Genomic DNA, 72089 nt, shown 5'->3' on the forward strand with positions numbered 1-72089 from the left:
CATGCCAGGCACACTCACACCCCCCCTTTACCCCCCGATCACCCCCCAATTACCCCTGCCCCCCCAGTCACAGTGACACCAATTGCTTTTTTTTTTTTGCATTGGTGTCATTTGTGACTGTAATAACTGTTAGGGTTAGCCCCCTTTAGTTCTAATGTGCCCCCCTAACCCCCCCAATAAAGGTTTAACCCCGTGATCACCCCCCGTCGCCAGTGTCACTAAGGCTGGGTTCACATTGCAGCGGTTTATGAGAACGGATGTGATTCGCACCGCACTGCAGTGCAAATCACATCCGATCTCTGTGCGATTCGAGTTCAGCCATACAGATAGTATGGCTGAATTCGTGTCGCACCCGCCGCAAACTCGCACGGGACCCTTTTTTTGGTCCGCAGCAGAATCGGATCGCATGGGTGTTCACACCATGCGATCCGAGTTTGCAGATCGCACTGCGATATGCAAACTGATCTGGGGGTGTCATTAACATTTCACTGACACTCCCAGCAGTTCGCATAGGGCAGTGTGAACTGCCGCCGGGAGGCATGTGATGCGGGAACCCGCCGCGGATTCGTGGCGTTCCCGCATCGCTCCAGTGTGAACCCAGCCTAATAAGCGATCGTTTTTCTGATCACTGTATTAGTGTCACAGGTGACGCTAGTTAGGCAGGTAGGCATTTAGGTTCGCCGCAGCTTTTTATAGCGCCAGGGACCCCCATATACTACCGCATAAAGCCCCCTGATTGCCCCCTAGTTAACCCTTTCACCAGTGATCACCATATAACTGTTACAGGTGACGCTGGTTGGTTAGTTATTTTTTTTATAGTTTCAGGGCACCCGCCATTTATTACCTAGTCTCACTAGTGTACCCCTAAATTTAGGGGTGTCTACTTTCCAAAATGGGGTCCTTTGGGGGGGGGTTTGTGCCATCTTGGCATTTTATGGCCTTCAAAACTGTAACGCCCTTAGAAAGCCTGAAGGCGGTGCTTGGTTTTCGGGGCCCCGTACGCGGCTAGGCTCCCAAAAAGTCCCACATATGTGGTATCCCCGTACTCCGGAGAAGCAGCAGAATTTATTTTGGGGTGTCATTTCACATATGCCCATGGCATGCGTGAGCAATATATCATTTAGTGACAACTTTGTGAAAAAAAAAAAAAAAAAAGTTTGTAATTTTCCCGCAACTTGTGGCAAAATATAAAATATTCCATGGACTCAACATGCCTCTCAGCAAATAGCTTGGGGTGTCTGCTTTCTAAAATGGGGTCATTTGTGGGGGTTTTGTGCCATCTTGGCATTTTATGGCCTTCAAAACTGTAATAGGTAGTGAGGAGTGAAGTCAAATATTTACGCCCTTAGAAAACCTGAAGGCGGTTCTTGGTTTTCGGGGCCCCGTACGCGGCTAGGCTCCCAAAAAGTCCCACATATGTGGTATCTCCGTACTCAGGAGAAGCAGCAGAATTTATTTTGGGGTGTCATTTCACATATGCCCATAGCATGTGTGAGCAATATATCATTTAGTGACAACTTTGTGTAAAAAAAATAAATAAATTTTTTTTTTGTCATTATTCAATCGCTTGAGGCAAAAAAATAAAATATTCAATGGGCTCAACATGCCACTTATCAATTTCCTTAGGGGGTCTACTTTCCAAAATGGGGTCATTTGGGGGGGTTTTGTACTGCCCTGCCATTTTAGCACCTCAAGAAATGAGATAGGCAGTCGTAAACTAAAAGCTGCGTAAATTCCAGAAAACGTACCTTAGTTTGTAGATGTGACAACTTTTGCGCAAACCAATAAATATACAATTATTGACTTTTTTTTTACCAAAGACATGTGGCTGAATACATTTTGGCCTAAATGTATGACTAAAATTGAGTTTATTGGATTTTTCTAATAACAAAAAGTAGAAAATATCATTTTTTTTTCAAAATTTGCGGTCTTTTTTTGTTTATATCGCAAAAAATTAAAATCGCAGAGGCAATCAAATACCATCAAAAGAAAGCTCTATTTGTGGGAAGAAAAGGACGCAAATTTTGTTTGGGTACAACATTGCATGACCGCGCAATTACCAGTTAAAGCAGCGCAGTGCCAAATTGTAAAAAGACCTCTGGTCATTTACCAGCAAAATGGTCCGGTCTGAAGGTGGTTAAGGGGGTAAATCCTTCGGAGGCTGAAGTGGTTAAAGTCATTTAGAAAAAAAAAAAAAAAAAAAAAAAAAACACAAGTTGAAACATATTTGTACGATAGAAAAATGCTGGAACATAAGTCTCCTAGCAATTTTTGTGGTGCATAAAATATAGTGGACACACCCCAGTATGAATGGCGCTTACCTTCATGTCTTCCTTTAAGAGATTCAGCTCTCTGTAAATCCAAATGCAAGTGTATCAGTACTGCTATTCCAGACCCTATGCCTTATTTAAATGGATTAGTCATCACAATATAAAGTCTATGAGGCAGACTAATTCCATTTAAATAATAATAACGATGATGAAGAATTGTTTAATACAAACCAAAAGTAGTTGTGAGAGGTTAATGGGCACCAGACATTTTATTTTATTTTTTTAAACCCGATAAACATATTTTGTAGCATCATGGGCAAAATGTGTGCATATAAAAACAGATAGAAACAACAGTATATTACCAAAAGTATTGACGCGCGTGCGTGTATATACACACACACACAGTTTAATGGCATCCCAATCTTAGGCTGGATTCACACCTATGCATTTTTAGTACTTTTTACATTTTGCAGATTTGCACTACAGCCCATTTAACATGGTTTCCTATGGAACATGTTCTGTAGTGCAAATCTGCAAAATGCACTAAAAATGCATAGGTGTGAATCCAGCCTAAGTCTGTAGGGTTCAATAAGGAGTTGGCCCATCCGTTACAGCTTTAACTCTTCTGGGAAGGCTGTCCACAAGGTTTAGGAGTGTGTCTATGGCAGTGTTTGACCATTCTTCCAGAAGTGCATTTGTGAGGTCAGGCACTGATGTTGGACAAGAAGGCCTGGCTCACAGTCACCACTTCTATTTCATCCCAAAGGCATTCTATCGGGTTGAAGTCAGGACTGTGCAGGCCAGTCAAGTTTCTCCCCCTGAAACTCGCTCATCCATGTCTTTATGGACCTTGCTTTGTGCCCCGATCTAAATCATTTGGTTGAGGGGGCAGGGAATTATGCCGTGGGGATTTTATTTTATTTTTTTGACAATTTCATGCTTCCATATATGTGGGAACAGTTTGGCGATGGCCCCTTCCTGTTCCAACATGACTGTGCACCAGTGCACAAAGCGAGGTCCATAAAGACAGGGATGAGCGAGTTTGGGCAGGGAGGAACTTACCTGGCCTCAGGCCGATAGAACACCTTTGAGATGCATTAGTGTGGAGACTGAGCCAGGCATTCTTGTACAACATCAGTGCCGACCTCACAAATGCACTTCTGGAAGAATGGTCAAACATTCCGATAGACACACTCCTAAACCTTGTGGACAGTCTTCCCAGAAGAGTTGAAGCTGTTATAGCTGCAAAGGGTGGACCAACTCAATATTGAACCCTACGGACTAAGACTGGGATGCTATTAAAGTTCATGTGGATGCTTTTATTAAATGTACATAGTATAACTGGATACTAACATTTATAGGCAACGTTGATCCAGGAAAAGTCAGATTGCCTCTCGGGGGATCAGTAAGGATTTTTATTTTTTTCCCCTGCTGTAGCAAATTGGATCATGCTTTGCTGGAGTTTTTTGCCTTCCTCTGGATCAACTGTGGGTGAAGGATTGTATGATTTATTGGTTGAACTAGATGGACTTGAGTTTTTTCTTTTTTTTTCCAACCTGACCAACTATGTAAAAGCAAATGTGCGTGTAGCGGGAGGCATCCCAAGGCTTTTGGTAATATAGTGTAGAGAGAAAAAAATAAAATAAAAAATAAAGCAAACAAAAAACATAAAAAGAAACCCAAAAAAAATAGATAAGCAGTGCAATCCATTTTGATACAAAATAAAGTACCTGGAAAGGAAAATAAACCAACAATTAATGAGACTATCACTGGGGTAAAAGGGAGGCAAACTGCTGAAACAAATAAATGAAGGCACCTAGAGGTGTACATACCGGCAGCAGCTTCCCTAACAACCTCCTATTATGCTGAAACTCAGGCTATTCAAACAGAAAAAGCTCCAGCAACTTCAGGCATTGTCTGAGCTTACAGCTTAGCCTTACCCATACCTTTTTTTTTTTTTTTTTATTGATCATCAATAACAGGTAACCTCACCAACAGAAATGTGCAGAAGGCAGGAAGAGGCAGACACTGTCAGAAATGCTGAAACTTTGCCTGACAGAACGGCCAGGGATTTGGTTGCAACAGGAAGGTTTTGGTGAGTGCTGTAGGTGCGGGCATTTCACCCCTGCTGCCATTTGCCCCCTTATCCCAATGACTGTCTCTTTAAAATTCTGCAATTTTCACAATAATGCTGCAGCTTGATCAAGAATAGCATTTGCTACCGATTACTGGTAGCTGTATTTACAACAAATAACAGTCGTCACCTGATGCAGAGGAGACCTGTCATAGTCACATACATTTGAGTCTTTGCTTGCCTCTGATGATTACTGGCCCTGTGACCTGTTTTGGGAAGGAGATTGACCATTTGTTGCAAAATCCAAAATCGGTTACGTATTTAGTAGAACTTCCTTCTTTACGTACATATGGCACGGTGCAATCAAGAAGCCTCCAGTGTAGTACAGTACCTTCGTTTTTTTTTACAGCCAGACAATAGGTTGCTGAAACTGATTTCACAAGATTCAAAATGGATCAGATGGTCAACAATTTTCAAAGCCCAGAATAATTCATTTGTATGAGCAATGTCATGTTCACAAAAGAGGCACTCCGCGCAACCTACGGATTTGGTTGGCAATCATCTTCACCAATCCTCCCTGCTTCGTGTCCTCCACCTGGAAAGTCCTTGTGAGAAGGTTGTAGAAAGACCCGTAGCCCACAGCAACTACAGTGCAAGTCAAACAGATGACATTGTAGGGCATGCTAAAATCAGGAGTAGGCAGGTTCACTAGGAGAGGCTCTGTATACAACCGCATGAAGTAACTGAAACCGTCCGATGATGGAAATCTGTTAGGTAAAGAATGAAAGAAAGGGGTGGGGAAGCAAAGAAAGATTACTTTCCGATTTTAAAAAAGTGCACCGTTTGTGATTAGAGGTGTTGACTGGTTACTTTACTAGACTTTTGATATTTCTCTCCTTTGCTGCTGGGCCCTTTAGGCCATACCTGCTCTTTCGATTTCGTGAATAAAACGGTGGTAACCGCTTAAAAGAAAAAAAAGTGAGAGGTGTACGGAGACTTGCTAACCCTTTAAGCCCACTGTCTGAGCTAGATTTCATATGTTTTTACTATTGATGTCACTGTGATGTCCGTACATGTGATCTTGTACGTGGTGATGACCTATTTGTTCGACATGTTTGAGGTTTCTGTATCATCATATGCTCTTTTAAATAAAGAATTGGAAAAAAAAAACAGGGCACTGTTTGCAAAGTTCTGATTTAGGCTCCAATTAAAGCGGTAGTAAACTTGGGGGGGGGTTCTGCCCCCCCCCCTGCAGGCGCATGCGCCAAAGTCCTGATCACAGCACAGTGCTCTGCAGTCCACAGCACATTCTGTATCAGCGAATGCGTGGGTGACGTCATCAGCTAGGAGAACGTTTGGGAGATATTAAATTGTACCTACTGGTAAATCACATTGTAAGCTTACCCGTAGTAGGTACAAGTTCTAAAACAAAGTTAACCACCGCTTTAAGGGCGTTTCTGTACCAGAAGCTCCCATTTTGGATAGAGAATAGGAAGTGGATAAAACCTTGTAAAGTTTTTCTTTGTGTCTCACGGATAACAGAGTAAGAGGAAACCTCTACAAAAAGTGAGGGAAACACCCTTTCAGCTAGTTGTCACCAGAGCAAGTGTCCCCAATGAAGAATTATCTTCAACTCCTGTTATGGGGACAAAGCTAAATTTTAGATTTTCTCTCTCATTGAGGGACATCAGTGTTCACCAGGTCAAATAGAGAGAGTGAATCTCCATAATGAGGATACAGACCTGGCCGGTTAGAACCGCTCACCACTCTATCCCCTAGGTACATTCCCCATCAGTTCTCAAAAATGAGGCAACAACCTGAAAGTCATGAAAAAAAATGCCTGTACATAAATGCAGCCTTAATGTGAGTGGGGGTCCACCAGGGGGAGCACCGAAAGTCACCTGGATATTTTCCTGTGTTCACTGCAATAGGAAGTCACTGAGCACCAAATCACCACTGGTTTTGGCGTTTGCTAGCATTGCATGGTTTTGAACATTATAATCTGAACTTGGTTCATTTATTTATCTCACATTTGCATATATTTTATAATTTATCTACTCTCTCTTTTATTATGCGATATTTTATGTGATTTATTGGTGTTACTTTTGGCACTGAATGAATATCACGGCTTATCACATTAATATTTGGTATGTCACATGGTACACTTATGACACATGTACATTCTAGCAACTAAGGAGTTTAGCACTCTGTAAGGCGACTTAGTATTTTCTTTGTCGCTTTTCAGACTTTGTCTATCACATTTATTTGGTTTATCCACATAACCATTTACTATATTTAATTGATAGGACTGTCGTTTCTCACTATATAGGGAGCGCCAGATTACTCTTGTTTTTTTATATATTTTTTTACATTCTAGTCCCTTTGGGGGGACCTAGCAGGGTAGGCTGCATACCTATTGCCCTTTTTTGCCTAAGCGCGGTTGTTTTTATATATTCTTAAAGTGTTACTAAACCCAGTAATATAATAAATATAATAAAATTGTTCACCCACCCCTCTCCCATACCCCACTATATACCTTTTTGGATGATCCGTATACCACGGTTACACGATAACCTGCACAATTTCTCCAGTGCTGACAGTTCAGGCAGGAGATTTCCACTACAGCCTGTGTACATGCCATTTAACACCAAATGAAAAACCAATTTGTCCTGAAGAAAATTGTGCTATAATTCACCTGTACACAGGTGAAGACAAGTAGTTGCAGTCATGTCAAAGTTTCAAAATTATGTTCAGATGTTAGGATTCGTTTGAACCTCATGAGGAGTTGCACCCTTAACATCCAAGTTTATTACCAATGTGGATAAAAGTCAAAGCCCTGTAAGCACCCTGGGTTAAAAAAAACAAGTAGTGCAGACATAATTTTAGCAGTTACCTTAAACACTTTTATGTGGCCAAATTAGGTGCCTTTTAAAGCTAATCTCCATTTTGGCTGAAAAAAACAAAACAAAAAAAGCACCTTGCAGAGCCCCCCCACATTGCAGTAATAAATCATGTGAAATACTTACAGTGTGGAGAAAAGTGGGCTTTCCTCTAGCTCGTTTGTTTTCAGGGTCCTTACACTGGGGATCAGAACACTCAGTACTGAAGGGCTAAACAGGGCAAAAAAATAAAAAATATTATAATATAAAAAAAATTATAAACTTAATACAGAATAGGATTAGACAGACATTAGGGAGATTTACTAAATCTGGTGCAGCTCTGCATAGATACCAATCGGCTCCCATGTTTTTTTTTGTCAAAGCTTAAATTTAACAAAACTGAAGTTAGAAGCTGATCGGCTACCATACACAGCTGCACCAGATTCTGAGTGCACCAGTTTTTGTAAATCTTCCCCAACGTGGCCGCAAGATTGTGGACACCTGACTGTCAAACTTGTTGGATATCTAACTTCAGAACAATGGCATGGAGTTGGCTTCCCTCTTTTTGGCTCTACCGACCGCCACTTTTCCAGGAAGGTTTTCCACAGGATTGGGGTGTACAGTTGTGCTCATAAGTTTACATACCCTGGCAGAATTTATGATTTATTTGCCATTTTTCAGAGAATATGAATGATAAACACAAACATTTCTTTCACTCATGGTTAGGCCCCTTTCACACGGGACGGATCAGTAATGATCCACCCCGTGATGATCCGCTCGCTCAGCAGGGATGGCTCCGTTGTCCCCGCTGAGCCGGCGGCGGATAACAGGGCGGTCCCAGCACACTGTGCAGTTACTGCCCTGTCAGCTCTCCGTTCTCCTCTATGGGGGATCGGATGAGCACGGACGTCTGTCCGTGTTCATCTGATCCGCTTTGCAGACGGATAGAAAAATAGGATTTTCCTCCGTCTGCAGAATCGGACAATTGCAGAGGTGGACAATAGCGGGTGTCTGCGGATGTTCATCCGCAGACACCCACTATCCCATAGGGATGCATGTATGCCTGCATTTCATCCGCAAACGGATGGCTGAAATATGGACATAATGTCCGCATGTGTGAAAGGGGCCTTAGTGTTTGGCTGAAACCATTTATCATCAACTGTGTTTACCTAAATCATAATGACAGCAGAAACTACCCAAATTACCCTAATCAATAGTTTACATACTTGGTAAAGGTAGCTGAACTGTATAAAACAGGAAAGGGATATAAAAAGATATCCAAGGAATTGAGAATGCCAGTCAGCAGTGTTCAAACCCTAATTAAGAAGAGGAAAATAAGGGGTTCTGTTGAAACCAAACCACGGTTAGGTAGACCAACTAATTTCAGCCACAAGTGCCAGGAAAATTGTTTGGGATGCAAAGAAAAACCCACAAAATAACTTCATGTGAAATACAGGACTCTCTGAAAACATGTGGTGTGGCTGTTTCAAGATGTACAATAAGGAGGCACTTGAAGAAAGATGGGCTGCATGGTCGAGTCGCCAGAAGAAAGCCATTACTACGCAAATGTCACAAAGTATCCCACTTACAATAGCCAAACAGCACAGAGACAAGCCTCAAACCTTCTGGCATAAAGTCATAAATTTAGCTTTTTGGCCACAACCATAAAAGCTATATATTTAGAGAGGAATCAACAAGGCCTATGATGAAAGGTACACCATTCCTACTGTAAAACACGGAGGTGGATCACTGATTTTTTTGGGGATGTGTGAGCTACAAAAGGCGAAGGAAACTTGGTCAAAATTGATGGCAAGATGAATGCAGTATGTTATCAAAAAATACTGGAAAAACATTTGCAATCATCATCCAGGAAGCCACGGATGGGATGTACTTGGACATTTCAACATGACAATGATCCAAAACACAAGGCCAAGTCAACCGGTCATTGGCTACAGCAGAATAAAGTGAAGGTTCTGGAGTGGCCGTCTCAGTCTTCTGACCTCAATATCATTGAGCCACTCTGGGGAGATCTCAATCTTGCAGTTCATGCAAGACAGCCCAAGAATGTACAGAAAATGGAGGCTTTTTACCAAGGGGCAGCTTTACCATCTGAGAAGATAAAGAGCCTCATCTACCAATACCACAAAAGACCGAGTTTTTTTGAGTGAGTTCTTTATTATGTGAAAATTCCAGTGTACTTCACTAATGATTTTTGATAATGTTTTATTAAATGTACAGTTTTACAGAATGTGGCACTCGGTTTCATCTTTCTGAGCCAGTGTGCGATGTGCCCTAGAGGGTGAAATTGTCCAAAATGTCTTGGTATGCTGACGCCTTAAGAGTTCCCTTCACTGGAACTAAGGGGCCAAACCCAACCCATGAAAAACAGCCCCACACCATAATCCCCCCTCCACCAAATGATTTGGACCAGTACACAAAGCAAGGTTTGTAAAGACATGGATGAGCGAGTTTGGGGTTGAGGAACTTGACTGGCCTGCACAGAGTCCCAACCTCAACCAACAGAACACCTTGGGATAAATTAGAGCGGAGACTGCGATCCAGGCCTACTCATCCAACATCAGTGCCTGACCTCACAAATGTGCTTCTGGCAGAAAAGGTCAAACATTTTCATAGACGCACTCCTAAACCTTGTGGACAGTCTTCCCAGAAGATTTGAAGCGGTAATAGCTGCAGAGGGTGGGCCCACTAAAGTTCACGTGTTTGTAAAGGCAGGTGTCCCAATACTTTTAACAAATTATGGCATGTTAGTTTTTAGGTCATATACAGAAGGTGAGCGCTAGCCCTGTGGAGTGGAATGACAAGGATGTGCTCACAGTGTGGGGCGTTCGTATTTGGAGACCGATTGTGATATATTTCAAGCAGGATTTTCACTTTTATGAATGTTGTGAACACACTGGGGCGGATTTATTACAACTGGAGAACTCAACTACAGCTTCCAGGTTTTATTGTCAAAGCCCAATTGAACAAGCTGAAGTTAGAAGACGATTAGCTACCATGCACAGCTGCACCAGATTTTGCACTCTCCAGTTTTAGTAAATCAATCCCATTGTTTGAACACACATTTAGGCCCCTTTCACACGGGCTTTCCGATCAGGTCCGCCTGTCAGTTTTTCAGCTGGACTTGATTGGACACTCCATTCAGCACTATGGAGCAGCGGATGTCAGCGGTGACATGTCCGCTGGCACCTGCTTGCTATCCGGTTTGCCAAATCCTGACAGATGGTGGCCTTATTTTCCATCCATCTGGCTGATCGGATGAAAAAACGAACAGGCGATCTGTTATCTGATCTCTCCATAGAGGAGAGCGGGACTCTGACAGGTCCATCTCAGCACAGCGAGTGGGGATTGACCTGTCATGCCCCTGCAGATCGATCCCCACAGAGCAAGCGGAGTCCATCAAACAGATCTGCCCATGTGAAAAGGACCCTTACTGATATGGATGCATTCTGAGATCCAGTGAACTATAATTTTTTGCATATCCGAGTACACTTTATAGGTTTATTATTATTTAGTGCTCCACTGTATGAGAGTCCCAAATGAAGATCTTCGCGTCTATTTCAGGTTTAGTTGTGTAACCCATCCACTTTGGGAAAAAAAAATAATAATAATGTTTTTAAAGTTATAGATATATAGATTTTATATGCAATTATTAATAGCATTGGTTATAACCGCTAGCAATAATCATTGTGTACTCCCATCAGGAACAGCTTTCCACGCCCACCCAGGAGAACGCAAAAGCTCTGCAGAGGGGATTCCCCCATCAACACCAACTGTGATGATGGGGGGGGGGGGGGGGGGGGGGAGCGATTTTCTTTCCTGCAAGAAAGAAAATCACTCCGTCTAGGGTCAGCTTAAGATTTTTTTTGGTCAGAACACAAACAAAAAAGGTTTTCTACATAGAGGGGTCTACAATGTTAAGGATTACCTCACATAGAATCCATGGTTCGGGTCCGGTGGGTACTCTGTCCACTTCAGCAGAGCTCTCTCAAACTGGATACTAATCTTTGTGATGGAATTAGGCGGCAGCTGAATTAACATCTCAAGGAGATGGGGGCGCTGGCGATCCTTGGCAGGTACATAGTGAATATAACCTAGGTGTAGAATAATCATTTGTGATTACAGTAGATTAGCGGCCCCCAACCTTTTTGGCACCAGGGACCAGTTTCATGGCAGCCAATTATCCTCAGCTCTCTTCAAACCACAAACCCCCTTTTCAACACAGTGGCCCCTTTATATCACAGTTCCAGTGTACTCTGTTCCTCTTCACATCACAGCCTCCCTTTACATTGAAAGGCTCTGTAACGTAAAGGGGGCACTGTGATATTAGGTGAACTGCACTGTGATATAAGGGGAACTACACAGTAAAGGGGCACTGTAATGATTACAGTGCCCCTCTAAAGTGCAGTCCCCTCAGCAATCACAGCGTCCGTGCAGTCTGACTCCCCTCCTTTACACTCTAACATCACATTTTCCTGCATCTCCTGCACAGGACTCCTACCTATGATCAGTCAGTGTGACCTCTCACGGCTCCTCCGCGCTGCCACCCACCTGCCCAGCCGAAGACGTCATTCTAACAGCAAGGCAGGGGGCGGGAGGAGCTCTCCATGCCAATCTGCAGCTCCTCTGCCTCCTGCCCTGCTGACCGGATTATAGCTTCGGCCCGGGGCGGATGGAAGAGCTGGGAGAGGACACACAGGCATGGCCACACAGCAGGAGGTGAGCGGCGGCTGTGGTCTGATCACAGTCCGATGCCACCGCTCACCTCCTGCTGTGCGGTCTGGTCAACAAGGCGGTTGTATATCTGCAAACAAAAAAAACCTGTAAGCTCATTATGAAATACTTACCTTAGAACAAGGTCCCCGCATCGAATGCCGTTCAACGCCAAAGGAGCCGACATTTTCCCCTCTGCGTTTCTTACGGGTTTGTGGCTCTGGCACTGTGAGTGGAGCCGCAATGACGTCACTCCCACGCATGCGCCGGACCTTCATTGCGCATGTGTCACTGACGCCATCGGCTGCATGCAGGGCGAATATATCTCCTAAACCATATAGGTTTAGGAGATATTAATTTTACCTATAGGTAAGCCTTATTATAGGCTTACCTGTAGGTAAAAATGTCAAAAAGGGGTATACTACCACTTCAACAGGCCCAGGGGTTGGGGACCCTGCAGTAGATGACAAAACACCTACTTTGAGAGGAAGAAAACAAAATTAGCAGTTACATAAGATTATATATATATATATATATATATATATATATATATATATATATATATATATATATATATATATATATATATATATATATATATATATATATATATAGTCAAAAATACCAACACATGTCAAAAGGAATTTCCATATTCTAATATCTAATGGCCAATCATTTACTCCTAGCCTTATACCTTTCATACATATTGTATATGGAGGGCACTGATTGGTAACAAGGCGATTTTGATTTGCATGTACAGGGTGACAGTCTAAGTCAGTGGTTAACCACTTCAGGCCTGGAAAGTTTTATCCCCTTCATGACCAGGCCATTCTTTTGCTATTCAGCACAGTGCTACTTTAACTGGTAATTGCGCGGTCATGCAATGCTGTATCCAAAGAAATTTTATATAAAGTTTTTCACACAAACTGAGCTTTCTTTGGATGGTATTTGATCACCATTGGGTTTTTTATTTTATTTTTTTTGCTATAAAGCATATCCAATTTTCATAACATTTAGGCCAAAATGTATTCTGCTACAAGTCTTTGGTAAAAACAAAATTCTCAATAAGTGTATATTGATTGGTTTGTGCGTCTACAAACTATGGGATATATACACAGAATTTTGATTTATTTTTATACTAGTAATGGCGATGATCGGCGACTTATAGTGTGACCGATAATGTGGCAGACAATCTGACATGAACCGACAATGACATCACCAGTGACACAAATACAGTGATCAGTGCTAAAAATATACATTGTCACTGTAATGACACTGGCTGGGAAGGGGTTAACATTTAGCAGTTAACCGTGTGCCTTCAATGTTTACTATGTGCACTATGTACGGTTTTACTCCCTGTTTAGCAAAAAAAAATTAAAAATAATATGGCACATCGCTACTGTCGGTAGAGAGCTCTGTGTTTTTTTTACCAACTCACAGCTCTCGTCAATTGCTCAACAGATTCCAGCCATAAATCATTAGCCAGGACCCAGTGATTGGCTTGTGCTGTTGCAAAAGACAGCACAGCCAGGGCGGCACACAGACTACTGGGAAGTGCATGTACGTGATCCAGTGCAGCAGAGCCGGTCTGTCGCATGGAATCTGCGGTAGGCGGTTAAAATGGCATGTACTGAGAATGATATCAAAAACTATTCACCAGAGACATGTTATACTTTTTGCACTGACACAGCAGGAAAATTAACTTTCCATTTATCAAAAGGTTACCATGCACACTTTTTCTACAGTGTGAACATATTATTTAACTCCTGGGTCACCCACCTACAATCTATAATTACATTGTGGATATCTGATAAATGCTATTGCTGAACTTCCTTGAACACTTACTTGGCTTGTTGTCCTTGCCCTTGGTGATGATGGTCAGTGTATGGACATACAGTCGGAGGTACCAGGGAACAGTCTCCAGTATCATTACAGGGAAGGCTCGGTATGGGTGGTTGTTGTAAATCATGGTGTTGATCACACCAGTTTGAAGACCGTAACCACTCACATAGCGTTCAGCATGAAAAACAGGGGGCCGTGGCTGGCCTGTGTGGGAAAAAAATAAAAATAAAAAATAAAAAACATTTAATTATTTTTACAAATGCACTCCATGTAGTTTGATCAAAAAAAAAAAAATAAAATAAAATAAAAAAAAACCACAACGGTAGTATGCGATTATATCATGGTCTGTAACCACTTGTCTACCGGTTACATTTACTCCTTTCCAGCCCAGGCCAATTTTTACCTTTCATTACTGTCATACTTTCAATGACAATTGTGCGGTCATGCAACACTGTACCCATGTGAAATTTTTTGCATTTTTTTTCACACAAATAGGACTCTTTGGTTGGCATTTAATCAATACTGTTTTATTTATTTATTAATTTTTTAGCAAAAAAAACCAAAAAACAAAAAAAAAAAAAAACCTAATAGTTTTTTATAAAATTTTGCAAACGGGCAATTTTTCTCCTTCACTGATGTGTGTTGATGAGGATGCAATGATTGGCATTGATAGGCTGTTATAGATGTCCCTTTTACACAAGCCAGATATCGGCACTCCTCTCCTCATGCCGTCAGCTTGCGGAAAGGAATGCCAATAACCGACTTCTGTTTACATCCTGACCAGCTGTGATTGGACACAGCTGATCATGTGGGTAAAGAGCCACTAATTAGCTCTTTACCTCAATCTGTGCAGGATTCAGAGCACACTGCGATCACAGATCAGGCCACGGCAGGATATCATATGACTGGTGCACAGTCATGTTGGAACAGGAAGGGACCATCCCCAAATGGTTCTCAAAGTTTGGAGCAGGAAATTGTCCAAAATGTCTTGGTATGTTGACACCTTAAGAGTTCCCTTCACTAGAACTATTGGGCCAAGCCCAACCCCTGAACAACCTCACTCCATAATCCCCCCTCCACCAAATTATTTGGACCAGTGCACAAAGCAAGGTCCATAAAAGGCAAGGATGAGTGAGTTTGGGGCAGAGGAACTTGATTGTCCTGCACAGTGTCCTGACCTCAACCCAATAGGAAACATTTGGTATGAATTAGAGCGGAGACTTCAAGCCAGACCTTCTTGTGCAACATTAGTGCCTGACCTCATAAATGTGCTTCTGGAAGAATGGTCAAACATTCCCATAGACACACTCCTAAACCTTGTGGACAGACTTCCCAGAAGAATTGAAGCCATTATTGCTGCAAAAGGTGGGCCAACTCAATATTGAACCCTACAGACCAAGACTGGGATGCCATTAAAAGGTAATGTAAAGGCAGGCGTCCCAATACTTTTGGCAATATAGTGTATAACCCAATTTTTTGGTTAGATATAAAAGAAGTTAGTAAATAAACACTTTAAAACTGAAGACACTCGTGGAATGGCGCCAAACTTTAGAATGTAACCTCCTGACGACCAGCGCATGCCAATGTACGTCGGCAGAATGGCACTGGTAGGCAAAAGGGCGTACAGGTACGTCCCCTTTAAGAAGCGGTGTGGCGGGTGCGTGACTGCGGGGCCCACGGACTCTATGTCCACCGGGATCCCCGCGATCATGTCACGGAGAGGAAGAACGGGGAGATGCTTTTATAATAAGACAGTGATCACAGCTCTCGAATTGAGGGCAGTGATCACTGTCCTGTGTGTTAAAGCCCAGCCCCCTAACAGTTAGAATCACTCCCTAGGACACACTTAACCCCTTCACTGCCCCCTATTGATTAACCCCTTCACTACTAGTGTCATTTACGCCGTAATCAATACTCAATTTTATAGCATCGATCGCTGTATAAATGACAATGGTCCCAAAATAGTGTCAAAAATGTCTGACGTGTCCGTCATAATGTCGCAAAAAAAAAAAAAAAAAAAAAAAAAGAAGATCGCCGCCTGGGTACTAATATTTATAGGTAAAGTTGATCCAGGAAATATTAGATTGCCTCTTGGGGGATCAGGAAGGAATTTTTTTTCCCTGATGGAGCCATTTGGATCATGCTTTGCTGGAGTTTTTCACCTTTCTCTGGATCAACTGTGAGTGAAGAATTGTTTATATAGGATTGTATTTTATTTTTTTTTAAACTAGAACTTGAACTAGATGGACTTCTGTCTTTTTTTCCAGCCTAAATATAATGTATAATATATATTTCCAGATTTTGTACAAGAAGAGAGTACCACAGTATTGGCTGACAGTCTGCAGCACTCAAACCCGCTGCTCAGCAATCCTCCCTTTGCTGGGATACAAGTGGTCCCAGCAACCAGTGATGTCACACGTGTGTCCTGCCCCTTGTAGCAATTTTCTCAGCCCAGCCAACGCCCCCCTGCAGATTGTTCCTTCTCCCAGTTCCCACCCATGCCTGCCTGGCTACTGAAGGTATGCTGTGTACTTGGATGGATTTTATAGTTGCACTCTGGTGGGTCTATATGATGGAAAGGGGCATTCTGATGGGAACAACTGACTTAAGAGGGGACTCTGATCCAGGCACCTGACTTAAAGAGGAAGTAAACCCTAATGGGTTTACTTCCTCTTTCATTCCCTGCAAAGGCAAAGCATAATGGACTGCTATGCATCGCATAGTAGCCCATTATGTGTCACTTACCTGACACAGGAGCCAGCGAAGTCACCGCTGTCCCCTGTAGTTCGGCGCATCCATCTTCTCGTGGGGTCTTGCAGCTCTGCCGCTGTCATTCGGCGAAGCCGCCACTCTCGCGCATTGCGCATGGGAGCCGAGATGCGCGGCATATTCGTCATCGATGATGCCACGCTCAGTGCGCCTGCGCGCCGCTGTCTACGGCACATGCGCCATAGACAGCGGTGCCCGTTTTCGGGCAAATATCTCCTAAACCGTATAGGTTTGGGAGATATTTCTTGGACCTACAGGTAAGCCTTAATCTAGGCTTACCTGTAGGTCAAAGTGGTTTGTAAGGGTTTACAACCACTTTAAGAGGCACACCGATTGAAAAACCCGATGTAAGGGGGCACTCTGAAGGTGACAACTGACATAGGAATGTCTTAACGGAAACGTGACAATAAATATTGTTGAAATGCTATGGAAATAGCAAATTTCTCAGTTATTGATAGACATACAGTGACTATAATCTGTTTCAGGCATTGCACAAACTTGAGATTCGGATCTCTGCTGAAAAAAATTTTAGTGACTGGAAGTCAATACCCCCACTCTAGAAATTCAAGCCTGTACCTTCCCATTTCAGCCTGATCCAGTACGCTCATAAACAACACTGCACTTAATAACCAGAAAAAAAAATAAAAAATAAAAAAAAATAAAAAAAGGGTCTAATATTGCAGATCTACAAAAACCAAACTAAGCACAGCCTGCTGTAAGGTCATCTGTCAATTGTTTTTACTGTTCCATGGATTGTCTGATGGCGTCACCGAAGTCTATGTATTGCTGAGAACCTTTCCTATTCCCGGATATTTCTGTATCCTTAGACTGATTTTTTGTGTCAAGATCCAGGAACACCACAACAGAACTCACCCGAGTCAGCAGAGCCTCCCTTCCACCTCAGTGCTACATTAAGGTTTCTGGAAGTATTGAAGAAGCTGGGTTCTAGAAGATCATACACCGTGTACACCCTTGGATCACTGTGGATCTGAACCTGAATATCCAAAGATGAGGGAGGAGTCACCTCAAACAGATCCGACTCCTATAGTGTAAAAAAGAAAGCCACAGTATTAAATAATCCACATCCCTCATACAAGAAGGAAATCCCAAAACTTAAAAGAAAAAAAGATTTCCAAATTCACAAAAATTTTACAAATTGTTAAACTGATCATAACGTCTCCAGGGCCCTCCTATCGGAACAGCGGCAGACTCTTGTGCATTAAAAAGGAAACCCCTGGAACAGAATGGTATGAGCCAATTTTACATATCTGGTAAACTCAATTATGTATATTTTTTTAGATCAAAACTAAAGCCAGTAACACATACTAGTCAGCAAAGCATCTTCCTTGTGCCCGGTCAGCTCTCTAAACCCAGGTGCACACTGTACACAAGCCTCTGTGCCTCAACTATACCTCAGTCCTCTATCCATCATAATCCATACATTCAACTGGGTATCCCTCTACACAGGCTATTAAAACATCTTCACTGGATTGTAGGGTGAATAAAGCCAAGGCTTGAAAGTAGTACAGGCAAAACATTTTTCTTCTCCCATTTTGGATACATTAAGGGAGAGTTATAATCCATCAGATTTTTTTTTGCCATCTGCATCCAATTGGAGAAATTTCCCTTTACTTCTTGTCCCATAGTCAAACAGGAAGCGAGAGGAAATTTTTGCTAACAACTTGATGACTGCCCACAGTACAGTTGCATCATTATTTGATGTTAAATACCATTGTTATGGTGCGATAACCCTGGCATCCTTTGTTACTTTGGCCAATTCTCTTTCAGATAAAAGTGGTCTCAGTGGCGGATTCGTCACAAGATCACTTTTAGAGGCTGCAGGAAAGGTGCCCCCTTCAGCAGCTTCCCGGTCGTCTCCGAGCTTACTGGACCTGTCGGTAAGCCCGGAGTCGATCTGATGGATGGCTGGGCAGGAAGCCAGGTTAGGGCAAGATAGCCCCCACTAGGCTCTATGACATTGAAACTGGAGCGACGTCTGACGTCACTTCCGCCTCTTGAAATAAGATTTTTTTTTTTTTTTGCAAAAAATAAATAAAAAATAAGTAAAAAAGATCCGAAGGTCTTTTTGACCCCAGATCTCTCAATAAAGAGGACCTGTCCTGCTCATTACAAGGGATGCATACTTAGTGCAATTTATTTATTTTTTAAATGTGAATCAGGCTACCTTTACTTTTATTTTCAAAAAAGGTGTATTTTTTTCCAAAAAAGTTGCTTTTTAAAAACTGCCACCCAAATACAGTGTTCTAAGTAACTTTCTAGCAAAACACGATTTAAACTTGTAAACAAAATTTCCTAAAAAGGCGTGGTCTTAAAGTGGTTGTATAGTCATATCTGTAACTTTGACCTACAGGCAAGCCTTATTATAGGCTTATCTGTAGGTAAAAAGAACACCTCCTAAACCTGTATAGTTTAGGAGATATTCTCCTCTCAATGAGCCGCTGACTTCAGCGACACATGCGCTCGCTCCGGGGATTCTCGGCTGAAAGTCCGGCAGACGCCAGACCCTGCCGGGAAGAAAACTCCTGCGCCCAAGGAAAAAAAAAATGGGAAAATAGGACAAACAGAGGGTGAATCTCCTTAACAGTTTTGCCGTTAGTTAAAATTTAACATGCAACCAAGTCCATGACGGATTCTCAGAGTAAGAGGGCAAAATAGTTTCAAAAACTTAAAAAAAAAAATACTATTTTAGCATCAATGCAGTGTTTTACCTTATCAAATCCAGATGAATCCACATAGATCTTGCTTTGTGTTGCAAGGGGGCAAGGTTCTGTTACTGTGCGAGCAAACATCTTAAATATTGACCAGTCTAAAAAGACAAAAATGATATGCTTGAACCTTCACTATTACATAGTAAAAAGTAGGAGTACTGAAGGTGTATGGATGCACCACTGACATTCAGGCCATCATCTCTATATATTAGACATTGTAAAAAAAAAAATAATAATAAAAAAAAAGGCATGGGTACTTACAACTGTACAGCTAGGAAGTGCTATAGAACATGTTTATTTACTGTTTAACCATTTGAACTCTGGAAGGTTTTACCTCCTTCATGACCAGACCATTGCTATTCGGCACTGCGCTACTTTAACTGCCTATTGTGCAGTTATGCAACACTGTACCCAAATATCATATTACTTTTTTCCCTAACAATTAGAGGTTTTTTTGGTGGTATCAACACCTTTCATTTTACTTTGGTTTTGTGGTTGCGCTACATAGGTCTAGTATTACAGCTTACAACTGCACTCACTTGTGGAGGATAGTCCTCCCCACCTAAATGTTGCTCATTTATGGATTCTGCATGGTTGTTCTCATGTTTTATTTGCCTCCTCATACTTATGGTAATATCCTTATTACATTTATGCATTTACTTTTGTACTGTATTGTTTTTCCTTTTGTTTTTTTATATTTGAACACAAACAACCAGATTTCTATGTGCGACTGGCCAAGGCTAATCAGCTGACTTCAGCCAAAATCATTGGCTGAAATCATCTACCAACCATGCTGTGCCCAAATCACAGCACAGGTCAGCAGGGGCCGAGCGCATGAACTTAAAAGAAAGTTCAACTACTGTGGGCAGAAGTTACAATGATATTACTTTTTTTTTTTTTTTTTTTTTTTACTTATACAAGAAAAAGGATTTTTGTACTCGCCATAAAATCCTTTTCACTGAAGTTCATTGACGGACACAGCACCTTTAATCTTGACCTTATGGTTAAATCGCCACCTTCAGGCGGGGACTAGGCAGAACATGTAAAAAACAGCAAAACTGCCCAGTACCGCCCAGAAGGTGGTCCAACTGGCTATAACCCCTCACTCTGCTTTCAGAAGCTGTGTGTTTGTCAAAAAGCAGTACAAACAGATAGGAGGGGTGGGTGCTGTGTCCGTCAGTGACCTTCAGAGAAAAGGATTTTATGGTGAGCACAAAAATCCTATTTTCTCTTTCAGTCATTGACGGCCACAGCACCTTTAATCTTCACCTTAGGGATGTCCCCAAGCAGTGTCAAAAAAACGAGGGATGGGAACAGCAAGAAAATAAACTCCACCCATAAACAACCAGAACTCAACTGAGGAGTTGCAACCTTAACCTCCCTGGCGGTATGATTCAGTCCGGTTTTAGGTGCTGAAAGCGGTACAATTATTTTGCATGGAAATTTGGCGTTTTATTTTGTAGTCCTGTAATTCTTAGGAATAACTCTCTTAAATCTCTTCAAACCAGAGTCTAGCGGACATCCCGGGTATGATAAAGTTTATAATATAATAAAGAATAATAAAAATTATTCAATAATTTACTCAAATCCTAAAACACTGAAAAAGGGACACTTTCTGGTTGCTATGGACAATCTCCAAATTCCAGGCAGAAAAAACAGTATTTATAATATAAAAGTGCATGCAGGGCACTGCACAGACCACTAGGGACAAAGGGGTGTGTAATTTTTAATACAGCACAGTAATCTGTAAGATTACAGTGCTGTGTGCGTTTTGTGTGTTTTACTTTTTTAAATTTTCCGCCGTTCTCCGCTCCCGTGCGCCGTAACGCCGCAGAGAACGGAGCTCGGCGGCATTTGGCACTGTGAATCGAGCAGAGGACAGCTCGATCACACAGCGCGGGGGACATCGCTGGATCCAGGGGACAAAGTAAGTAACTCTCCCTGTGTCCTCCCCTGCATCCAGCGATGCGATCCCGAGTCTGGCTCGGGGTTACCGCTCCTATCAGTAAATTCCTAACCCGAGCCAGACTCGGGATTACCGCTAGGGGGGTTAAACAGCCGCCTGCAAAACCTTGCAGCCGAAGCAAGCATCCGAAGATGCTCTCACATCAACCTTGTAAAATTTAGTGAAAGTGTGAAATGATGACCAAGTCGCCGCCTTACACACCTGGGAAACGGACGCATGATGTCGGAAAGCCCAGGAGGCACAGAGAGCCCGGGTCGAATGTGCTGTAACAGGAAAGGGGGGCACCCGCCCCCTTAAGGCATAAGCCTGAACAACGATCTGTCTGATTAACCGAGAAATGGTGGCCGATGAGACCATCAGGCCCTTCTTCGGACCAGCCACTGATACAAACTGCGAGTCCAACCTCTGGAAAGGAGCCGTAGCAGACATATACCTGCAGAGCCTGGACCACGTCCAACAAATGCAAAACAACCTCTTTGAGATGTGACGGCCGAGAACATAGGGACGGAAGCACAGTGTCCTCATTTAGATGAAAGGCCAAAACAATCTTTGGAAGAAATGAAGGCTGCGGACACAGCACCGACTTATCCTTATGGAGGATCAAGTAGGGAGACTGGCATGACAAGGCCGCCAACTCAGAAACCCTCCTGGCAGATGTAATGGCCACCAAAGACTACTTCTGGAGAGAGTGTCAATAAGGGGATCTCCCTAATGTTTTCAAACAGTGGTTTCTGAAGCACCGAGAGCCCCAGATTCAAATCCCACGGAGGTAGCGGTGGTCGAATCGGAGGGGCCACATGCCGAATCCCCTGAACAAACGTACTCACCAATGAATGAGTCACCAAAGGTCGCCGAAAAAAAAAGACAGCCAAAGCCAGTACCTGCCCCCATAATGGTACTTAATGCAAGTTTCTGATCCGCTCCTTGCAAAAAACAGCAGGATCCTGGAAACTGAGTATGTACGTGGACGCCACCCCATCTCCTCACACATTGAGGTGTAGGCCTTTCATGTATGATGATAAATCTTCCAAGAAGATGACTTTCGTGCCCTCAGCATAGCGGGAGATTACTGAATCCGACAGACCTTGGTCCCTTAGCACCTGGCTGTCAACAGCCATGCCGCTAAAACCAGCGACAGTAAAGCAGGATGATGTATTGGACCTTACGGCAGATGGTCCTCTCACATCAGCAGCTGCCAAGGAACATCCCGCTACCATTCGTACTAGGCTGGTGTACCAAGGACATCAAGGCCAATCTGGGGCAATCAGAATCACCAGAATTCCCTCCTCCTCCACTCTGCCTAGCAGAAGTTTGAGTGGGTGGGGGAGGCATAAATCAGCCGATAATGCCCCCATGGAGCCACTAAACGCATCTGCCCAGGGATCCTTTGACCTGGCCACAAACCTCTGTACCTTTTCCGATTGAGTCGAGAGGCCAAGAGATCCACATCTTGTGTGCACCACCTTAGGCAAAAGAGCCAAAATACATCCATATGCAGCAACCATTCCCCCTGGTCCAGCAGCTGACGAGTTAGGTAGTCCACCTTCCAGTTTTCTATGCCCGGAATGTATACGGCCAATAGAGCCGCTCTGCCTACTGCAGGATGTAAGCGACCTCCGGTGCTCCAGCCGAGCTCCTTGTCCCTCGATGGTTGACATACGCCACGGCGTTGTCCAACTGGTACCTGACCGAACACCCCTGCAGCCTCTGTGACCATGTGGAGAGGCACCGCCTGATCACCCGGAGCTCCAGCACATCGGCTGGAGGGTTTCTTCTTGGATCCAGCGACCCTGGGCTGACTGTATGCCCCAAACTCCCCCCCCCCCCCCAGCCGGTCAGGCTGGCATCCACTGTGATCACTGTCCAATGAAGAGGAAGGAACAATTTCCCGTACCTAAGGGCCGGAGACCTCAGCCACCAGAGATTTGGACAGGATCTTTCTGCAAGACTCGGGTGTGGAATTGAGCATACGTTACAATGACCACCTACGGGACATCAACAACTTCACCGCAGCTTGAAGAGTCTGCAGCTTGTCTGAAGGGAGAAAGAATCTCGCCTCTGAGGAGTCCAGAATCAAGTATTCCAGGCGTTGAGTCGGCACCAACACCGACTTCTGGAGCTTCAGTATCCAAACAAACCCCCGAAGAGTCTGTATGGTGATCGCCACATCCTCCCTTAATTCTGAGGGTGAAGCTGCTCTCAGAAGGAGGTCATCCAGGTAACCCATGATTGTGATCCCTCATTGCCTTAGTAATGCCAGAATTGGGGCTAGCACCTTGGTGAAGACCCTTGGTGCCGACGCTAGGCCAAAAGGGAGAGCTACAAATTGTTAGTGCTCGTCCCCGACCACAAATCGCAGAAACCGCTGATACCTGACACATATGGGGACATACAAGTATGCGTCCTTGATGTCCAAGGATGCCAGGACATCCCTCTGATGGAGTGCAGCGACCATGGAGTGAACTGATTCCATCCTGAACCTTTGTACTTTCACAAAGCCAATGAGGGCCTTGAGATCCAGGACCGGACGGACCCCTTCCTTCTTTGGGACTACAAACAGATTGGAGTAGAATTCCTGAAATCTTTCCAGCGTTGGCACAGGTACTATCACCCCATGCTGCAGCAGGTCCTGTACTGCCCCGAACAGGGCTTCCCGACAAGCCGGAAGCAAACGCCTCGGCCCTTATGTCGGCAGGGTCCTTGAAAGCAGGGGTCCCTTCCACCGGAATCATGGCTATCTTATTTAACCTGGATACCGGGGGGGGGTCAACAACCATTTTTTCAGGAAACTCTCCTCAAAGGGGTAACGCTCCGTCTCGCTGGGGGCTTCCCCATTCCTTGTAAATAAACTTATCAAAATAAGTTAAGCAGGGAAACAACTTAGCAATGCGGGCTGGCTTGTGGGACCCAAAAGGAGCCGACACCTCTGTAGATGCCCCCTCTGTATCCTCCATCTTTATGGTATCCCGCACTGCTGTGATAAGTGCTCCTACTAGCGCTTTTTCCTGCACTGACCCAGAGTCATCCTCACTGTCCTGGTCCGCATCCTCAGAACAAGGGCCACCTGCCACAGCAGGACCCGAGTCTGAATCAGAGCTTTCCCCAGAAGACTAGCAACAAAGGACCCCATGACCGTCGACAGAGCGTCCATAGGTGCAGGGGAACCAATTGCAATAACAGATGTCTGGGGAAGAAGCACCAGCTTCTGATGCCATGCTGACCCACTCTCGCCTATCAACACTAGGGACCTAAGGCAAGTCACACAAAATGCCCACCCTCCTAGCTGCCATAGACTGAGGGGCTTGCCGCAGGAGTCACCACCCTGACCCGGGTATTGCGATGTGCTGCCGACATCTGCTCTCCTGTGCCAGCGAGGTGTTCTGTGTAAATTTTGCTCTGTTCCAGAATGAACCAGCCACCCAGCTCTAGGGTAAAACAAACTGAGGCTACTAGAAAATGGCTGCCTCAGCAAAAGTCTGAGAGCACCGGGACAATGGCCGCTGGACTTCTATAAAATGCTTGATTAAGAAAAAAAGTGTCTGTGGCTCACGCGGCATACACACTAATGCCATGGCCTAAAATCAGGGAAAAGACGAGCAGACCACCAACCGCCCAGCGCAGCCCCCTGCCAGGACCCAGAGCCCACCCAAGAAGACCTCCGGCCAGGTAGGTGCACCGCACCCCCATGTCAAGTCACACAGCGGCCCAAAGCAAGGGGAGGAGGGAAATGGACAGGGAGAGAAGAGAGGGAGAGACCCCCTAGTCGACCTCCCAGGTAATGCCCAGCTGCTCCATCCTGCCGAGACAGGTGGAACCATACTTACCCCTCCTGCAGGGACTGCTGGATGCATTCCACGGACAGACCCATCACCCAAGCAGTACTGTGACACGGACAGCAGTAGCCCGGTCATATGTGTGCCCCGGAGCATATAGCTCACCGGCTGTCCCAGGATCAGACGGGACACCCAATGCGTAGCTAAGGTCTGCACACGCTCGATGGCCAGGCTGGGGAGACTACCAGGATCTATATTATCCAGCCTGTTACCCAGCCCAGCTGTTGATTGTAGAATCAAAAAGCAGAAAAAAAAAATTCCAAAGACCACCAGGAGCCAGGTCCTTCTACACTAGGCAGAAAAAAAAAAAAAATATATGAGCTGCTGGAAGCACAGTGAGGTGTTATAGCCAGTAGGACTGCCCCCTGGGTGAAAATGTGCAGTTTTTCTGTTTTTACATGTTCTGCCTAGTCTTCTCCTGAAGGTGGCGATAGAACTCTAAAGATCAAGATTAAAGGTGCCATGTCCGTCAATGAACAAAAGAGAAACGTCACATTTTAAATGCTTGCTGCCCCATAGGAATAGAGTTACTAAAACGCGAACACTCAGTAACTGGCTACCCTGCACAGCTGCATCAATCAGCTTCTAACTTCAGCTTGTTCAATTAAGCTTTGGCAAGAAAATCTGGAAGCTGATTGCTTTCTATGCAAAAGTGAGCCTGATTTTTCACTCTCCAGCTTTAGTAAATAAACCCCATATTGTCACTCTACACACTTTTAACCACTTCCCGCCGGGAGGCAGTCATATAATGTCCTGGGCTTTAAGTGGAATTTTTTTTTTATACATGTATGAGAGAAATGCCAGAATTGGCCCGGATAGCAGGATAGCCCACACAGGGTACGTTTTCTTCTTTCAGGTAAAAAAAACAAAACATTTTCTACAAGCAAAGAAAAATACCTATTGACCCTTCCAGAAACTCGGTATACTTGTAATTTTGTGCATTGAACTGAAATCAGCTTGCTTGGCTATGTTTTGTGAACTGCAGAACACCTCCCCATATATTATGAAAACGAGGGAAAATAAATAAATAACTAAAAAGAAAAAGGAAGGGGAGTGTGTTTACAGTCCAAATAAGGAGAACAGCCTCAGGTGACAACACTGCTCTTCTATTAGGTACAGTTCAGCGAGTGTTGTCACCCTAGGATAGGAAGTGCATTACTGGCAGATCACTAGGGAAAAGAAACCTGAAAGACTACAACCAAATTGTCACTGCCATGTTGGTTAGTATAAGGCGAACTATATGGTGTACCATACTGTATACACTGCCAGTGTTCTGTGAAAACAGGAAAATCATCGAAATCTCCAATTATTGCTGCTGAACAGTCATCGGAAGTGACGTGGTTGGAGATTTTGGCAGAACACCAAAGAATACGATAAATACATTTTCATATAAACAAGAAATGGACCAGCCAATACTCAAAACATACCTCTTTTCCCCTGTCCGTTGGTATACATATCAAATACTACGGTTAAGGATTGGCGCAGCTCCCAGGAAACTTCTGAACAATCTGGTTCCTGAAATACCATAAGATCATATGGCTTTATGTGATAATGACTACAAAAATTAGCTTAACAAAAATAGATATTTCAGCTGTTAGATGGAAATCAGGATCCTTCCTCGAGCTTTTTATTAACTCTCGTGTCTGTAATATCGCCATATTAAAGATTATTGAAGAGCTGCTTATAAACACAAATCTCCATCCAGATCAATAAAGACACTCTCCACATGTGGGGATAGAAATTGAGACAGAGCCTCCAATAGTGTAAACACCTTATGGTAATCGGTTTATTAAAGTAATACACTTACATCATAAAACATTCAAAAATCTCCTTGTTAAAATTCCAAACATGGCAGGTGACTCACTGCTGCGATCTGTTAATAATTCTATCGTACACGTGGAGTCACCCATCTCAGCTTTAGCATGTAGCCACGCCCGACGCGTTTTGTCACTTCTGACTTCCTCACAGCTGCTCCTCAATAATATCTAATAAGGTGAGATTTACCAGACACGAGAGTGAATGGCATCAGCATCTGGTGAGCTTTATTCTTAAGGGAGTGGAATTGGCACACATCACTTTGGTGAAGAATTTTGGTGGATCAACAAGATTTTGTTTCATCATCTTTTCAGCACTTTGGACCAGGGGTAGGGAACCTTGGTTCTCCAGCCGTTTTGAAACTACAACTCCTATGAGACATTGCAAGACCCTAGCATGACTGCTAGAGGCAGAGGCACGATGGGATTTGTAGTTTCAAAAAAGCTGGAGAGCCGAGGTTCCCTACCCCTGCTTTGGACTGTATTAACATGTTGATTTGCATATGTTGGGAGCATGCAGATTTTTTTTTTTGGATATGCCATACGAACACTTATGTATGGATGTTTTATGTTGATCATTTCACAATGCTAATATTTAGAAGATTTTTAGATTAGTGTGCTACTGTGGAATTATTGTTGGTCTCTTATTTACATTGACATTTGTTTCGCCTCATTTGCATATTTATTGAATATTAACCACTTACCGGCCAGTGCACGCCGATGTACGTCGGCAGAATGGCACGGGCAGGCAAATGGGCGTACCTGTACGTCCCTTTAAATTTGTCGCCCCGCCATTGGGAGCGCGCCACCGGCGGCGCGCTCCCGCGCTGGTCGGGACCCCCGCGAGTCCGGTCGCGGGACCCACGGACTCGATTGCCGCGGGCATACCCACGATCGTCTCACGGAGCGGCCTCCATTCTGCCTAGCAACTAGTGATGCTGATCTCTGCTCCATGTGATTGGAGCAGAGATCAGTGTTCACTAAATGAAAGCCCAACCCCCCCACAGTTAGTAACACACCCCTAGGAACACTTAACCCCTACACTGCCACCCACTGGTTAACCCTTTCACTGCCAGTGTCATTTACACAGGAATCACTGCATTTATATAGCAGTGATTACTGTATAAATGACAATGGTCCCAAAAATGTGTCAAAAACGTCCGATTGTCGGCCACAATAAAAAAAAAAAAAAAAAAAACAAATTTCGCTGATCACCACAATTACTAGTAATAAAAAAAAAAACATTATTAATAAAAATGCCATAAAACTATCCCCATTTTGTAAACGCTATAACTTTTGCGCAAAGCAATCAATAATCGCTTATTGCGATTTTTTTATACCAAAAATATGTAGAAGAATACGTATCGGCCTAAACTGAGGGAAAAAAAAAAAATTTTTAATATATTTTTGGGGGATATTTATTATAACAAAAAGTAAAAAATAATGTGTTTTTTTCAAAATTGTCGCTCTATTTTTGTTTATAGCGCAAAAAATAAAAACCGCAGAGGTGATCAAATACCACCAAAAGAAAGCTCTATTTGTGGGAAAAAAAGGACGTCAATTTTGTTTGGGAGCAACGTCGCACGACCGCGCAATTGTCAGTTAAAGGGACGCAGTGCTGAATCGCAAAAAGTGGTCTGGTCTTTGACCAGCAAAATGGTCCAGTCTGTAAGTGGTTAAGCAGCAGCACACACTTTTTTTTTTTTAATAGTGCAGTGAGCACACATATATTACATTTTTGGTTTGGGTTTAATACAGCTTAAAAAAAAAAAATTTAAAAAAAAATACATGACACTAAAAGCTCACCTCATGCGGTTACTAATGAATGTGTAAAAGCATAAAACTAAAACCCATCAATTTAGAGGCTTCTTAGTGCCCGTTCACACCACAAAACATCCTCCAGATACGTTTTTTTATTTTTTCACTGCACTGGAGCCTGGTACTTTTTTTTATTGCAATTTTTGATGCTTTTTAACATGTTCCACTACCGATCTGCAGGAAAAAAAATAAAAAACAAAAAAGCACTGGAACTCACTGCACTGGTGTGAACTATGCGGTTGGAAACCATATAACTTTACTTTCCATGCTTTTTTTTTCCTGCATCAAAAAAAAAAAAAAAAAAAAAAAAAAAACACTGCATGGTGGTGTGAACGGGTCCTAAAAACACATTACATTCAAGGCATGTCTCTGGTGAGAGTTGTCACAGTAGTCAGTGTGCTTCTGTCAGCTCAATGGAGTTTCCAAAACGTGAACTGGCGGGTGTCACAACTGATCACATGTGCAGTATTATGGCAACTATAGATCTAAATAGAGGAGAAAATGGCACTGTCTTAGGCTGGCAATTACAGAGGGGTCAGCTTGGAGTACATAAAGCATATCTTACCCTACAAATTGGCCTGATGTGTACTGACTGGGAGTGGTAGCTGCTGTAATACAGACGTTCTGCCTCCAATAGAGAGGCCAGGCCCACCTGTGTAGATAAAAGGAGAACTGAAAAGATGGTCCTAGATTAGGCTACAAAGAGCAATAGTAAGACCGATACAGTACCTTGGAACCACAAGGCAGCAGCTTTTTCCATGGAGTGAGATTCTCTGTGCATACTATTTCCCTGGGTAGAGTGGCGTAACGCAGCAGGTGGTGATCGGTCACTGTAGGGAATAACAAATTGCATCAACAATCCAACTAACACTAAATATATATATATATATATATATATATATATATATATATATATATATATATATATATATCCACTTCAAGCTGTTTGTAGGTGGTCAACGGCATAACTGAACCTGATCTGGCCTAAGCACCAATTCACACCATCCCCATATAGAAATTGAACAGAAATGCACTGTATGTTGCAGTGTCAACATTTATTACTTGTGGTCTGTGCAATCCCCCCTTCTTTCCCCACAGCTGGCCCATTCATAAATGACAGCACAATTCGTGCATGCGCAGTAGGAAACAGACTGAAGCTGCAAGGCTTCACTGCTGGGTTTCCCTTAGTCAAGATGGCGGCGCAAGCTCCAGACTGAAAAATAGGCGTGGGCAAGGACACCACTGGATGGGCACATGCCCTAATATTAAAAGTCAGCAGCTATAGTCTTAGTAGCTGCTAACATTACATTTTTGGGCCTGGAGCTCCTCTTTAAGTGCTTGTAATCCTCAGATATGAAATATGAGCAAAGCACATCCCTCTATAGTGTGTGCGTGTCTCAACTATGAGCACTAAGTGTAATTTCTCTCTGCTGCTTCCTTCCTCTGCTATCAGCATGATTCACTTCTGACAAGTGATCATGACACCAATAGAAAAATAGTGACAGGGGAGGGACCTCCAGCTGATTAGAAAGCCTCAGCTGAGTTTCTGGGTGGTGTGTGTGTGTTTGGTCTGCCTTCCAATCAGCTCTCAGAGCTCTCCCCACTGAGATCTGCAGAGTGTTACTTCTGCTTGCCGCTCCTTTTCTGACAGCTTAGGCAAGCTTTTTAAATTCTGGACTTTGAACAAATGTAGAGGAGAGAAGGCTGCAAATGAGGATTTGTTTTAAACTGTATGACCTGAGACCAGTCACTTCACTGGGTATATGTAAGGGTTTATAACCACTTTAAGGAATATTCTTAAATAATTTGTGCATGGAGTTCTGCCTTAATCCTATATTTTCATTATTTAGCTTTGCACAGGGCATGCAATCTAAACCATTATGTCCACATGAAACAGAATTACTTCCCCCCCATGCCCAGAGGGCTGCAGAAAGCGAAATGTCCTTTGTTACTAAAAAGTGAGTTTTGAAGCAATAAGAGCATAATCAAACTTTTTTTGGATCACCTTTCTTTGCACTTTAAAAAACATTCAACAATTTGTAATAGCCTTTAAATAATTGATTTATATTGCGAAACAATAAATAAAAAAACACAACAACCTTCAGTAAGGGCCGGTTCACACAGCGAGGCGAGGCGAGGCGACATGGCTCGCCTCGCCTCGCTCCCGCAAGTCGCCCCGTTCTGTACAATGGAACCGTTCTGAGAGGAGCGACTCGAGTCGCTCCGACTCAGAAAAAAGGTTCCTGTACTACTTCGGGGCGACTTCGGGGGCGACTTGCATTGACTTCTATACAGAAGTCCTCTGCAAGTCGCCGCTGAGCTCCCCGCAGGTCGCGGCGAGGTAAGTCGGAGACGCCTCGCCGCGCCTCGCTGTGTGAACCGGCCCTAAGAGATAATGGATAGAAATGGGGAGGTGTAAATGGGTAAGACTTGTACACCAACCGTTGGCTAATCCCAGGGGCTTGAAAGATGCAGTTGGAGTCACTGTGTTAGTAGAGTCAATGAAGTTTAGCGATGCACAGAAAATCCCCGACAAGATGTTAGTCAGCTCCTTCCAGTTTTTATCGACACTGCAAAAATTAAGAAGAGGTGGCATGCTCAAAAGGTGAATGAAAACCAAAATATATATAAAAAAGAAAAGAAAAAAAAACACCACAATACTACCGGTCCTACCTTACCTCTGTCAATAAACACTGTGAATTCAGGCGAGTATATCATGGGTTAATGGCTGCTCTGTCTCTTTATATTATATAGAAAGATTGCATCTCCCATGGGACTTTGCTGCAGCCAAAAGAAAAATGTATAAAAAAACGATTAAAATGCAAAAAATGTATTAAAATTAGTCTGCATAAAAACTGCTATGGTCTTTAAATATGCAATGTCATAAATTTTTCTCCCAACGGGGATTGAGAATATACACCATACATAAACCGATAGTTGGCTTGCCACCAAAAATTTTACCAATGCGTTTCGACTGTAGTCAATCTTCCTGCGGGGATTTCAGGTGAAGCATACCTAAATATACAAATAGTGGCCAGTATATAGGCCTACATATATGTACAATATTTACACCGCGTTCAATTATTGTCAATAGTGTACATATATTGGGCATATATACTCTCCACTATTTGTATATTTAGGCATGTTCCACCTGATATCCCCTGAGAATGATTGACTACAATCAAAACGCGTTGGAAAAATTGTGGCAATCCAACTATCAGTTGATGTATGTTATGATCAATCCCCATTGGGAGAAAAATTGATGACATTGCATAGTTAAAGACCATAGCAGTTTTTATGTATAGACAAATTTTTATTAATTTTGTACAATAAAGTTTTTTGCATTTTAACCACTTTCAGACCGGACCATTTTGCTGGTCAATGACCAGAGGTCTTTTTACAATTTGGCACTGCGCTGCTTTAACTGGTAATTGCGCGGTCATGCAATGTTGTACCCAAACAAAATTTGCGTCCTTTTCTTCCCACAAATAGAGCTTTCTTTTGATGGTATTTGATTGCCTCTGCGATTTTTATTTTTTGCGATATAATCGTAAAAAGACCGCAAATTTTGAAAAAAAAAATGATATTTTCTACTTTTTGTTATTAGAAAAATCCAATAAACTCAATTTTAGTCATACATTTAGGCCAAAATGTATTCAGCCACATGTCTTTGGTAAAAAAAAAGTCAATAACTGTATATTTATTGGTTTGCGCAAAAGTTGTCACATCTACAAACTAAGGTACGTTTTCTGGAATTTACGCAGCTTTTAGTTTACGACTGCCTATCTCATTTCTTGAGGTGCTAAAATGGCAGGGCAGTACAAAACCTCCCCAAATGACCCCATTTTGGAAAGTAGACCCCCTAAGGAAATTTTTTTTTTTTTTTTTACACAAAGTTGTCACTAAATGATATATTGCTCACACATGCTATGGGCATATGTGAAATGACACCCCAAAATAAATTCTGCTGCTTCTCCTGAGTACGGGGATACCACATATGTGGGACATTTTGGGAGCCTAGCCGCGTACGGGGCCCCGAAAACCAAGCACCGCCTTCAGGCTTTCTAAGGGCGTTACAGTTTTGAAGGCCATAAAATGCCAAGATGGCACAAACCCCCCCCCAAATGACCCCATTTTGGAAAGTAGACACCCCTAAATTTAGGGGTACACTAGTGGGACTAGGTAATAAATGGCGGGTGCCCTGAAACTATAAAAAAATAACTAACCAACCAGCGTCACCTGTAACAGTTATATGGTGATCACTGGTGAAAGGGTTAACTAGGGGGCAATCAGGGGGCTTTATGCGGTAGTATATGGGGGTCCCTGGCGCTATAAAAAGCTGCGGCGAACCTAAATACCTACCTGCCTAACTAGCGTCACCTGTGACACTAATACAGCGATCAGAAAAATGATCGCTTATTAGGCTGGGTTCACACTGGAGCGATGCAGGAACGCCACGAATCCGCGGCGGGTTCCCGCATCGCATGCCTCCCGGCGGCAGTTCACACTGCCCTATGCGAACTGCTGGGAGTGTCAGTGAAATGTTAATGACACCCCCAGATCAGTTCGCAAATCGCAGTGCGATCTGCAAACTCGGATCGCATGGTGTGAACACCCATGCGATCCGATTCTGCTGCGGACCAAAAAAAGGGTCCCGTGCGAATTTGCGGCGGGTGCGGCGCGAATTCAGCCATACTATCTGTATGGCTGAACTCAAATCGCACAGAGATCGGATGTGATTTGCACTGCAGTGCGGTGCGAATCACATTCGTTCTCATAAACCGCTGCAATGTGAACCCAGCCTTAGTGACACTGGCGACGGGGGGTGATCACGGGGTTTAACCTTTATTGGGGGGGTTAGGGGGGTACATTAGAACTAAAGGGGGCTAACCCTAACTGCCCTAACAGTTATTACAGTCACAAATGACACCAATGCAAAAAAAAAAAAAAAATGACATTGGTGTCACTGTGACTGGGGGGGCAGGGGTAATTGGGGGGGTGATCGTGGGTGTGCGAGTGTGCCTGGCATGTTCTACTGTGTAGTGTCGTGTTGGTGCGACTCACCGATCCTCTCTCCTCGGTGTCGGAACGAAAAATACCGACACGGAGGAGAGATTACATCACTTCCTCTCCTGTGTTTACATTACAGGAGAGGAAGTGATGTCACGGAGCATTTCTATTCGTCGGGAGCGATCGCGAGGGGGTGGCCATGAATGAATGGCCGCCCCCTCATCCCGGATCGCTCCCGAACGAATACCGACCGCCGCAGGCACCGCGGGGGGGCCCGATCGGGCCCCCCACCCGCGGGAAGGCAGGGACGTATATATACGCCCATATGCCTGCCCGTGCCATTCTGTCAACGTATATCGTCGTGCGGCGGTCGGCAAGTGGTTAATAAACGTTTGGATTAAATATTGCTTGGCTGCAGTAAAGTCCCATAGGAGATGCAATTTTTTTTATTAAACACCTGTTTCAATGTCACTGCTCCAGTGCAGCCATAGATTCCTACTCCTGTCAGTCAAACTCATCTGAGGCGAGGAGCAGGGATGTGGCTTACTGGCGCCGTGTGCGTCTGCAGGTGCTCACATTCTACAAGCTGGCTTCGAGACCCAATGAGAGCTCACACACACAGGCCCAAAGGAAGAACGAGCGGATAGTGCTGGCGGGGACTGCCAGAAGAGGAGGCAAATGATCTTCCTGTTCAATATTGTTTCACAGGAGTAGGCAAGTAGAAGCTATTTCTATAAAAATACACGTTTTTTAGTATAACCAAGTAGCAGGCTAGATAGAACCCCCATCAGCTTTATATGGTTTCTTTCCCTGAAGAAAATGTTACCCTTACTTCCCGTATGATAAAAAAGTTGTCCCCAGAACAGGAAGTGAAGGAATATCTTTCTAAAGGAGCACAGAGATCAGCAAAACCCGACATTGGGGGGGAAGAGTTGGAACCTTTTAGCCCCAAAAATACTAGTTCTACCTTTCTGACCATGTTTATGTTCCATCTATATCATGCGCCTCCTCGTGCGCACCCCCCCCCCCCCCCAAACCATAACCCCTTACAGAATTGAGGGTTCTTCTCTTCCCAGCTCCTACAAATATGAAGCCGCCATGCATGTTGCCACCTACAAAGATGCATCATTCATTCACAGAGAGTTGTGAATGAAAAAAAAAAAGCAAAAAAAAAAAAAAAAACACACAATACACAGTGGCAGAGGAACTGTAGTATTCAATGGACCACAATTGTGCAAAAGTGAGATGTGATGGGGGATGCAGATACACTCCAGAACAGTCCCACTGTGTAACACACTACTAAAGCCTGCACCCCTGGAGCCAGTGCGCTCCAGGACCCTCCCACTGTGTAACACTCCTGAACTCTACATCCTGTGCATAACAAACTCTTGAACCTCCCCACTCTGTTACATTCTCCTGAACGCTGCCTTGTTTTATTTAAAATGTTTTCCCCATATTAAACTAAAAACGAATGTAGGATATTTGTCAGGATGAGAGGCTGGGAGACAAAGTGAAACTGACCTTGAGTACCAGTCCCATGTCATAGACCCAAAATGCATACATGTGTTGGATGTGGCATGCCACAAAAGATCACTATGGAGCAGTATAAACCAGATTCACACCAATAAAAATTCCCTTTCTAAAATAGAAAAAAAAATAAAAAATTCTTACTCTGTGACAGTGTCCTGGAACCAAACCCAGAGCTCAGCCCCGGCGGGGGCCTGCAGAAGAGGCTGACCCCAGGATCTTGTGCGCCAGAACCCCTGAGTGAAGGACAGGTGCAGCTCCTGGATGGAGTATTTGGAGATCACTTGACCCAGAACTTTGGGAAATAATCTGTAGTGAGAAACTGGGAGATAGAAAGGGAGATATAAAACAAGTCAATAAGAGAATCCAGTTCACTGAATACTTAAGAAATAAAATAAATAACAATATTTAAAATTAACCACTTGTCTACTGGGCCATTTTTTTTAGCACGTTAAAATCTGCATTTTTACTAAAAAATTACTTAAAAAAAAATAAAAAAACACTTCTATATTTTCTGAAAGCAGAGACCCTGAAGAATAAATGGTGGCAGCTACATTTTTTTTTTTTTTTTTATTAGGAGAACCTGTAACTTAGTTCCGAAAGGCAGTGATGTCTATCAGTGACCATACAGTGGTGGCTACAGGTCAGCTGGAGACCATCACAGGGTCGTATTCAGCACACTACAGCACTCTGGCAGGAGGATTGCAGGGTCAGCCAATGATCGATTCAGACCTGTAGCCATTTTACACAAGCTGCAACTCCTTCACCAGCCGGTGTGCAGGTCCAGATGACCAACATTAACAACTAATGAATGACAATTACTGTACACACTGTTTGGAGCCGAGAGCGTTGTGATGTGGATGGGAACACCACTAGAACAGAACAGATGAGAATTCACATATAGAAACACACCATCTGTCTTGTGACTAAGGATGAGCTCAGGTGTGTTCGCACTGACCACATGCAGAGCCCGCCAGGAAGTCGGCGCTGCGCTAACCACAGGCAGTGAGACATTGCCCCAATGTGCGGCAGCAAAGATCGGGCAATATCTCACTACCTGTGATTAGTGCAGCGCCTACTTCCTGGCAGGCTCTGCCTACTTGTGACACATCTCCCACACAGTCATCGCTCTATATCAGGGATATGCAATTAGCGGACCTCCAGCTGTTGCAATACTACAAGTCCCATCATGTCTCTGCCGCTGGGTGTCAGGCTTGTGGCTGTCAGTCTTGCTATGCCTCATGGGACTTGTAGTTCTGCAACAGCTGAAGATTTGCCAATTGCATATCCCTGCTCTATATAATCCTACCACAAGATACAGACCATTTTTTGGCTTCCAACGCGTTAGTCATCTATTCAGCCTAAACTCTTGCATGGGTTTTATAATAATTTCCACCATTTTATCAAATAAGAGTATTGTAACCTGTTTTTATGAACACAGTCATTTGTTTAGAATAAACTATTTATCAACTTGATTCATGCGTTGGATCATGCGCCTGTCAGGGCTTGTTTAGCCCAGCCTTATCTGGGCTGGCTGCTTAGCTGTCGGCTAATTGCCAGCTCTCTCTTCTCTCCACAGTTACCAGTTGTTCCAGATGAGGCTCGTCTGACCTGCCTACTTAAAGCCTTCCTGCTCACTTCCCCTCTGCCTTCACCTTGGTCACATCACAAGGAAACATCTCCTGCAGTTTGTTTAACACCTTCCCTTCGAGCGTACGCAGATCTGCGTACTCGGCTTCCGGGGGCTATACCGGGATGATTCCTGCACCTGCAAGTACCGTTTAGAGCGGGCGATTGGCTTTCCAGCCATGACAACCGATGCGGCTAAAAGCCACTCGGCTGTTATGCTGGAGGAGCGGGAGGGGATGTCCCCCCCTCCCGCCACTCTTACCGGTGCTCTTGCTCAATCGGGAGCACCGATCTCACATCCGCCGCTTCCAGCAGCTAGGGAGGGACTGGAATGACGCCGCAAGTGGCGTCATTCCAGTCTCCTAATTGTAAACACGGAAGCAATGTCATGACGTCACTTCCCGTTTACTCGGCTGCCAATGGCGCCGCATTTAAAAAAAATATACAGTATTCAGAATCGCCGTTTTGAAGTGTAAAGGAGGGATGGGGGGGGATCTTTTAGACCCCCGATCCCTCCATAAAGAGTACCTGTCACCACCTATTACTGTCACAAGGGATGTTTACATTCCTTGTGACAGCAATAAAAGTGATACATTTTTTTTTTTTAAAACAATTAATTTAAAAATTAATAAAATAAATAAGAAAAAAAAAAAAAAATTTAAAGGGCCCCAGCACCCCCCCCCCCCCGTCGCTGCGAGCTCACGCAGCAAAGAAAACGCATACGGAAGTCGTGCCCGCATATGTAAACGGTATTCAAATCCCACATGTGAGGTATTGCTGCGATCGTCAGAGCGAGAGCAATAATTCTAGCACTAGACCTCCTCTGTAACTCTAACCTGGTAACCGAATTTTTTTTTTTAAAGCATCGCCTATTGAGATTGTTAGGTACCGTAGTTTGTTGTGCAATTATAAAGTGCGACATGTTTGGCATCTATTTACTCGGCGTAACATTATCTTTCACATTATGCAAAAAAAATTGGGCTAATTTTATTGTTTAGTTTTTTTTTTAATTCATGAAAGTGTCCCTTTCCCCAAAAAGTTTTATTCTCTAGAGTCTCTGCTAAAAAAAAAAAAAATTATATATATATAAAAATGTATGTATAAAAATATAAATATAATGTTTGGGGGTTCTAAGTAATTTTCTAGCAAAAAATATGGATTTTAGCTTGTAAACACCAAATGTCATGAAAGGGTTAAAGACTGGATTGCTGACATCCCTCCTGGCTCCTTATCCTGCTTGCGGTTGCTCTACTTGGATCCCTGACTTCTGGCCTGGCTGATTACCCGATCTGGTTACTGGACTCTGGCTCTGCTCGACTACGCTTTTTCTATTTACCTTTTATTTTTATTAATAAACAAATGTAATTTAATTGTACTTCTGACTCAGTCTGATTCATAGTTTCTGACAGCGCCTCCCTTCTCCCTCATCACATACCTTAAGAGGGGCCTGACTGTGGTCAGTGGCAGTAGGAATTGACACAGTGTCAGTATCTAAATGACAGTAAGCAATGTCTCAAGCTTGGTGGGAGAAAAAATAAATAAAAAAATTACAGAGCACCTGTAATCAGTAGAAGGAATAGTGCCCATCATTGGTGTCAATGTGCGGTACATTGATTAGATTAGTCTACAATATGAGAATGATGTCAGTGTACGGTACGATATTGATGTCAGAGTACAGAATGGTTATGTTAGTGTACAGCGTGGTGTCAAGGTCAGTGTACCGTATAATGATATCAGTGTACAGCAGGTCTGGGTACAGAGTGATGATGTCAGTGTACAGCATGGTGCCCAGGACAGTCTACAGTAGGTCAGTGTACAGTGTGGAGATGATGACGTCAGTGTACAGTGCGATGACGACGTCAGTGTACGGTGCGGTTGTGATGACGACGTCAGTGTACGGTGCGGCGGTGATGACGACGTCAGAGTACGGTGCGGCGGTGATGACGACGTCAGAGTACGGTGCGGCGGTGATGACGACGTCAGAGTACGGTGCGGCGGTGATGACGACGTCAGAGTACGGTGCGGCGGTGATGACGACGTCAGAGTACGGTGCGGCGGTGATGACGACGTCAGAGTACGGTGCGGCGGTGATGACGACGTCAGAGTACGGTGCGGCGGTGATGACGACGTCAGAGTACGGTGCGGCGGTGATGACGACGTCAGAGTACGGTGCGGCGGTGATGACGACGTCAGAGTACGGTGCGGCGGTGATGACGACGTCAGAGTACGGTGCGGCGGTGATGACGACGTCAGAGTACGGTGCGGCGGTGATGACGACGTCAGAGTACGGTGCGGCGGTGATGACGACGTCAGAGTACGGTGCGGCGGTGATGACGACGTCAGAGTACGGTGCGGCGGTGAGGACGACGTCAGTGTACGGTGCGGCGGTGAGGACGACGTCAGTGTACGGTGCGGCGGTGAGGACGACGTCAGTGTACGGTGCGGCGGTGAGGACGACGTCAGTGTACGGTGCGGCGGTGAGGACGACGTCAGTGTACGGTGCGGCGGTGAGGACGACGTCAGTGTACGGTGCGGCGGTGATGACGACGACGTCAGTGTACGGTGCGGCGATGAAGACGACGTCAGTGTACGGTGCGGCGATGAAGACGACGTCAGTGTACGGTGCGGCGATGAAGACGACGTCAGTGTACGGTGCGGCGATGAAGACGACGTCAGTGTACGGTGCGGCGATGAAGACGACGTCAGTGTACGGTGCGGCGATGAAGACGACATCAGTGTACGGTGCGGTGGTGATGATGACGTCAGTGTACAGTGCGATGATGACGTCAGTGTACAGTGCGATGATGATGACGTCAGAGTACAGTGCGATGATGATGACGTCAGAGTACAGTGCGATGATGATGACGTCAGAGTACAGTGCGATGATGATGACGTCAGTGTACAGTGCGAGGATGATGACGTCAGTGTACAGTGCGAGGATGATGACGTCAGTGTACAGTGCGAGGATGATGACGTCAGTGTACAGTGCGAGGATGATGACGTCAGTGTACAGTGCGATGATGATGACGTCAGTGTACAGTGCGATGATGATGACGTCAGTATACAGTGCGATGATGATGACGTCAGTGTACAGTGCGATGATGATGACGTCAGTGTACAGTGCGATGATGATGACGTCAGTGTACAGTGCGATGATGATGACGGTGTACAGTGCGATGATGATGACGGTGTACAGTGCGATGATGATGACGTCAGTGTACAGTGCGATGATGATGACGTCAGTGTACAGTGCGGTGATGATGACGTCAGTGTACAGTGCGGTGATGATGACGTCAGTGTACAGTGCGGTGATGATGACGTCAGTGTACAGTGCGGTGATGATGACGTCAGTGTACAGTGCGGTGATGATGACGTCAGTGTACAGTGCGGTGATGATGACGCGTGTACAGTGCGGTGATGATGATGACGTCAGTGTGCTCCGCTCTTTCTCACCTCTCTCCCTCCTCAGGTCGGAATCAAGGCGGGTTCTGAACTGGAAGGTGGCTGCGATATCTCCAGAACGGAGCGGGGTGAGCAGGAGCTCCTCCTGGAAGGAATCATCGGCCTTCGCACTCTCCGCACCGCCGGCCCCAAACACCAGCACCGCACATACCATCAGAGCCCACACACCGGCCATCTTTCACCTGCCGGGCGGCTCTTCCGGTTTACCCTAACCAACCCCTTCACCCTAGCCAATCGATATCGCGATCTATCCTACGGCCAATGGCAGAAAAGTTAGGGCGGGAATACCAGACATATCTTCCAATCACAGCTTCTAATAGCCAACCAATCAGAATAACGGCAAGAGAGTTTACTGCTGAAGCAAGCATGCGGAGAGTGCAATGGTATTCTAGGTATGATTGTGTCATTTACGTCAGTCAAGGAGGGGCACAGCAGGCGGATGATAGGTCTGTCTCTGCTCACTGTGCAGAGACGGACCTGTCAGAGCCCCGCCTCCTCTATGGGGAGATTGGATGAGAATGGACCGCCTGTTCTTTTCATTCAATCCGCCAAAGGGATGGAAACAAATGTCACCATCCATGTGGATTTTACTTACAGGATCGAATAGCAACTGCTGTCAGCGAACATGTCTCCGCTGACATCTGTCGCTCCATAGTGATGAATGGAGAATCCGTTGCAAAAAACTGACTGGTGGATCTGATCGGATAGACCGTGTAAAAGGTGCCTAACTATGGGAATTTATTGTGTTCTACTATGGCCAACAGTAGAGCCCACAGCCAACTCAAATCCCTCTGAGAGTTCTTTCCCCTTACAGTGAGCCTGTCATTAAGGCTCGGTTCACACAGGGGCGACTTGTCCAGGCGACTTCGCCGCCTGACAAGTCGCGCCCCGTTCTGTACTACGGAACCGTTCTAATAGAAAAAAGGTTCCTGTACTACTTTTGCGGCGACTTCGGGCGACTTGCATTGACTTCTATACAGAAGTCGTTTTGCAAGTCGCCGCTGAGGTCGCGGCAGGTCGCGGCGCTGCAAGTCGTGCCGCCTACTGTGTGAACCGAGCCTAACACAGCTGCCCTCTAAAAGAATTCAGATAGCACTTTCCAGTCTAGTAGTGGCAAAACTTCCTCCGCAGAAATACTAGCTCAGCAGAAGCAAATAGTTACGTAAGTCAAAAGACAAAGCTAGTCACAGCCCCAGCAATGGTAGAAATATAGGTGTTCTGCATTCGTTGCTTGCGCTGGAGGCCTCAGATCTCTCAACTCCAAGTAGTCGCCATTTAATCCATTATGAAAGGTTGTTAAAGTTTGACACAGATGGCCAAGATGTCAACCTATGTGCTTCAGTCCTATTTCTGAGGCAGCAGGTTGTGGTCACTTTACGCTTGAGAGTTCACTTTGGGTGCAGCATTCTGTGGCACGTTCACTTGGCACTCTCCTAAAAAATGTGCCAGCTTTTCATTACTGCTGCTTGTTTTTTTGTTTTTGTTTTTTTGCTGTCTACACTTAAAATGTGAGTGTTGAATCTAGTTTACAGGAGTTAGTCACATTCAGTTGGACGTGTTTTGTACTGTTGATGACATTTCACTAGTCACCAGAAGTGTGCCCTTTGGAAGACATCTCAAACAAAACATGCAATGAATGCAGTTTTTCTAATGCTGCTAAATCAGAGAGGTAAGTGTTCTTTGAGATTCCAGTGAGTTGGGCAAGGAACTGCAGGAAAGTGCAGCAGCAACATCAGAGATGCTTGAGCCCTAGAGGATAGGGATTTTGTTAAAAGAGCTTGGCAGCAGTGGGATTTGAACCCACGCCCCCGAACAGACTGGAGTCTTAATCCAGCACCTTAGACCGCTCGGCCATGCTACCTGCGAAAATGCCCTCGCTAACGACTAGAAAGAGGCGGGACATAGTCTACATTCCATGCTCTGCATTCATTGCTTGCGCTAGAGGCCTCAGAACTCCCAACTCCAAGTATTCGCCACTTTATCCATTATAAAACGTTGTTGTTGAAGTTTGACACAGATGGCCAAGATGCCAACTTATGTGCTTCAGTCATCTTTCTGAGGCTGCAGATTGTGGTCACTTTACGCTTGAGAGTGGACTTTGGGTGCAGCATTCTGGCAAGTTCACTTGGCACTCTGCTGAAAAGTGTGCCAGCTTTTCATTAGTGCTGCTTGTTTTTTGGTGTCCACGCTTAAAGTGTGAATGTGGAATCTAGCTTACAGGAGAGGTAGTCAGGTAAGGCCGGGGGTGCGATTTTTTGTCATTTTGGACAAATTTTGGGATAAAAGAGCCGGGGGTGCAGTTTAGATCATTTTGGGCCACTTTTGGAATAAAAGGGCCGGGGGTGCCATTTTTTGTCATTTTGGGCCACTTTTGGGATAAAAGTGCCAGGGGTGCGATTTTTTGTAATTTTGGACAAATTTTGGGATAAAAGGGCAGGGGGTGCGATTTTTTGTAATTTTGGACCACTTTCAGGATAAAAAGGCCGGGGGTGCGATTTTGATCATTTTGGGCCACTTTTGGGATAAAAGGGCCGGGGGTGCGATTTTTTGTCATTTTGGACTAGTTTTGGGATAAAAGGGCCGGGGGTGCGATTTTTTGTAATTTTGGACCACTTTCAGGATAAAAGGGCCGGGGGTGCGATTTTTTGTCATTTTGGACCACTTTCAGGATAAAAGGGCCGGGGGTGTGATTTTTTGTCATTTTGGACCACTTTCAGGATAAAAGGGCTGGGGGTGCAATTTTTGTCATTTTGAACCCCATTTTGGGATAAAAGGTCGGGGGTGCAATTTTGGTCATTTTGGACCCATTTCGGGATAAAAGGGCCGGGGGTGCAATTTTGGTCATTTTGGACTCACTTTGGGATAAAAGGGCCGGGGGTGCAATTTTGGTCATTTTGAGCCCCTTTTTGGGATAAAAGGGCCGGGGGTGCAATTTTGGTCATTTTGGACCCATTTTGGGATAAAAGGTCCGGGGGTGCAATTTTGGTCATTTTGGACCCATTTTGGGATAAAAGGGCCGGGGGTGCAATTTTGGTAAATTTTAGCCTATTTTGGGATAAAAGGGCCGGGGGTGCAATTTTGGTCATTTTTAGCCCATTTTGGGATAAAAGGGCCGGGGGTGCAATTTTGGTAATTTTGAACCCCTTTTTGGGATAAAAGGGCCGGGGGTGCAATTTTGGTCATTTTTTTGAACCCCTTTTTGGGATAAAAGGGCCGGGGGTGCAATTTTGGTCATTTTGGACCCATTTCGGGATAAAAGAGCCGGGGGGTGCAATTTTGGTCATTTTGAACCCCTTTTTGGGATAAAAGGGCCGGGGGTGCAATTTTGGTCATTTTGAACCCCTTTTTGGGATAAAAGGGCCGGGGGTGCAATTTTGGTCATTTTTAGCCCATTTTGGGATAAAAGGGCCGGGGGAGCAATTTTGCTCATTTTGGACCCATTTTGGGATAAAAGGTCCGGGGGTGGGATTTTTTGTCATTTTGGACCACTTTCAGGATAAAAGGGCCGGGGGTGCGATTTTTTGTCATTTTGGACTAATTTTGGTATAAAAGGGCCGGGGGTGGGATTTTTTGTCATTTTGGACCACTTTCAGGATAAAAGGGCAGGGGGTGCAATTTAGATCATTTTGGGCCACTTTCAGGATAAAAGGGCCGGGGGTGCGATTTTTTGTCATTTTGGGCCACTTTCAGGATAAAAGGGCCGGGGGTGCGATTTGTTGTCATTTTGGACCACTTTCAGGATAAAAGGGCCGAGGGTGCAATTTTGATCATTTTGGGCCACTTTTGGGAAAAAACAGACGGGGGTGTGATTTTTTGTCATTTTGGACCATTTTCAGGATAAAAGGGCCGGGGGTGCGATTTTGGTCTTTTTGGACCCATTTTGGGATAAAAGGGCGGGAGGTGCGATTTTTTGTCATTTTGGACCACTTTCAGGATAAAAGGGCCGGGGGTGCAATTTAGATCATTTTGGGCCACTTTCAGGATAAAACGGCCGGGGTGGGATTTTTTGTCATTTTGGACCACTTTCAGGATAAAAGGGCCGGGGGTGCGATTTTGATCATTTCGGGCCACTTTTGGGATAAAAGGGCGGGAGGTGCGATTTTTTGTCATTTTGGACCACTTTCAGGATAAAAGGGCCGGGGGTGCAATTTAGATCATCTTGGGCCACTTTCAGGATAAAAGGGCCGGGGGTGCGATTTTTTGTCATTTTGGGCCACTTTCAGGATAAAAGGGCCGGGGGTTCGATTTTTTGTCATTTTGGACCACTTTCAGGATAAAAGGGCCGGGGGTGCAATTTTGGTCATTTTTAGCCCATTTTGGGATAAAAGGGCCGGGGTGCAATTTTGGTCATTTTGGACCCATTTTGGGATAAAAGGGCCGGGGGTGCAATTTTGGTCATTTTGAGCCCCTTTTTGGGATAAAAGGGCCGGGGGTGCAATTTTGGTCATTTTGGACCCATTTTGGGATAAAAGGTCCGGGGGTGCAATTTTGGTCATTTTGGACCCATTTTGGGATAAAAGGTCCGGGGGGTGCAATTTTGGTAATTTTTAGCCCATTTTGGGATAAAAGGTCCGGGGGTGCAATTTTTGTCATTTTGAACCCCATTTTGGGATAAAAGGGCCGGGGTGCAATTTTGGTCATTTTAGACCCATTTTGGGATAAAAGGGCCAGGGGTGGAATTTTGGTCATTTTTAGCCCATTTTGGGATAAAAGGTCCGGGGGTGCAATTTTGGTCTTTTTGGACCCATTTTGGGATAAAAGGGCCGGGGGTGCAATTTTGGTCATTTTGAACCCCTTTTTGGGATAAAAGGGCCGGGGGTGCAATTTTGGTCATTTTTAGCCCATTTTGGGATAAAAGGTCGGGGGTGCAATTTTGGTCATTTTGGACCCATTTCGGGATAAAAGGGCCGGGGGTGCAATTTTGGTCACTTTGGACTCACTTTGGGATAAAAGGGCCGGGGGTGCAATTTTGGTCATTTTGAACCCCTTTTTGGATAAAAGGGCCGGGGGTGCAATTTTGGTCATTTTGGACCCATTTTGGGATAAAAGGCCAGGGGGTGCAATTTTGGTCATTTTAGACCCATTTTGGGATAAAAGGTCCGGGGGGTGCAATTTTGGTCATTTTAGACCCATTTTGGGATAAAAGGGCCGGGGGTGCAATTTTGGTCATTTTGAACTCACTTTGGGATAAATGGGCTGGGGTTGCAATTTTGGTCATTTTGAGCCCCTTTTTGGGATAAAAGGGCGGGGGTTAAATTTTGGTTATTTTGGATCCATTTTGGGATAAAAGGGCCGGGGGTGCAATTTTGGTCTTTTTTAGCCCATTTCGGGATAAAAGGGCCGGAGTGCAATTTTGGTCATTTTGAACCCCTTTTTGGGATAAAAGGGCCGGGGGTGCAAACTTTGTCTTTTTTAGCCCATTTTGGGATAAAAGGGCCGGGGGTGCAATTTTGGTCATTCTGGGCCCATTGTGGGATAAAAGGGCCGGTGGTGCAATTTTGGTCATTTTTAGCCCATTTTGGGATAAAAGGGCCGGGGGTGCAATTTTGGTCATTTTTAGCCCATTTTGGGATAAAAGGGCCGGGGGTGCAATCTTGGTCATTTTGGACCCATTTTGGGATAAAAGGGCCGGGGTGCAATTTTGGTCATTTTGAACCCCTTTTTGGGATAAAAGGGCCGGGGGTACAATTTTGTTCATTTTGGACCCATTTTGGGATAAAAGGGCCGGGGGTGCAATTTTGGTCATTTTGAACCCCTTTTTGGGATAAAAGGACCGGGGTGCAATTTTGGTCATTTTGGACCCATTTTGGGAAAACAGGTCCAGGGTGCAATTTTGGTAAATTTTAGCCCATTTTGGGATAAAAGGGTGCAATTTTGGTCATTTTTAGCCCATTTTGGGATAAAAGGTACGGGGTGCAATTTTGGTCATTTTGAGCCCCTTTTTGGGATAAAAGGGCCGGGGTGCAATTTTGGTCATTTTAGACCCATTTTGGGATAAAAGGTCCGGGGGTGCAATTTTGGTCATTTTTAGCCCATTTTGGGATAAAAGGTCCGGGGGTGCAATTTTTGTCATTTTGAACCCCATTTTGGGATGAAGGGGTCGGAGGTGCAATTTTGGTCATTTTGAACCCCTTTTTGGGATAAAAGGGCCAGGGGTGGAATTTTGGTCATTTTTAGCCCATTTTGGGATAAAAGGTCCGGGGGTGCAATTTTGGTCTTTTTGGACCCATTTTGGGATAAAAGGGCGGGAGGTGCGACTTTTTGTCATTTTGGACCACTTTCAGGATAAAAGGGCCGGGGGTGCAATTTAGATCATTTTGGGCCACTTTCAGGATAAAAGGGCCGGGGTGCGATTTTTTTCATTTTGGACCACTTTCAGGATAAAAGGGCCGGGGGTGCGATTTTGATCATTTTGGGCCACTTTTGGGATAAAAGGGCGGGAGGTGCGATTTTTTGTCATTTTGGACCACTTTCAGGATAAAAGGGCCGGGGGTTCGATTTTTTGTCATTTTGGACCACTTTCAGGATAAAAGGGCCGAGGTGCGATTTTTTGTCATTTTGGACCACTTTCAGGATAAAAAGGCCGGGGGTGCTATTTTTTGTCATTTTGGACCACTTACAGGATAAAAGGGCCGGGGGTGCAATTTAGATTATTTTGGGCCACTTTTGGGATAAAAGGGCCAGGGGTGTGATTTTTTGTCATTTTGGACCATTTTCAGGATAAAAGGGCCGGGGGTGCGTTTTTTTGTCATTTTGGACTCAATTTGGGATAAAAGGGCAGGGGGTGCAATTTTGGTCATTTTTAGCCCATTTTGGGATAAAAGGGCCGGGGGTGCAATTTTGGTCATTTTGAGCCCCTTTTTGGGATAAAAGGGCCGGGGGTGCAATTTTGGTCATTTTGAACACCTTTTTGGGATAAAAGGGCCGGGGGGTACAATTTTGGTCATTTTGGACCCATTTTGGGATAAAAGGGCCGGGGGTGCAATTTTGGTCTTTTTGGACCCATTTCGGGATAAAAGGGCCGGGGGTGCAATTTTGGTCATTTTGAACGCCTTTTTGGGATAAAAGGTCCGGGGGTGGAATTTTGGTCATTTTGGACCCATTTTGGGATAAAATGGCCGGGGGCGCAATTTTGGTCATTTTGAACCCCTTTTTGGGATAAAAGGGCCGGGGGTGCAATCTTGGTCTTTTTTAGCCCATTTTGGGATAAAAGGTCCGGGGGTGCAATTTTGGTCTTTTTGGACCCATTTTGGGATAAAAGGGCGGGGGGTGCAATTTTGGTCATTTTGAGCCCCTTTTTGGGATAAAAGGGCGGGAGGTGTGATTTTTTGTCATTTTGGACCACTTTCAGGATAAAAGGGCCGGGGGTGCAATTTAGATAATTTTGGGCCACTTTCAGGATGAAAGGGCCGGGTGGGATTTTTTGTCATTTTGGACCACTTTCAGGATAAAAGGGCCGGGGGTGCGATTTTTTGTCATTTTGGACCACTTTCAGGATAAAAGGGCCGGGGGTGCAATTTAGATAATTTTGGGCCACTTACAGGATAAAAGGGCCGGGGGTGCAATTTAGATTATTTTGGGCCACTTTTGGGATAAAAGGGCCAGGGGTGTGATTTTTTGTCATTTTTGACCATTTTCAGGATAAAAGGGCCGGGGGTTCGTTTTTTTGTCATTTTGAACTCAATTTGGGATAAAAGGGCCGGGGGTGCAATTTTGGTCATTTTTAGCCCATTTTGGGATAAAAGGGCCGGGGGTGCAATTTTGGTAATTTTGGACCCATTTTGGGATAAAAGGGCCGGGGGTGCAATTTTGGTAATTTTGAGCCCCTTTTTGGGATAAAAGGGCCGGGGGTGCAATTTTTGTCATTTTGAACCCCATTTTGGTCTAAAAGGGCCGGGGGTGCAATTTTGGTCATTTTGGACCCATTTCGGGATATAAGGGCCGGGGGTGCAATTTTGGTCATTTTGAACCCCTTTTTGGGATAAAAGGGCCGGGGGTGCAATTTTGCTGATTTTTAGCCCATTTTGGGATAAAAGGTCCGGGGGTGCAATTTTGGTAATTTTGGACCCATTTTGGGATAAAAGGGCCAGGGGTGCAATTTTGGTCATTTTGAGACCCTTTTTGGGATAAAAGGGCCGGGGGTGCAATTTTGGTAATTTTGAACCCCTTTTTGGGATAAAAGGGCCGGGGGTGCAATTTTGGTCATTTTGGACCCATTTCGGGATAAAAGGGCCGGGGGTGCAATTTTGGTCATTTTGAACCCCTTTTTGGGATAAAAGGGCCGGGGTGCAAACTTGGTCTTTTTTAGCCCATTTTGGGATAAAAGGGCCGGGGGTGCAATTTTGGTCATTTTTAGCCCATTTTGGGATAAAAGGGCCGGGGTGCAATTTTGGTCATTTTGAACCCCTTTTTGGGATAAAAGGGCTGGGGGTACAATTTTGTTCATTTTCGACCCATTTTGGGATAAAAGGGCCGGGGGTGCAATTTTGGTCATTTTGAACCCCTTTTTGGGATAAAAGGACCGGGGTGCAATTTTGGTCATTTTGGACCCATTTTGGGAAAACAGGTCCGGGGTGCAATTTTGGTAAATTTTAGCCCATTTTGGGATAAAAGGTCCGGGGGTGCAATTTTGGTAATTTTGGACCCATTTTGGGATAAAAGGGCAAGGGGTGCAATTTTGGTAATTTTGAACCCCTTTTTGGGATAAAAGGGCCGGGGGTGCAATTTTGGTCATTTTGGACCCATTTTGGGATAAAAGGGCCGGGGGTGCAATTTTGGTCATTTTGGACCCATTTTGGGATAAAAGGGCCGGGGGTGCAACTTTGGTAATTATTAGCTCATTTTGGGATAAAAGGGCCGGGGGTGCAATTTTGGTCATTTTTAACCCCTTTTTGGGATAAAAGGGCCGGGGGTGCAATTTTGGTCATTTTGGACCCATTTTGGGATAAAAGGGCGGGAGGTGCGATTTTTTGTCATTTTGGACCACTTTCAGGATAAAAGGGCCGGGGGTGCAATTTAGATCATTTTGGGCCACTTTCAGGATAAAAGGGCCGGGGTGCGATTTTTTTCATTTTGGACCACTTTCAGGATAAAAGGGCCGGGGGTGCGATTTTGATCATTTTGGGCCACTTTTGGGATAAAAGGGCGGGAGGTGCGATTTTTTGTCATTTTGGACCATTTTCAGGATAAAAGGGCCGGGGGTTCGATTTTTTGTCATTTTGGACCACTTTCAGGATAAAAGGGCCGAGGTGCGATTTTTTGTCATTTTGGACCACTTTCAGGATAAAAAGGCCGGGGGTGCTATTTTTTGTCATTTTGGACCACTTACAGGATAAAAGGGCCGGGGGTGCAATTTAGATTATTTTGGGCCACTTTTGGGATAAAAGGGCCAGGGGTGTGATTTTTTGTCATTTTGGACCATTTTCAGGATAAAAGGGCTGGGGGTGCGTTTTTTTGTCATTTTGGACTCAATTTGGGATAAAAGGGCAGGGGGTGCAATTTTGGTCATTTTTAGCCCATTTTGGGATAAAAGGGCCGGGGGTGCAATTTTGGTCATTTTGAGCCCCTTTTTGGGATAAAAGGGCCGGGGGTGCAATTTTGGTCATTTTGAACACCTTTTTGGGATAAAAGGGCCGGGGGGTACAATTTTGGTCATTTTGGACCCATTTTGGGATAAAAGGGTCGGGGGTGCAATTTTGGTCTTTTTGGACCCATTTCGGGATAAAAGGGCCGGGGGTGCAATTTTGGTCATTTTGAACGCCTTTTTGGGATAAAAGGTCCGGGGGTGGAATTTTGGTCATTTTGGACCCATTTTGGGATAAAAGGGCCGGGGGCGCAATTTTGGTCATTTTGAACCCCTTTTTGGGATAAAAGGGCCGGGGGTGCAATCTTGGTCTTTTTTAGCCCATTTTGGGATAAAAGGTCCGGGGGTGCAATTTTGGTCTTTTTGGACCCATTTTGGGATAAAAGGGCGGGGGGTGCAATTTTGGTCATTTTGAGCCTCTTTTTGGGATAAAAGGGCGGGAGGTGCGATTTTTTGTCATTTTGGACCACTTTCAGGATAAAAGGGCCGGGGGTGCAATTTAGATAATTTTGGGCCACTTTCAGGATGAAAGGGCCGGGTGGGATTTTTTGTCATTTTGGACCACTTTCAGGATAAAAGGGCCGGGGGTGCGATTTTTTGTCATTTTGGACCACTTTCAGGATAAAAGGGCCAGGGGTGCGATTTTTTGTCATTTTGGACCACTTTCAGGATAAAAGGGCCGGGGGTGCAATTTAGATAATTTTGGGCCACTTACAGGATAAAAGGGCCGGGGGTGCAATTTAGATTATTTTGGGCCACTTTGGGATAAAAGGGCCAGGGGTGTGATTTTTTGTCATTTTTGACCATTTTCAGGATAAAAGGGCCGGGGGTTCGTTTTTTTGTCATTTTGGACTCAATTTGGGATAAAAGGGCCGGGGGTGCAATTTTGGTAATTTTTAGCCCATTTTGGGATAAAAGGGCCGGGGGTGCAATTTTGGTAATTTTGGACCCATTTTGGGATAAAAGGGCCGGGGGTGCAATTTTGGTAATTTTGAGCCCCTTTTTGGGATAAAAGGGCCGGGGGTGCAATTTTTGTCATTTTGAACCCCATTTTGGTCTAAAAGGGCCGGGGGTGCAATTTTGGTCATTTTGGACCCATTTCGGGATATAAGGGCCGGGGGTGCAATTTTGGTCATTTTGAACCCCTTTTTGGGATAAAAGGGCCGGGGGTGCACTTTTGCTGATTTTTAGCCCATTTTGGGATAAAAGGTCCGGGGGTGCAATTTTGGTCATTTTGGACCCATTTTGGGATAAAAGGGCCAGGGGTGCAATTTTGGTCATTTTGAGACCCTTTTTGGGATAAAAGGGCCGGGGGGTGCAATTTTGGTAATTTTGAACCCCTTTTTGGGATAAAAGGGCTGGGGGTACAATTTTGTTCATTTTGGACCCATTTTGGGATAAAAGGGCCGGGGGTGCAATTTTGGTCATTTTGAACCCCTTTTTGGGATAAAAGGACCGGGGTGCAATTTTGGTCATTTTGGACCCATTTTGGGAAAACAGGTCCGGGGTGCAATTTTGGTAAATTTTAGCCCATTTTGGGATAAAAGGTCCGGGGGTGCAATTTTGCTCATTTTTAGCCCATTTTGGGATAAAAGGTCCGGGGGTGCAATTTTGGTAATTTTGGACCCATTTTGGGATAAAAGGGCAAGGGGTGCAATTTTGGTAATTTTGAACCCCTTTTTGGGATAAAAGGGCCGGGGGTGCAATTTTGGTCATTTTGGACCCATTTTGGGATAAAAGGGCCGGGGGTGCAATTTTGGTCATTTTGGACCCATTTTGGGATAAAAGGGCCGGGGGTGCAATTTTGGTAATTATTAGCTCATTTTGGGATAAAAGGGCCGGGGGTGCAATTTTGGTCATTTTTAACCCCTTTTTGGGATAAAAGGGCCGGGGGTGCAATTTTGGTCATTTTGGACCCATTTTGGGATAAAAGGGCCGGGGGTGCAATTTTGGTCATTTTGGACCCATTTTGTGATAAAAGGGCCGGGGGTGCAATTTTGGTAATTATTAGCTTTTTTTGGGATAAAAGGGCCGGGGGTGCAATTTTGGTCATTTTGAACCCTTTTTGGGATAAAAGGAACAGCTATGCAATCTTGGTCTTTTTTAGCCCATTTTGGGATAAAAGGGCCGGGGGTGCAATTTTGGTAATTTTTAGCCCATTTTGGGATAAAAGGTCCGGGGGTGCAATTTTTGTCATTTCGAACCCCATTTTGGTCTAAAAGGGCCGGGGGTGCAATTTTGGACATTTTGGACCCATTTCGGGATAAAAGGGCCGAGGGTGCAATTTTGGTAATTTTGAACCCTTTTTGGGATAAAAGGGCCGGGGGTGCAATTTTGGTCATTTTGGACCCATTTTGGGATAAAAGAGCCGGGGGTGCAATTTTGGTCCTTTTGGACCCATTTTGGGATAAAAGGGCCGGGGGTGCAATTTTGGCCATTCTGGACCCACTTTGGGATAAAAGGGCCGGGGGCTCAATTTTGGTCATTTTGAACCCCTTTTTGGGATAAAAGGGCCGGGCGTGCAATCTTGGTCTTTTTTAGCCCATTTCGGGATAAAAGGGCGGGGGTGCAATTTTGGTAATTTTTAGCCAATTTTGGGATAAAAGGTCCGGGGGTGCAATTTTTGTCAGTTTAAACCCATTTTGGGATAAAAGGGCCGGGGGTACAATTTTGGTCATTTTTAGCCCATTTTGGGATAAAAGGGCCGGGGGTGCAATTTTGGTCATTTTGAACCCCTTTTTGGGATAAAAGGGCCGGGGGTGCAATCTTGGTCTTTTTTAGCCCATTTTGGGATAAAAGGTCCGGGGGTGCAATTTTGGTCTTTTTGGACCCATTTTGGGATAAAAGGGCGGGGGGTGCAATTTTGGTCATTTTGAGCCCCTTTTTGGGATAAAAGGGCGGGAGGTGCGATTTTTTGTCATTTTGGACCACTTTCAGGATAAAAGGGCCGGGGGTGCAATTTAGATAATTTTGGGCCACTTTCAGGATGAAAGGGCCGGGTGGGATTTTTTGTCATTTTGGACCACTTTCAGGATAAAAGGGCCGGGGGTGCGATTTTTTGTCATTTTGGACCACTTTCAGGATAAAAGGGCCGGGGGTGCGATTTTTTGTCATTTTGGACCACTTTCAGGATAAAAGGGCCGGGGGTGCAATTTAGATAATTTTGGGCCACTTACAGGATAAAAGGGCCGGGGGTGCAATTTAGATTATTTTGGGCCACTTTTGGGATAAAAGGGCCAGGGGTGTGATTTTTTGTCATTTTTGACCATTTTCAGGATAAAAGGGCCGGGGGTTCGTTTTTTTGTCATTTTGGACTCAATTTGGGATAAAAGGGCCGGGGGTGCAATTTTGGTCATTTTTAGCCCATTTTGGGATAAAAGGGCCGGGGGTGCAATTTTGGTCATTTTGGACCCATTTTGGGATAAAAGGGCCGGGGGTGCAATTTTGGTAATTTTGAGCCCCTTTTTGGGATAAAAGGGCCGGGGGTGCAATTTTTGTCATTTTGAACCCCATTTTGGTCTAAAAGGGCCGGGGGTGCAATTTTGGTCATTTTGGACCCATTTCGGGATATAAGGGCCGGGGGTGCAATTTTGGTCATTTTGAACCCCTTTTTGGGATAAAAGGGCCGGGGGTGCAATTTTGCTGATTTTTAGCCCATTTTGGGATAAAAGGTCCGGGGGTGCAATTTTGGTAATTTTGGACCCATTTTGGGATAAAAGGGCCAGGGGTGCAATTTTGGTCATTTTGAGACCCTTTTTGGGATAAAAGGGCCGGGGGTGCAATTTTGGTAATTTTGAACCCCTTTTTGGGATAAAAGGGCCGGGGGTGCAATTTTGGTCATTTTGGACCCATTTCGGGATAAAAGGGCCGGGGGTGCAATTTTGGTCATTTTGAACCCCTTTTTGGGATAAAAGGGCCGGGTGCAAACTTGGTCTTTTTTAGCCCATTTTGGGATAAAAGGGCCGGGGGTGCAATTTTGGTCATTCTGGACCCATTTTGGGATAAAAGGGCCGGGGGTGCAATTTTGGTCATTTTTAGCCCATTTTGAGATTAAAGGGCCGGGGGTGCAACTTTGGTCATTTTTAGCCCATTTTGGGATAAAAGGGCCGGGGTGCAATTTTGGTCATTTTGAACCCCTTTTTGGGATAAAAGGGCTGGGGGTACAATTTTGTTCATTTTGGACCCATTTTGGGATAAAAGGGCCGGGGGTGCAAATTTGGTCATTTTGAACCCCTTTTTGGGATAAAAGGACCGGGGTGCAATTTTGGTCATTTTGGACCCATTTTGGGAAAACAGGTCCGGGGTGCAATTTTGGTAAATTTTAGCCAATTTTGGGATAAAAGGTCCGGGGGTGCAATTTTGCTCATTTTTAGCCCATTTTGGGATAAAAGGTCCGGGGGTGCAATTTTGGTAATTTTGGACCCATTTTGGGATAAAAGGGCAAGGGGTGCAATTTTGGTAATTTTGAACCCCTTTTTGGGATAAAAGGGCCGGGGGTGCAATTTTGGTCATTTTGGACCCATTTTGGGATAAAAGGGTCGGGGGTGCAATTTAGATTATTTTGGGCCACTTGTGGGATAAAAGGGCCAGGGGTGTGATTTTTTGTCATTTTGGACCATTTTCAGGATAAAAGGGCCGGGGGTGCGTTTTTTTGTCATTTTGGACTCAATTTGGGATAAAAGGGCAGGGGGTGCAATTTTGGTCATTTTTAGCCCATTTTGGGATAAAAGGGCCGGGGGTGCAATTTCGGTCATTTTGAGCCCCTTTTTGGGATAAAAGGGCCGGTGGTGCAATTTTGGTCATTTTGAACACCTTTTTGAGATAAAAGGGCCGGGGGGTACAATTTTGGTCATTTTGGACCCATTTTGGGATAAAAGGGCCGGGGGTGCAATTTTGGTCTTTTTGGACCCATTTCGGGATAAAAGGGCCGGGGGTGCAATTTTGGTCATTTTGAACGCCTTTTTGGGATAAAAGGTCCGGGGGTGGAATTTTGGTCATTTTGGACCCATTTTGGGATAAAAGGGCCGGGGGCGCAATTTTGGTCATTTTGAACCCCTTTTTGGGATAAAAGGGCCGGGGGTGCAATCTTGGTCTTTTTTAGCCCATTTTGGGATAAAAGGTCCGGGGGTGCAATTTTGGTCTTTTTGGACCCATTTTGGGATAAAAGGGCGGGGGGTGCAATTTTGGTCATTTTGAGCCCCTTTTTGGGATAAAAGGGCGGGAGGTGCGATTTTTTGTCATTTTGGACCACTTTCAGGATAAAAGGGCCGGGGGTGCAATTTAGATAATTTTGGGCCACTTTCAGGATGAAAGGGCCGGGTGGGATTTTTTGTCATTTTGGACCACTTTCAGGATAAAAGGGCCGGGGGTGCGATTTTTTGTCATTTTGGACCACTTTCAGGATAAAAGGGCCGGGGGTGCGATTTTTTGTCATTTTGGACCACTTTCAGGATAAAAGGGCCGGGGGTGCAATTTAGATAATTTTGGGCCACTTACAGGATAAAAGGGCCGGGGGTGCAATTTAGATTATTTTGGGCCACTTTTGGGATAAAAGGGCCAGGGGTGTGATTTTTTGTCATTTTTGACCATTTTCAGGATAAAAGGGCCGGGGGTTCGTTTTTTTGTCATTTTGAACTCAATTTGGGATAAAAGGGCCGGGGGTGCAATTTTGGTCATTTTTAGCCCATTTTGGGATAAAAGGGCCGGGGGTGCAATTTTGGTAATTTTGGACCCATTTTGGGATAAAAGGGCCGGGGGTGCAATTTTGGTAATTTTGAGCCCCTTTTTGGGATAAAAGGGCCGGGGGTGCAATTTTTGTCATTTTGAACCCCATTTTGGTCTAAAAGGGCCGGGGGTGCAATTTTGGTCATTTTGGACCCATTTCGGGATATAAGGGCCGGGGGTGCAATTTTGGTCATTTTGAACCCCTTTTTGGGATAAAAGGGCCGGGGGTGCAATTTTGCTGATTTTTAGCCCATTTTGGGATAAAAGGTCCGGGGGTGCAATTTTGGTAATTTTGGACCCATTTTGGGATAAAAGGGCCAGGGGTGCAATTTTGGTCATTTTGAGACCCTTTTTGGGATAAAAGGGCCGGGGGTGCAATTTTGGTAATTTTGAACCCCTTTTTGGGATAAAAGGGCCGGGGGTGCAATTTTGGTCATTTTGGACCCATTTCGGGATAAAAGGGCCGGGGGTGCAATTTTGGTCATTTTGAACCCCTTTTTGGGATAAAAGGGCCGGGGTGCAATTTTAGTCATTTTTAGCCCATTTTGGGATAAAAGGGCCGGGGTGCAATTTTGGTCATTTTGAACCCCTTTTTGGGATAAAAGGGCTGGGGGTACAATTTTGTTCATTTTGGACCCATTTTGGGATAAAAGGGCCGGGGGTGCAATTTTGGTCATTTTGAACCCCTTTTTGGGATAAAAAGACCGGGGTGTAATTTTGGTCATTTTGGACCCATTTTGGGAAAACAGGTCCGGGGTGCAATTTTGGTAAATTTTAGCCCATTTTGGGATAAAAGGGCCGGGGGTGCAATTTTGGTCATTTTGGACCCATTTTGGGATAAAAGGGCCGGGGGTGCAATTTTGGTAATTATTAGCTCATTTTGGGATAAAAGGGCCGGGGGTGCAATTTTGGTCATTTTTAACCCCTTTTTGGGATAAAAGGGCCGGGGGTGCAATTTTGGTCATTTTGGACCCATTTTGGGATAAAAGGGCGAGAGGTGCGATTTTTTGTCATTTTGGACCACTTTCAGGATAAAAGGGCCGGGGGTGCAATTTAGATCATTTTGGGCCACTTTCAGGATAAAAGGGCCGGGGTGCGATTTTTTTCATTTTGGACCACTTTCAGGATAAAAGGGCCGGGGGTTCGATTTTTTGTCATTTTGGACCACTTTCAGGATAAAAGGGCCGAGGTGCGATTTTTTGTCATTTTGGACCACTTTCAGGATAAAAAGGCCGGGGGTGCTATTTTTTGTCATTTTGGACCACTTACAGGATAAAAGGGCCGGGGGTGCAATTTAGATTATTTTGGGCCACTTTTGGGATAAAAGGGCCAGGGGTGTGATTTTTTGTCATTTTGGACCATTTTCAGGATAAAAGGGCCGGGGGTGCGTTTTTTTGTCATTTTGGACTCAATTTGGGATAAAAGGGCAGGGGGTGCAATTTTGGTCATTTTTAGCCCATTTTGGGATAAAAGGGCCGGGGGTGCAATTTTGGTCATTTTGAGCCCCTTTTTGGGATAAAAGGGCCGGGGGGTACAATTTTGGTCATTTTGGACCCATTTTGGGATAAAAGGGCCGGGGGTGCAATTTTGGTCTTTTTGGACCCATTTCGGGATAAAAGGGCCGGGGGTGCAATTTTGGTCATTTTGAACGCCTTTTTGGGATAAAAGGTCCGGGGGTGGAATTTTGGTCATTTTGGACCCATTTTGGGATAAAAGGGCCGGGGGCGCAATTTTGGTCATTTTGAACCCCTTTTGGGATAAAAGGGCCGGGGGTGCAATCTTGGTCTTTTTTAGCCCATTTTGGGATAAAAGGTCCGGGGGTGCAATTTTGGTCTTTTTGGACCCATTTTGGGATAAAAGGGCGGGGGGTGCAATTTTGGTCATTTTGAGCCCTTTTTTGGGATAAAAGGGCCGGGGGTGCAATCTTGGTCTTTTTTAGCCCATTTTGGGATAAAAGGTCCGGGGGTGCAATTTTGGTCTTTTTGGACCCATTTTGGGATAAAAGGGCCGGGGGTGCAATTTAGATAATTTTGGGCCACTTTCAGGATGAAAGGGCCGGGTGGGATTTTTTGTCATTTTGGACCACTTTCAGGATAAAAGGGCCGGGGGTGCGATTTTTTGTCATTTTGGACCACTTTCAGGATAAAAGGGCCGGGGGTGCGATTTTTTGTCATTTTGGACCACTTTCAGGATAAAAGGGCCGGGGGTGCAATTTAGATAATTTTGGGCCACTTACAGGATAAAAGGGCCGGGGGTGCAATTTAGATTATTTTGGGCCACTTTTGGGATAAAAGGGCCAGGGGTGTGATTTTTTGTCATTTTTGACCATTTTCAGGATAAAAGGGCCGGGGGTTCGTTTTTTTGTCATTTTGGACTCAATTTGGGATAAAAGGGCCGGGGGTGCAATTTTGGTCATTTTTAGCCCATTTTGGGATAAAAGGGCCGGGGGTGCAATTTTGGTAATTTTGGACCCATTTTGGGATAAAAGGGCCGGGGGTGCAATTTTGGTAATTTTGAGCCCCTTTTTGGGATAAAAGGGCCGGGGGTGCAATTTTTGTCATTTTGAACCCCATTTTGGTCTAAAAGGGCTGGGGGTGCAATTTTGGTCATTTTGGACCCATTTCGGGATATAAGGGCCGGGGGTGCAATTTTGGTCATTTTGAACCCCTTTTTGGGATAAAAGGGCCGGGGGTGCAATTTTGCTGATTTTTAGCCCATTTTGGGATAAAAGGTCCGGGGGTGCAATTTTGGTCATTTTGGACCCATTTTGGGATAAAAGGGCCAGGGGTGCAATTTTGGTCATTTTGAGACCCTTTTTGGGATAAAAGGGCCGGGGGTGCAATTTTGGTAATTTTGAACCCCTTTTTGGGATAAAAGGGCCGGGGGTGCAATTTTGGTAATTTTGGACCCATTTTGGGATAAAAGGGCAAGGGGTGCAATTTTGGTCATTCTGGACCCATTTTGGGATAAAAGGGCCGGTGGTGCAATTTTGGTCATTTTTAGCCCATTTTGAGATTAAAGGGCCGGGGGTGCAACTTTGGTCATTTTTAGCCCATTTTGGGATAAAAGGGCCGGGGTGCAATTTTGGTCATTTTGAACGCCTTTTTGGGATAAAAGGTCCGGGGGTGCAATCTTGGTCTTTTTTAGCCCATTTTGGGATAAAAGGTCCGGGGGTGCAATTTTGGTCTTTTTGGACCCATTTTGGGATAAAAGGGCGGGGGTGCAATTTTGGTCATTTTGAGCCCTTTTTTGGGATAAAAGGGCGGGAGGTGCGATTTTTTGTCATTTTGGACCACTTTCAGGATAAAAGGGCCGGGGGTGCAATTTAGATAATTTTGGGCCACTTTCAGGATGAAAGGGCCGGGTGGGATTTTTTGTCATTTTGGACCACTTTCAGGATAAAAGGGCCGGGGGTGCGATTTTTTGTCATTTTGGACCACTTTCAGGATAAAAGGGCCGGGGGTGCGATTTTTTGTCATTTTGGACCACTTTCAGGATAAAAGGGCCGGGGGTGCAATTTAGATAATTTTGGGCCACTTACAGGATAAAAGGGCCGGGGGTGCAATTTAGATTATTTTGGGCCACTTTTGGGATAAAAGGGCCAGGGGTGTGATTTTTTGTCATTTTTGACCATTTTCAGGATAAAAGGGCCGGGGGTTCGTTTTTTTGTCATTTTGGACTCAATTTGGGATAAAAGGGCCGGGGGTGCAATTTTGGTCATTTTTAGCCCATTTTGGGATAAAAGGGCCGGGGGTGCAATTTTGGTAATTTTGGACCCATTTTGGGATAAAAGGGCCGGGGGTGCAATTTTGGTAATTTTGAGCCCCTTTTTGGGATAAAAGGGCCGGGGGTGCAATTTTTGTCATTTTGAACCCCATTTTGGTCTAAAAGGGCTGGGGGTGCAATTTTGGTCATTTTGGACCCATTTCGGGATATAAGGGCCGGGGGTGCAATTTTGGTCATTTTGAACCCCTTTTTGGGATAAAAGGGCCGGGGGTGCAATTTTGCTGATTTTTTAGCCCATTTTGGGATAAAAGGTCCGGGGGTGCAATTTTGGTCATTTTGGACCCATTTTGGGATAAAAGGGCCAGGGGTGCAATTTTGGTCATTTTGAGACCCTTTTTGGGATAAAAGGGCCGGGGGTGCAATTTTGGTAATTTTGAACCCCTTTTTGGGATAAAAGGGCCGGGGGTGCAATTTTGGTAATTTTGGACCCATTTTGGGATAAAAGGGCAAGGGGTGCAATTTTGGTCATTCTGGACCCATTTTGGGATAAAAGGGCCGGGGGTGCAATTTTGGTCATTTTTAGCCCATTTTGAGATTAAAGGGCCGGGGGTGCAACTTTGGTCATTTTTAGCCCATTTTGGGATAAAAGGGCCGGGGTGCAATTTTGGTCATTTTGAACCCCTTTTTGGGATAAAAGGGCTGGGGGTACAATTTTGTTCATTTTGGACCCATTTTGGGATAAAAGGGCCGGGGGTGCAATTTTGGTCATTTTGAACCCCTTTTTGGGATAAAAGGACCGGGGTGCAATTTTGGTCATTTTGGACCCATTTTGGGAAAACAGGTCCGGGGTGCAATTTTGGTAAATTTTAGCCCATTTTGGGATAAAAGGTCCGGGGGTGCAATTTTGGTAATTTTGGACCCATTTTGGGATAAAAGGGCAAGGGGTGCAATTTTGGTAATTTTGAACCCCTTTTTGGGATAAAAGGGCCGGGGGTGCAATTTTGGTCATTTTGGACCCATTTTGGGATAAAAGGGCCGGGGGTGCAATTTTGGTCATTTTGGACCCATTTTGGGATAAAAGGGCCGGGGGTGCAATTTTGGTAATTATTAGCTCATTTTGGGATAAAAGGGCCGGGGGTGCAATTTTGGTCATTTTTAACCCCTTTTTGGGATAAAAGGGCCGGGGGTGCAATTTTGGTCATTTTGGACCCATTTTGGGATAAAAGGGCCGGGGGTGCAATTTTGGTCATTTTGGACCCATTTTGTGATAAAAGGGCCGGGGGTGCAATTTTGGTAATTATTAGCTCATTTTGGGATAAAAGGGCCGGGGGTGCAATTTTGGTCATTTTGAACCCTTTTTGGGATAAAAGGAACAGCTATGGAATCTTGGTCTTTTTTAGCCCATTTTGGGATAAAAGGGCCGGGGGTGCAATTTTGGTAATTTTTAGCCCATTTTGGGATAAAAGGTCCGGGGGTGCAATTTTGGTCATTTTTAGCCCATTTTGGGATAAAAGGTCCGGGGGTGCAATTTTTGTCATTTCGAACCCCATTTTGGTCTAAAAGGGCCGGGGGTGCAATTTTGGTCATTTTGGACCCATTTCGGGATAAAAGGGCCGAGGGTGCAATTTTGGTCATTTTGGACCCATTTTGGGATAAAAGAGCCGGGGGTGCAATTTTGGTCCTTTTGGACCCATTTTGGGATAAAAGGGCCGGGGGTGCAATTTTGGCCATTCTGGACCCACTTTGGGATAAAAGGGCCGGGGCTCAATTTTGGTCATTTTGAACCCCTTTTTGGGATAAAAGGGCCGGGCGTGCAATCTTGGTCTTTTTTAGCCCATTTCGGGATAAAAGGTCCGGGGGTGCAATTTTTGTCAGTTTAAACCCATTTTGGGATAAAAGGGCCGGGGGTGCAATTTGGTCATTTTTAGCCCATTTTGGGATAAAAGGGCCGGGGGTGCAATTTTGGTCATTTTGAGCCCCTTTTTGGAATAAAAGGGCCGGGGGTGCAAACTTGGTCTTTTTTAGCCCATTTTGGGATAAAAGGGCGGGGGTGCAATTTTGGTCATTCTGGACCCATTTTTGGATAAAAGGGCCGGGGGTGCAATTTTGGTCATTTTTAGCCCATTTTGGGATTAAAGGGCTGGGGGTGCAACTTTGGTCATTTTAGCCCATTTTGGGATAAAAGGGCCGGGGTGCAATTTTGGTCATTTTGAACCCTTTTTGGGATAAAAGGGCCGGGGGTACAATTTTGTTCATTTTGGACCCATTTTGGGATAAAAGGGCCGGGGGTGCAATTTTGGTCATTTTGAACCCCTTTTTGGGATAAAAGGACCGGGTGCAATTTTGGTCATTTTGGACCCATTTTGGGAAAACAGGTCCGGGGTGCAACTTTTGTAAATTTTAGCCCATTTTGGGATAAAAGGGCCGGGGGTGCAATTTTGGTCATTTTTAGCCCATTTTGGGATAAAAGGTCCGGGGGTGCAATTTCGGTCATTTTGAGCCCCTTTTTGGGATAAATGGGCCGGGGGTGCAATTTTGGTAAATTTTAGCCCATTTTGGGATAAAAGGGCTGGGGGTGCAATTTTGGTAATTTTTAGCCCATTTTGGGATAAAAGGTCCGGGGGTGCAATTTTTGTTATTTTGAACCCATTTTGGGATAAAAGGGCCGGGGGTGCAATTTTGGTCATTTTGAACCCCTTTTTGGGATAAAAGGACCGGGGTGCAATTTTGGTCATTTTGGACCCATTTTGGGAAAACAGGTCCGGGGTGCAATTTTTGTAAATTTTAGCCCATTTTGGGATAAAAGGGCCGGGGGTGCAATTTTAGTCATTTTAGCCCATTTTGGGATAAAAGGTCCGGGGGTGCAATTTTGGTCATTTTGAGCCCCTTTTTGGAATAAAAGGGCCGGGGGTGCAATTTTGGTAAATTTTAGCCCATTTTGGGATAAAAGGGCTGGGGGTGCAATTTTGGTAATTTTTAGCCCATTTTGGGATAAAAGGTCCGGGGGTGCAATTTTTGTTATTTTGAACCCATTTTGGGATAAAAGGGCCGGGGGTGCAATTTTGGTCATTTTGGACCCATTTCGGGATAAAAGGGCTGGGGGTGCAATTTTGGTCAGTTTGAACCCCTTTTTGGGATAAAAGGGCTGGGGGTGCAATCTTGGTCTTTTTTAGCCCATTTTGGGATAAAAGGTCCGGGGGTGCAATTTTGGTCATTTTGGACCCATTTTGGATAAAAGGGCCGGGGGTGCAATTTTGGTCATTTTGAACCCCTTTTTGGGATAAAAGGGCCGGGGGTGCAATAAAGGGCCGGGGGTGCAATCTTGGTCTTTTTTAGCCCATTTTGGGATAAAAGGTCCGGGGGTGCAATTTTGGTCTTTTTGGACCCATTTTGGGATAAAAGTGTTGGGAGTGCAATTTTGGTCATTTTGAGCCCCTTTTTGGGATAAAAGGGCGGGAGGTGCGATTTTTTGTCATTTTGAACCACTTTCAGGATAAAAGGGCCAGGGTGCAATTTAGATCATTTTGGGCCACTTTTAGGATAAAAGGGCCGGGGTGGGATTTTTTGTAATTTTGGACCACTTTCAGGATAAAAGGGCCGGGGGTGCGATTTTTTGTCATTTTGGACCACTTTCAGGATAAAAGGGCCGGGGGGTGCGATTTTGATCATTTTGGGCCACTTTTGGGATAAAAGGGCGGGAGGTGCGATTTTTTGTCATTTTGGACCACTTTCAGGATAAAAGGGCCGGGGGTGCAATTTAGATCATTTTGGGCCACTTACAGGATAAAAGGGCCGGGGGTGCAATTTAGATTATTTTGGGCCACTTACAGGATAAAAGGTCCAGGGGTGTGATTTTTTGTCATTTTGGACCATTTTCAGGATAAAAGGGCCGGGGGTGCGTTTTTTTGTCATTTTGGACTCAATTTGGGATAAAAGGGCCGGGGGTGCAATTTTGGTCATTTTGGACCCATTTTGGGATAAAAGGGCCGGGGGTGCAATTTTGGTAATTTTGAGCCCCTTTTTGGGATAAAAGGGCCGGGGGTGCAATTTTGGTCATTTTGAACACCTTTTTGGGATAAAAGGGCCGGGGGTACAATTTTGGTCATTTTGGACCCATTTTGGGATAAAAGGGCCGGGGGTGCAATTTTGGTCATTTTGGACCCATTTCGGGATAAAAGGGCCGGGAGTGCAATTTTGGTCATTTTGAACCCCTTTTTGGGATAAAAGGGCCGGGGGTGCAATCTTGGTCTTTTTTAGCCCATTTTGGGATAAAAGGTCCGGGGGTGCAATTTTGGTCTTTTTGGACCCATTTTGGGATAAAAGTGCCGGGAGTGCAATTTTGGTCATTTTGAGCCCCTTTTTGGGATAAAAGGGCAGGAGGTGCGATTTTTTGTCATTTTGGACCACTTTCAGGATAAAAGGGCCGGGGTGCAATTTAGATCATTTTGGGCCACTTTTAGGATAAAAGGGCCGGGGTGGGATTTTTTGTCATTTTGGACCACTTTCAGGATAAAAGGGCCGGGGGTGCGATTTTCTGTCATTTTGGACCACTTTCAGGATAAAAGGGCCGGGGGTGCGATTTTGATCATTTTGGGCCACTTTTGGGATAAAAGGGCGGGAGGTGCGATTTTTTGTCATTTTGGACCACTTTCAGGATAAAAGGGCCGGGGGTGCAATTTAGATCATTTTGGGCCACTTACAGGATAAAAGGGCCGGGGGTGCAATTTAGATTATTTTGGGCCACTTACAGGATAAAAGGTCCAGGGGTGTGATTTTTTGTCATTTTGGACCATTTTCAGGATAAAAGGGCCGGGGGTGCGTTTTTTTGTCATTTTGGACTCAATTTGGGATAAAAGGGCCGGGGGTGCAATTTTGGTCATTTTTTAGCCCATTTTGGGATAAAAGGGCCGGGGGTGCAATTTTTTTTATTCCACAAATTTTTTTTATTGAGGTAAAGAAGTCATACAGAGAAATACAAACAATGGAGTAAGTATAGCATCAGAATATACATGGCACAATAAGGCATGAAAGCGTAGATAAATAGTTAATAGATCAACAGCTTACTCCAGAATTTAACCAATTTCCAACCGTGGAAAGAGTCACATTAAAGATCTTAGTTACTGATATAGTTGAATCTAGAACCAACCTTAAGGGTGCATTAACTAGAAAGGAGGGAACACTAAGATATTCTGAGCTATCGAATGGGAAAACAGATCAATCAGAAATACATATTATGGGGGAAAGGAAGGGTGGAAAAGATTAAATTTAGAGGATAGGGGTGACACTGAGAAGGGTATAATCTAGTATATGAGAATTATTTAACCCAATTGTGAGGAGTAAGCGTCAGTAAGTTTGAAACGGCGCCAGTCCTGCCATATTTCTGAAAATTTTGTGACTGTGTCATTGGATATGCTAATTAATTCTTCAATGGTTTCGGTGTTATTTAATCTACGGAACCATTCCGCTATGGTTGGTACTGTAGAGGATCGCCAATGACATGGGATGCATTGTTGCGCCGTGTTAATCATAATCATATTGAGTGATTTAAAGTAGCGTGTCCTGGGGATTTTGGTGTAGTGAAGTAGGTAGGAAGCAGGGGAAAAATTATTGGTTTGGGATGTTACAGCAATTATGGTGTCATGGACAGATCTCCAGTAATTCTGAAGGGCGGGACATGACCACCAAATGTGAAGCATGGTCCCTTCCGCCTTGCCACAGCGCCAGCATAAGTTGGAATTATTGTCTGAGAATTTGTGAAGCAGGGAAGGGGTTCTATACCATTTGGAGAGAATTTTGTATCCTCCTTCCTGAACCGCTACATTAAGGGATCCTTTGAGAATATAAGTACAAATGGTTTCCCACTCTGAGTCAGAAAGTTTGATAGCTAGATCTTGCTCCCATGAGGAGTAAGGCTTGCTGGAGAACGCTGAATCTCCCATGAAGAGATATGTGTACAGGATGGAGATGAGATGTCTTTGTGGTTCGTGTTGTGTACAAAGACTTTCTAGGGTGTTCAAATCTCTTGTCCAATAGTCTATATTATGTCGTCTAGTCAAGAAGTGATGTAATTGTCTATACGTCCAGTCAGAGATGTGGATAGGGGAAGCCGTGGTATTCAAATCAGCCAATGATCTGAAATTCTTTCTCCTGTCGAAGAATTGCCTAGCAGTAAGATCTGTGTGGGGCCAGGAGTTGGCCAGATAAATGGGACTCTTGCCTGGTGGAAAATCGGGATTGTTTCTCAGTGGGGTAAGAGGACTCAGCCATGGGTGCGGATATATTGTTTTCAATGCCTTGTGAATAACAGACAGTGTGGGCCCAATCAGCGGATGTTTCTTGTGCTGTATCGGTATATGGCGTGGATTTATCCAGGGCAGTGATCGAAGATTTTGTGTAGAGACAAAGTGTTCTAGTGGTACCCAATCTTTTACATTTTGGTGAACATTCCAGTCCACAATCCTGGCAAGATGTGTGGCCCAATAGTATCGACGTAGGTCAGGAAGGGCAATTCCACCTTTGATTTTTGGAAGGGTAAGGCGTGTAAAACTTATTCTTGGCCTTTTATTTTGCCATATAAAAGCGGAACATATTTGACGGAAAGAATGGAAAAAGGACGAGGGAATATTGATCGGTATCGTTTGTAATAAGTAAAGGAAGCGTGGAAGAATAGTCATTTTAAGGAGTGCAGCTCTACCGAACCAGGACACTTGTAGAGCTCTCCAGTTCTTAAGGTCTGATTTGGTTTTTTGCAAAGTTGGGAGAAAGTTTTCCTTAAAGAGGTTGGAGAGGGACGTCGGTATTTTAATTCCCAAATAAGTGATTGAGTGATCAGCCCAATTAAAGGGGAAATTTGCTTTACATTGCGTTACCATCTCTGCGGGGAGAGTTACATTCAGGGCAATGGATTTGGAGTAATTTATTTTAAGATTGGAGATGGATTGGAACATCTCCAAGTCGGAAAGAAGATTGGGGATGGAGATATGCGGGTTGGTTAAGAAAAGAAGAATGTCATCCGCAAAAGCTGCTAATTTATAAATGCGGGTATTGATTGAAACGCCATTAATATCTGGATTCAATTTTAGTTTATTGAGAAGAGGTTCGAGAGTGAGGACAAAAAGTAAAGGTGAGAGGGGACAACCCTGTCTCGTACCATTGTGGAGCCGGAAGGCGTTTGACAGGTGGCCATTGACCCGCACTCTGGCGGTCGGTTGGGAGTACAGAGCCCGAATATATGAGATAAATAAGTCCGGCAATCCTATTGCTTTGAGGGTCGAGTCCATGTAATCCCAGGCCACCCTGTCAAACGCCTTCTCGGCGTCCAGGGAAAGAAAGAATCCTTGTTTTTTGGTTGAGGTCAACCAATGGTGGATGTTAAGCGCTTTAATAGTGTTATCCCTACCTTCCCGTCCTGGGATAAATCCCACTTGATCTAAAGAGATCAAAGACGGGAGAAGCGGCAACAAGCGATTCGCTAGAATTTTAGCATAAATCTTGACATCCACATTAATGAGTGAAATGGGGCGGTAATTCGTGACCAGGGAAGGATCTTTGTCCTCTTTCGGTATTACTGTAATGTGTGCTTCAAGCATATGAGGGGGGGCATGGGAAGTAGAGGCGAAGGATTTATATGCTAGGAGAAAGCGGGGTCTAAGTATGTCTGTAAATGTTTTGTAATATGTCAAAGGAAGACCGTCTGGGCCAGGTGCCTTCCCTACTTTCATCTCTTTGATTGCTTTATCGAATTCTTCTTCGGATAAGGGAGTATTCAGCTTTTGGGCATTTTCCTGAGAAATACGCTTAGGGCCAAATTTGGAGAGAAATTCGTTAATCTTATGCTGTCTCACCTCCAAACTACTGGTCTTAGTGGGCCTAGAGGGAATGTTATAAAGCGTTTGGTAATATTCTTCGAATTTTTGGGCTATATCTTCATTTGAATTGTAAGCTTTACCCTGGTTATCAGTAATATGATGTACAGTTGAGTTGAGTTTCTTACTTTGCACTGCTCTAGCCAGAAGAGAGCCAACTTTATTACCCTTTTCATAAAAGAGTTTATTTCTTAGGACATATTGTCTCCTGATCTTCAGGTTAAGTTCTTCTAATAATTGTTTCCTGATTTGTGTCAGGGATTGATAGGTCTGTATTGCAAGTGTTTGTTTGTGCGTGGCTTCCAACACGCGAATTTGGGACATAAGTGTTGCTATTTTGGCCTGGCGTTCTCTTTTAAGAAGAGAGGATAATTTGATAAATTCCCCTCGGATTACAGCTTTATGAGCTTCCCATTGGAATAGTGTGGAGGTGTCAGGGATTTCATTAAGTCTGAAATAGTCTGTAAGACAAGTTTTTATGTTTGCCACGTTGATTGGGTCTTTGAGCAAGGCAGAATTAAGTCTCCACGTTTTAGATTTGGTTATAGTTTCGGGAAATTCCAGAAGAATGGATATTGGATGATGGTCAGAAAATGTCATAGGTTTTATTGTGGCCTTAGTCAAGAGGGGTAGGTCAGGTTGTGAGATAAAAAAATAATCAATTCGGGAGTATTTTTGATGAGTAGGGGAGAAATATGTATAATCTTTTCCCTGTGGATTCAGCGTTCTCCAGGAATCATGTAGCAGGATGTTTTGGAGTTGCAATTTTATTTGTTTCAAAGCTTTGTATGGCAAGGCTGAGGAACCAGAGGAGGAATCTAAGATAGGATTCAGGGGGACGTTGAAATCCCCCCCGAGAATGAGGATGCCCGATGAGAAGGAAGACAAAAGATCACAGATAGAACGAAAAAAAGTAACTTGTTTTGTGTTGGGAGAGTATATATTAGCAATTGTGATTGGTTTGGAGTGAATGGTCCCTTTAAGAAATAAGTATCTCCCTTCAGTGTCGCTTAGTGAATCTATTAGTTGAAAGGGTGTATTTTTAGAGATAAGGGTCGACACACCTTTTGTTTTGGAGTGGCTATTCGTCGAATGAAAAACCGTGGGAAAATTTTTATCCGACAGCTTAGGAGTTTTGTCTGTCAGAAAATGTGTTTCCTGTGCAAATATTATATTCGCTTTCAAAGTATGGCATTCTCGCAGGAACTGGGATCTCTTTTCCGGTAAGTTAAGACCTTTGACATTAATGGAGACCAGTCTCAGCGAGAGCGCCTTGGAATGTGTCTTGTGTGAAGGGGAGACCATTCTATCTTCAGATGTGCGAGAGACGCGATAGAACACCCTAGAAATATAATGACAGGGGTCGACAAAAAGACTAGCCAAAGGAGTTTATACTACGTTGTGAAAGAAAAACACTAGGAGAAAAAGGGGACAAAGGAATCCGGGGGGTAAAGGGTCAAAAAGAGGGGGGGGAGTGCTAGTCTCGAAGGATCTTACACCCGTAGATTATATAGAAGCGTAGTCGAGACTAGTGAAGAAATCAATTTCTCTGAGGTTTGTAGCGAGAACCAGCTCGCTGTGTCCGATGCAACAAATATAATGCAAAGGACTAAACCTAAACAGGTGTGAGATATTCCAAGAACTAATGGAAGTAAAAGTGGTATGGCTGAGCAGAATATCTCTGTGTGAAACGTCGTCTGGGTTATTGAGGAGAGTAAATACAAGATTAAGAAATGCTGACAGCTGAACAGAGGGAAGGGTATGAATGCTTAAAATGGAGGTGTGAAAAATGTAAGCTGCCTAACAACAGTCTAGAATCTTGTCAAAACATTTAGAGGAAACACCCGAAAAAGAAAAAAAAAGGAGTGTATATCGGTTAATGGATCTATTCAATATAAAAGACACTTCGTCTGCAGACACGAGTATGAGAGGCAAAACAGGATTGAGGATAAAGGGTGCAGGCCTGAGGCCTAGTAAAGTTTAACTGGAAACTCTAATTGACACAATCATGCATAAAACATTGTCAAGGCGAAGAGGTATTGAGAGATAGAAATAAAAACCCATGAAATGGAGTAAAACATGGAAGAAGGGTTACACAACATCAGAACTAAACCGATAATAAACTTCAATTTCAAATTAAAGTATTGTTGTCAGACTAAACAGGTATCTTGTGGCAATAAAGCAAAACTAGCTCTTTCCCAAATTGAACTAGAATAGTCTCGAGGACAAGTCAAGGATCTATCATTAGCAATACCCCTATGGAGATTGTAACAACAGAGTTGTAGGGGAAATGATAAACCGGGCAAAAAAAAAAAAAAAAAAAAAAAAAAAAAAAAAAAAGGCGTCTGAATTGTGATTGGTGTAATAAGGTATTAATAATACCCGGGGTGAGAGCCATCAGACACAGTACAGAACTTAAATTGCATGTTTGTGACCCCCCCCATTAAGAATAAGGGGAGAGCGTGAAAATGACCACATCCTAATGGGAAATAGAGGAGGTGTCGTAACACAAGACTCTTAAAATGGTAGATGTTAACCATGATGTCAGTAATCTAAAATAGGACACAGATGGATTCATTTGTGCTTATTAAGTCACCCCTTACCCCGGGTATCCAGTAAGCATCTGGGTGCTCCTCAAAAAATTAAATAGATCTCTTTGTTTCCTGGCAGTAGAGGACCCAATGTAAAGAGGGGCTTCTGAGCACAACATAAATCATAAAAACAGTAATCATAGTTTCCCTCAGTTTCGGTAACAGTTAAAAACTGGGGGGAGGGGTAATCCACAGGGACCACAGCGCATATTAGTGAAGGGGATGGAAAGAAAACAAATGGTCCCCCACGAAATTGAGCAGCTCACTGAATACCCAAGACAGGTCTGGGGTAACATACATCGCCTGATTGGTAAGTTATGTGTATTCTCTAGCTAAGGAAAATGCCCATGAGACGTTGCATTGGGTCCATGAGAATTACACCTATGAAAGGAATATCATGCTTTAAGAAAGAAAAATTTTCATCCCAACATAAAGGTTTATAATGAGTACATTAATAAAAATCCCAGAATAGACTACAGAATAACAATCTCTGAACAGCTTGAGATTCACACAAAAAAAAAAAAAAAAAAAAGAGAAAAAAGGGGAAAAAAGGGGAGCAAGTTTGCTAGTAATAAGTCCCCGAGACTTAATGTGGCCCGAAAAAAAAAAAAAAAAAAAAAAAAAAACCCTCGAGTCAATAAAAAGAAAAAAGAAATACGATGGGAAAGAGGTGTCAGTATATCAACAGAAGAATCCCATTTAGCAACTCCAAGAAAGGGTTAATACCCCTGCATTTCTGATCAACGATCTCGACGAGCTCTTCTCGTGGTCGGCGCTTTCATCGGACTGGAGTTGTGAGTAGGATCGGTGCGGAAGCCGTGAGGTTGATCAGGTGAAGGCGAACGTTGTCTGCGGTTGCGATGTTCTTGAACTTCCATCGGTTCGTATTCTTGCTGGTGACGTCTCCCGGATTGTGGACGAAATTCCGCGTACCAATCCGGTACATCCGTGAAGGGAATCTCTAGGGTGGCACAGAAGCGTCGGAGGTCTTCCGGAACTCTCAACAAAGCCGAACGGCCTTGCGCAGAAGCAGATAATGCGAACGGATACTTCCATCTGTACTGTATGCCCTTGGCGCGCAAAACCTCCAGAAGCGGGCGGAGTTCCTTGCGACGTTGAAGCGTTATGGAGGATAGGTCTTGAAACAAACGAACTTCTGTATCGTTGTACATCAGCGGGTGTTTCACCCGCGCTTGTCTGAGAATATCTTCCTTGAGCTGATAGTCTATCACACAACAGACCACATCCCTGGGGGGGTCCGTCTCCTTGCCTCGTGGACGTAGGGCGCGATGAATGCGCTCCAATCCTATAGGGGTGAGGGGGTCCCGATCCAGGATAGCGTTGAACAGGCCCGTTACCTCAGGTCTCAAGCGATCGGCTTCGACCGATTCAGGGAGTCCACGGAGACGAAGATTATGTCGTCTACCGCGGTTATCAAGGTCCTCCATGTGGCGATTCAGATCTCTAAGTTGCAGGGTATGAGTATCTATAACCTGGCAGGACCGACGAAGTACCGTGGAATGTTGTGCCGTTCTGTGTTCAACATCTTGTACTCTGTTCGCAATCGTTTGAATATCTATGCGGAGCTCCGAAATAGCCGCCGTTAATGTTTGCTTAATATCATCCGCGACCGATCGAAGATCGGTAAGACTGGGGTGGTGTTGCGGTTCGAGTACAATCTCACCAGTAGCTGAGGGAGACCGTGAGGATTGTGAGGTGATTTGAGGTAATGGCGGGCCTCGTGTGGACGCCATATTGCTGACCTGAGAGCGGACCATCTCAGGGATGTTTTGACTCGTTTCGTGAGACAAATCTCGAGGAGACCGGGATCGGGACGTAGAGGATCTACGGGAGGATGTTCCCATGTCGGTTCGTAGACCGTGGATTCGAGTTTACCTCCGGTATCTGCTGTTTTCCCTCCGTTACAGCAGGAGCTCACAAGTTAGGCTGCCATTCTCCTCAGCGTCCAGGCCACGCCCCCCGGGGGTGCAATTTTGGTCATTTTGGACCCATTTCGGGATAAAAGGGCCGGGGGTGCAATTTTGGTCATTTTGAACCCCTTTTTGGGATAAAAGGGCCGGGGGTGCAACTTTGGTAATTTTGAACACCTTTTTGGGATAAAAGGGCCGGGGGTACAATTTTGGTCATTTTGGACCCATTTTGGGATAAAAGGGCCGGGGGTGCAATTTTGGTCATTTTGGACCCATTTCGGGATAAAAGGGCCGGGGGTGCAATTTTGGTCATTTT

The 72089-nt window shown here is 44.5% G+C and overlaps 1 protein-coding gene and 1 non-coding gene across 2 annotated transcripts; both read right to left on the reverse strand.

Moving 5' to 3' along the window:
- Positions 1-2520: 2520 nt before the first annotated feature.
- On the reverse strand, positions 2521-40567 carry PIGT (phosphatidylinositol glycan anchor biosynthesis class T). Its single transcript, XM_077459172.1, has 12 exons — positions 40345-40567; positions 35407-35584; positions 31168-31295; positions 29455-29555; positions 29291-29377; positions 26521-26608; positions 19295-19392; positions 17439-17607; positions 13800-14000; positions 11170-11335; positions 7371-7454; positions 2521-5111 (listed from the first exon to the last, which is right to left on the reverse strand). Exons 1-12 carry the CDS (start codon positions 40526-40528, stop codon positions 4859-4861), a joined length of 1737 nt encoding a protein of 578 aa, XP_077315298.1. The 5' UTR covers positions 40529-40567; the 3' UTR covers positions 2521-4858.
- A 1565-nt stretch (positions 40568-42132) lies between these two features.
- Positions 42133-42214, reverse strand: TRNAL-AAG (transfer RNA leucine (anticodon AAG)). Its single transcript has one exon. It is a non-coding gene; the product is annotated as a tRNA-Leu (tRNA).
- Between the last annotated feature and the right edge of the window lie 29875 nt (positions 42215-72089).

Source organism: Lithobates pipiens, unplaced genomic scaffold, assembly GCF_037356315.1.
Source record: "Lithobates pipiens isolate NorthernLeopardFrog02 unplaced genomic scaffold, aLitPip1_a1.2 Scaffold_28, whole genome shotgun sequence".
NCBI classification, from domain to species: domain Eukaryota; kingdom Metazoa; phylum Chordata; class Amphibia; order Anura; family Ranidae; genus Lithobates; species Lithobates pipiens.

What these genes read in the sequence shown, in the direction of transcription:
- PIGT (XM_077459172.1), bottom strand. Translation starts at nt 40,528, where the DNA reads ATGGCCGGTGTGTGGGCTCTGATGGTATGTGCGGTGCTGGTGTTTGGG. An exon ending in TTCCAGGACACTGTCACAGA is followed by an intron (nt 31,296 to 35,406) that starts GTAAGAATTTTT and finishes TAATTTTTGCAG; the next exon opens with TGTCGATAAAAACTGGAAGG. An exon ending in GCCCCTGGGATTAGCCAACG is followed by an intron (nt 29,556 to 31,167) that starts GTTGGTGTACAA and finishes TATTCCCTACAG; the next exon opens with TGACCGATCACCACCTGCTG.